The sequence below is a fragment of the Sinohyriopsis cumingii genome, chromosome 3, assembly GCF_028554795.1.
Source record: "Sinohyriopsis cumingii isolate HCF-2022 chromosome 3, ASM2855479v2, whole genome shotgun sequence".
Lineage (NCBI taxonomy): Eukaryota > Metazoa > Mollusca > Bivalvia > Unionida > Unionidae > Sinohyriopsis > Sinohyriopsis cumingii.
The window spans coordinates 3,658,000-3,730,088 of record NC_142963.1 but is presented as its reverse complement, the minus strand read 5'-3'; the positions used below and the strand labels follow the sequence as shown (position 1 = coordinate 3,730,088).

Below are 72,089 nucleotides of genomic sequence, written 5' to 3'. Positions count from 1 at the left end.
TTCCCAAAAAAAAAAAAATTTCAGGGCTACCCCATACTCTCGAAAAGAAATAACATTCCATTGCCTATGATATGTTAGTCAGTTAGAAGAAAAAATACAGAAGTGAGTCTATCAGCACATGATTTCTTTATCTTGGTTAGAAAGTGTGACTCTAAGTCTTTCGTTTCCGTCGCTTATCAAAATTTTAAAAATAGTAACGTTCTGTAAAAAGTGAGTGAGTGTTTCTTTTAGGTCTGTGCGTTTTTTTTTTGTTGGTGATAATATGGATAATGTAAGTTCGGGTACAACGAAATTAAAAGAATTAGGCCCAGAACTCGGTGTGGAGGGAAGAAATATACGCAACATCAGCGGGAGCAAGAAATGCAGACCTAGCCAGTTAGCACTGAGGCATTCTGCGTTTGACAATGCCTTTGATGTCGTACACGTCGTCTTTTTTGGTGACACGACTTGATTTGAAATAAGTACGGGCTAGCGTTTTGGTGAGTACTTAACATCCATGGCTGTCTTGCTGAGCACCTTTTTCCTCCTTTACCACGCTCGGACAGAAAAATGAGTGTGTGGTGAGACAATTCCCACTCATGTTTAAAGCCTTTCAGTCAGGTTGTTAAGGACTAGTTAGTCCTACACCTGATTGGCTAAATTTAAAAGTAGTCTGTGAGTACATAAAAGCCTGGGGGGATGAGGCTCTCTTTCCTTCCCCCAGGAGTAATTAAAAATCACGCGGTGCGTTATTAAACCAGTGATATAAGTAGTGAAGGGGGATATTATAGCGTCAATGGGAATTAGCATTACAGACCCTCTTGGGAACATATAGCGTCAAGGGAAATTTAACATGGAGAAAAATCGTGGGAACATATAGCGTCAAGGGAAATTAACATGGAGAAAAATCGTGGGAACATATAGCGTCAAGGGAAATTAACATGGAGAAAAATCGTGGGAACATATAGCGTCAAGGGAAATTAACATGGAGAAAAATCGTGGGAACATATAGCGTCAAGGGAAATTAACATGGCCATAAACCCTGGGACAATATAGGGTCTATGTAAATTTAACATGGTCAAAAACCCCTGGGACTATATAGGGTCTATGTAAAATTGAAACAGGGAGGACTCTATATTTTTTAAAATAAAAAATAAAATAAAAAAGGGGTAGGCAATGGAAAGGCTATCTCTTTTCGAGAAATATGGCTGGCCCTGAAAAGGGCCTTTGGGTTTTATGTTAATCTATTCATTAACATAAATGGCACCGCATTGGTCTTCTTCTTGTCCTTAGGCTACGTCTCACTGTTGGTCCGTAAATCAGCACTCTTTTTAGGCATCCTTGTCTTTCAACGTAGATCCTACGTATCCACAGGCTGGTGTTTGTCCTGTGGACAACGGTCCACTTCGATCGGACATACATGAGCAAGTCTGTCCGAAACATCATGGAAGACACAAGGGTGGATGACTCAACTGTGGTCCACATCTTGAAGCGACGAGAACAGGTGAATCAATGCAGTCAACGGCGCTTATTTATAGGTACAGGTAGGATTGAAATGGATTGAGTTCATTCACCAATCCGAACACGCGTTACAAAATTCAGCCAGCCGCATCCAATCCGAAGAGAGCAGTCTGTGACGTCACGTAGTCAATATAGATCTGCTAGCGCTTGTGTGCAGTCAATCTATGCGACAGTGATTCAACATGACGGAAACTCAGAAAACGATCCAATGGGGTGCACCAGCAGCGGAGACCGCCCAAGGGAACCCGGACTTACTTTCAGAAGAGGTGAATTGGGATTTTGTGGATTTTCTCTCCTCGCAAGAATTTGTTCCGGAACCTTCGTTACCTTCTTCATTACCGCAAGTGGAGAATTTTAGACAGAGACAGAAAGAAGAATTGGAGAAATTTATACAACGACAAAAGGAAGCGGAACAGGCTTTTCTCCTACAGCAACAGCAACAAGAAGAAGAGGTAAGAAAAAAACAACAGCAGCAACAGCAAGAAGAAGTAGCAGCAAAGAAACAAGAGGGTGAGAATCAAACGGTCACGGTACTGTTGGACATTTTAGCGGAGTTAAGAAGTCTGAAACAAATGTATCAGACTTCTTTATCACGACCGAAGAGAATACGACCTTCCCGAGCTAAACACGTCAACCCTGTGACTAAGCCTACCGTACCACCCTTAGTGATTTCAACCCAATCATTATCATCATCATCAACATTACGCAGTCCAGAAGTAGGCCTTGGCCGTGGCAAAGGCATAAGGCAGTTAAAGTTGATTGCTTAAACTCACCCCTTCACCATGAAGAAAAAAGGCCCTTTTCAGGGCCACCCACATTTCTCGAAAAGAAATACAATTTCAATTTGCCAATAACTCAAAAAATAACCCACCCATTTTACCTTATAGTACGTGTCTGTGTATGAGTGCGTGAGTGTACGTTCTTATTTTAAAATCAAAACTCAAAGACACTTACCTTATATCATTAATTTATTCTTTTATCCATTTTTTTACAATCCAATTCACAATTCACAACACAACACTTTAATAAAAAGTTCATTGACTTCTTCTTTCTCCTTGTTTAGTCTCTCTGTTTTTTGAATTTCTTCACCGTCTTTTCCTCATTTTCTTCCCTTCTTCTTTTCTTCTCCTGTTTCTTTGCCTCTTGTAAATAGAATTGTCTTCTTTCTTCCTCTTTTTCCTCTGAAGAATCCCTCTCTTCTTCCGAAGAATCCCTCTCTTCTTCTGAAGAATCCTTTTTTTCTTCTGACTCCTCTTGTTTCTTTTTTGGGCAATCTGGAGACCAATGTCCTTTTTCTTTACAATAATAACAGGTATCTTGACTTTTGTCTTTTTTAGTCAATGTTTTTGTTCTTTTTTGACGGTCTGGACACTCTGAAGACCAATGCCCTTTCTTCTGACAGATATAGCAAGTATCTTGACTTTTATCTCTAAAGGAAGGAGAGTAGTCCGTAGGCTGGTCTGAAGAGAATTTTCTAATGACCCCTCGCAAAGCTCTGACGAAACGTTCCATCTGGTTAGTCTCTTCCATCGTTGTGCTCGGCTTGAGAGTGAAATGAATAGTGAAAGGACAAGACACACACCCTTTTATATACGCTGGTCTGCTATGACTATAAAGAAGCTCATGGTGTTTGAACTTGAGTCATTTGACTTTTTGCTTTCAAGATGAAACGATCTAATTCATTCGAGAAGAAAGAAGAAGAAAGTAAGAGGCAGAAACGTGATCTATCGCCTCGAACCAGGGCTGAAATCTTGGCACAAATTCATGCCAGTGATTTTGAAGAGGACATGAGTGAACCAGAATTTGAAACCTCTAAACCAAGTTCACCACCCTTAGTCAGCCCTGAAAAATACTATTCCATTCGAGAGACGGAAAAGCGTTCCTCTAGAAAATTTAGAACCACGGCTTACAAATACACGGTGAAGTTTAAAGATTTCAAGTCCGAAGTACCGTTAGAGAAAGCAGAAGGGTTCATCACCGGAGTGTGGGATTCTCTGCTCACTTCACTCAAGCGACAATGTCAACCCAAAGAAGACGATCGCTTGAGACTTTCCATACAACACGACGGTTTGAAATCCCCTGTTTGGATCGAGTTTAGCACCCCTGCAGAATTGACCGCTTCCAAAGTCATGGACAAGATTCAACACGTGCAACAATCTAATGACCAGTTTGACATCACCGATGGAAAAGCCACATTGGACATGACCCACGTCTCTCCTCCTCAAGGGACCGGACGCAAAAAGATGTTATTGGTGAACGACCTTCGCAGCATTAAGCGTAGCCTTGTCCAAATTCACAATCCTCATGACCAGATGTGTTTAGCCCGTGCCATCCTGGTGGGACGAACCTATGCCAACAAGAACGACACGGCAGAATGGAAAAGAGCCTGGAAAACTATTCAACAATCGGACCGAGCCAAACAACGAAACGAAGCAGAACTCCTGTTGCAACAAGCTGGCCTGTCCAAAGACACACCCTGTGGCATTCCTGAAATGCAAAAATTGCAAGATGTTCTAGCTCCACGCTACACCTTGAAAGTGCATCCTCAAGAAGTGCGCGGGTCTCTGTTGTTTCGAGGGCAAGATTTTAAGGACGGAAAATACATTCACGTTTATCATCACGATGACCATTTCGATACCATTACCAGCATCACCGGATTCCTGGGATACGGTTATTACTGTGAGAAATGTGACCATGGTTATAATAATCGAGAGCAACACAAGCATTGTGGATCGAAATGCACAGGATGTTTGGCCTCTTCACCCTGTCTGAGCGAAGAACCAGAGCCTTGTTCAACTTGTCTGCGCACGTTTGTCAGCCCTACCTGTTACCAACAACATTTGAAGACGCAAGGTTCACAGAAGAAATGCGCTTGTCAACTGCTGAGATTGTGCTCTACGTGTGAACAAGTCATACCTACCAATAATACCAAGGCACACGTATGTTCAGGAAAGAAAAAATGTCACATTTGTCACCACATCGTGGACTTGGAACACCAATGTTACGTGCAAAAATACCAACCCCCCACCAGAGAAAGAGGACGGTCACAAGAAGAAAGGCAATTTCATCTTTTTCGATTTCGAATGCATGCAAGAGACCGGCATTCACATTCCTAATTTCTGCGTGGCTCATCGAGCGTGCGAGAAGTGCATTCAAGAACCTATCTTCAGTCATTGCCCTCACTGCAGCAAGATTCCCGGAGGGCGTGAAAAAATCTTTCGGGGACCAAACACGTTAGCCGATTTTGCCCAATGGGTCTTAGACCCCGTCGACAAGACGTGGAGCCAAGAGGACATCGAACGTTACGGAGATTGTCATCGTCATGCCACGGTGATGGCTCACAATTTCTCCGGATACGATGGACAGTTTCTTTTGAGGTACTATACGGAACAAGGGAACAAGGCACCGAGCGTCCTAAAGTGACTTTGAACGGAGCCAAAATCATTTTCATGCAAGTGGGACAAGTACAGTTTAAAGATTCGATGAGTTACTTGGCCATGCCTTTGAGTCGAATGCCTAAAACGTTTGGAATGACAGAAATGGCTAAAGGGTACTTTCCACACTTTTTCAATACGGAAGCCAATCAGCACGCCGTTCTACCCCATTTACCTGAGGCTCACTATTACGACCCCGACAACATGCGTACCGAACAACGAGAAGCTTTCTACGCTTGGTACCAGGCTCACGCCTCGGACCCTTTCGACTTTCAGGAAGAAATGCTAAAGTATTGTCGTTCCGACGTGGACATTTTACGGCGTTGCTGTGGAAAATTTCGAGAACTGTTCATGGAACACGGAGGGGTCGATCCTTTGAAAGAAGCTTGCACCATTGCCAAAGCGTGTTCCTTAGTGTACCGCCAACAATTCATGCCTGAAAACATCGTGGCTGTCATCAGTCCTCAAACGACCCACTATGTCAAACGTCAATACTCGGTCAAAGCCCTACGTTGGTTACATTACTTGTGCGACAAGGAAGACAAGTGGATTCAGCATGCCCGCAACGGAGGGGGCGAAAAGACCATCGGAAGGTATTCGGTAGATGGCTGGGACTTAGAAAACCCCAAGATCGTGTACGAGTTTAACGGTTGCTTATTTCACGGATGTCCCGTCTGTTACCCTGACCGTGGCACCAAAAATCAGTTTTTGCAACGAACCATGGAAGACTTGTACCAGGACACTTGTCAGCGTCGCCTAAAGTTAGAACAGGAAGGATACCAAGTGGTGGAAATGTGGGAACACGAGTACGATCACCGTATGAAAACCGATCCCGAGTTTAAACGCCTCGTGGAAAGTTACCAGTTCATGGACCCGCTGAACCCAAGGGATAGTTTGTACGGAGGAAGGACCAATGCCACCTGTTTGCTGTACCAAGCCGACGAAGAGAAAGGAGAAGAAATCAAATACTTGGACGTGTGTTCGCTGTATCCCTACGTGTGCAAATATTGTCGCTTTCCTGTAGGGCACCCGCAATTGTTCACGGAACACATCGACCTGGTAAACATTCGACAATACGAAGGCTTGATCAAGTGCAAAGTTTTGCCTCCCACGAACCTATACCATCCCGTCTTACCTCACCATTGTCAAGGCAAACTGATGTTTCCCTTGTGCCGTACTTGTGCCGAAACGTGCAACCAAGATCAGCCTTGTCAGCACACCCAGGAAGAACGGGCCTTGACGGGAACGTGGGTCAGCGTAGAATTGTTCAAAGCTGTGGACATGGGATACCAACTGTTAGAAGTGTACGAAATTTGCCACTTTCCCAAGACACAACAATACCACAAGGGTGACCCCACGCAGAAAGGCATTTTCGCAGACTACGTGGATGCCTTTTTGAAACTGAAGCAAGAAGCCAGCGGCTATCCTTCCTGGTGTCACACTCCCGAAGACCAAATAAAATTCAAAGAGAAATACCGGGAACAAGAAGGCATCACTGTAGACCACATCGAGAAAAACGAAGGCAGGCGATCGTTTGCCAAAGTGATGTTAAATTGCTTGTGGGGTAAAATGGCACAACGACCGTGTTTACCCAAGACGGAATATTTGACAGAACCTTCCCGCTACTTCCAGATGATTCACGACATAACCAAATACATGAAACACGTGGACGTCGTTCGAGAGAATTTGATCTTGGTCAATTACGAAGAAGATCTGGACTTTGTACAAGACGACCCTTTTGGAAATGTCATCATTGCGGCTTACGTGACAGCCCATGCTCGCTTAAAATTGTACGAAGCTTTAGAACTGTTAGAAGAACGCGTCCTGTACTTTGACACGGACAGTTGCATTTACATCCATCACCCGATTCAACATCACCCTAACATCGAAGGAGACCGTTTAGGAGCCTGGACAGACGAGCATCCCGACGACAAGATTCTAAGTTTCGTCAGTGGTGGTCCCAAAAATTACGGCTACGAATACCGGGACAAACAAGGAGAAGTGCACACGACGTGCAAAGTGAAAGGACTGACTCTGAATTATCGTACCAGTCGAGTGGTCAACTTTGGGGTATTGAAAGAAGCCTTGCAATCGGGAGAGGATGGAAACTTTAAAGTGACCACCTATCAACCCAACAAGATTGTACGTTTACCCACTCACCACATCGTCAGTCGGCCCTTGGAAAAAGTCTATCAAATCGTGTACCAGAAGCGAGTGCGACTTCCCAATCATTTCACCTCACCGTATGGACACGTTGGTATAAAACATTGGTTGTAAGAGGATAGTCACCCACCAGAAAGATGACTTCGCCACAGCAAGAATCGAGTGAGAAACCCAATGAGAACTCCAAGTTCAAACCCTACCATTTTCCAGTCTTCTTACCTGACTATTGTGATTGTGCCCGTCGATTGGACACGTTTCAGAAATGGCCTACGGACAGGGAAGGATTACCTTCTTCGCATGTTTTAGCTAGAACAGGATTTGTCTACTTGGGACCTGAGTCAGGATTGGGATACGAGGTACAGTGTTTCGCTTGTGGACTGAAGTTACGAATGGATCTATGTATCTATAAAGATTCAGCTATTCTGGAACATACTCGATGGTCTCCGCACTGCCCTTACCTTTCTATGGCCTTTCCACCCATCACACTACGGTACAATGTTGACGGTACCTTAGAGACGGTACCTTCCAGAACAGGACATAAAAAACGTAAAAAAGGAAAGACGTACAAGCTGGAGACTGCATTGCGACTAGTATAAAAAGGGGGATGGTCAAGATCGAGCGAACAAGATGAATACTTTGAAAGAGACATCGTTCCAGTTTGGGGATTGTAAAAAAGTTGTATCTTCCTCTAGTGTGACTAATATTGGATGGATAAGACCCAGGCATTGCGACGGAAAATGTCCGGAAGGAAACTGCGATTGTCCATGTGGTTACCATTGTAATTGCGTAACGGAGTTTGCAGACGAGTGCGATTGTGAGCCTTGCGATGGGTACGATGCTGTACGTTGTGACCTGAGCGATGCCGTAAAGCATCATGGGAACTTTAGTGTCCCTACCCCTATCATGGAAAGGGATGCTGTGCGTGTCAAACCTGAGGGATGCGAAAGTGATGCCGCTCGTCCTCTTGGACATTTTACTGGGTTTCGTTTTAAAGGGGAATGTTCACATTCACGTCTACCCCCCTACGGATGTCATCAAGCCCTGAGCAAACTCCTACCCATGTCACTCAACCCTCATCGAAACGAACCTGTGAAAGACGAATATTCGTTCCCTGTGCGTTTGTCGGAATACTGCGACTTTGAAAATCGTCTACAATCGTTCAAAGGAAAATGGCCAAAGTATCTGGGAGGACCGACCCCCGAAGAATTAGCCAGAGCCGGATTTTTCTACTTGGGCGAAGGAGATAAAGTCAAGTGCTTCAGTTACGGTGTGTCACTTCACCACTGGGAACCGCAAGATTCGGCCTACGTAGAACATGCTCGATGGTCACCGAATTGTCATTACTTACCCTTAGTGGGACCGAGACATTGAAGTAACTTACCATGTCGTTGACGAAGAAGAAACCAGATTGGCTAGGAGTCAAATGTTGGACATCACCGAGACCAGTATTTAAACTTCATTTCAAAAACGATATTGAATCATTACCTAAAGAACTGCAAGAGAAGATTTACAAGGAAGTTTGGCAGGGGTTTGCCAGAGTGAAATCTCAATGGGTCACTGTAGAACTTTTGTGTCGAGAAATTCATAAGAGGAAAGTGAAAAAAGTCAACCAGTGTGTTAGATTTCTTTGGGTCAAGGGTGCATTCATCCTATTATATCGCTTTAGACCGTTTGCATCAAAAGAGTTCAGTGACATTCTTGGACGTTACCCTGAATGGCAGTGGTCAGAAATTACTCACTATGTGGATTACTTTTGTGAATTGTACAGACTGACCTATTCATGAGTACTTTACAAGAGAACATTCGTGCTTTGCCTGTGGAATTGAAAGAAAGGATTTACCGAGAGCTGGTGAAAATACAAGTGAAACGTAAAGAACAATTGCATCGGATACGTCACCAGATCTTTAACCACTGGTACCTGAATGGTATAAGAGAACTGATTCGTCAGAAATTCTTTCAATGGTCAGACCTTGTTCAAAACTTTGAGGTCACTAATGATCGACATGTTCATGATTATGGTTACTTCGAGATTCACCTAGTGCAACGCATTGAGGAAGACAAGTTAAAGGATTACAAACATTTGTTACGTGGAATCTACTTAGAGAAGAGGAAACACCTAAACGAACTCTGACGTTTCGGTTACAGTATGCAAGATTTAGATTCGCTACTGGAGAACGAAGATCTCTGGCTAGAAAGTACGTGTATTGCATCCGAAAAAAAGAGAATATAAAAACAGGCTGCCATGCCACGGTTTATGTCACATGTCATCCAACAGATTCCGTGGAAGGAACTCAATGACCATATTCAAACTGTGGATCATTACCATCGATTATTACAAGAACTGTATCCATTCAATTTGGGACGACAAGTGGTGTGTGTCTTAGTGACTTTTTTTCTGGGATTTCGTTTACCAGCCGATTCTTTGTGGACTCTTTACGATCAGTACTTACCACCTCCATGGCCTTAAATGGTCACGAAAAACTCCTTTTGCTCAAAGCATTGCGTTTTCATCTGGATACTTCTCGACCTCAACAGGAAAAAAAGATTCGTCAACTTTTAGCTACCCAAGACGTGTATGACGATGTGTGTGTAGCTTGTGACTTACATCCCCATTGGACAGATGTCCGTGCCTGGAAAGAATGGGGTTTTGAGGCTTGGACCCAAGAAGTGGCCCAGTATGCACGAGAGTTGTTCAAGGAAAAAAGTTACTTTTCAACCCGTGTTAGTGACGGTGCCAGAAGAACCCGTCACCCAGGACAGGACTGTCGTGGACAGACCTGAAAGACCCTTTCGGGAGGACACTTGTGTGACCTTACCCCCTACTATAGAACTGGTTAGAACATTACCCAAAATATGTTGTACAGACACTTGTGTTTATTCCACGTTCATAGTTATCATGTGCCTTTTATCCTTGTACTTAAGCCTTTGGCTTTTATGCATTTTTGTCTTTCGTATTCGTGTTTGAAAAAAACATTCAATAAACGTGTTCTGAAAAAGTATATAAACTCTTGTCTTGTTTGTTTTTCGTGTCACAAGTGACATTTCTCACACCATGGCTACCTCTGCTGTCTCTGCTCCCTCTTCCTCTACTGTCAAAGTCATCGACGAACACTTAGATCGTTCCAGTTGGGAGGCTTTGTATCTTCGCCATCCCTTTAACATGCTCATTGCTGGACCTAGCGGTTCAGGCAAAACCGAATTCGTCAAACGTTTCATCGAACATAAACATCATTTGATCGATCGACCCCCTCAACGGATCGTGTGGTGTTACAAAGAGTGGCAATCGGCGTACAGCCTCTTGCGAGAAAGTCAAGGCGATTCCATCGTGTTTGTGGAAGGCATTCCTAAAGAAGACGATGGCATCGTCTCTGACTCCCGTCAAACCCATTTGGTCATTTTCGACGACATGTTAGGAGAAGACGAAGAAGAAATTAAATTGTGGTTCACGCGCAAAGGGCATCACCGTAATGCCAGTGTCATTTACATCACCCAAAATTTGATTCAACAAAGTAAAGCCCATCGCACCATCAGTCTCAATGCACATTACGTGGTCTTGTTTAAAAGCCCTCGAGATAAATCGCAAGTGCAAGTCTTAGCCAAACAGTTAGGAACGCCTTGGCTGACTCAGGCGTACGACGATGCCACTCAAACGCCACACGCCTATTTACTCGTCGATTTGAAACCTACCACTCCCGAGGATTTGCGATTTCGTACCCACTTGTTTCACCACTGGTGCCAAGACGGAGGGCCTGTCCTGTACACGTCTCCGTCCTCGACTTCATTTCACTCCCCATCAAAAAATCTATAAAAACCTCAGACCCTTTTTCGTCTGTCTCACTCTCAGTGCGAACATGACGTCCCTGCAGTTGCATCTTCCCGTCAAATTGATTCGTGCCTTGTATGGCATCAGTCGAGAAAAAGATCCACAAACACGAGCTCGTGTCTTAGAAGCTAGTCTCAAAGAAGTCTTACGATGGTTCACGGTGACGGCACGTCAATTACTCCAAGGAATCATTCAGATTCCTCATCAAACCAAACGCTTTTTCGATCGAAACAAAGTCGCTTTGGTCCAACTGGCCGATCCCCGCATCGACACTCAAACCAAAAAACAAATCATTTTGAAACCTGGAGGGAGCGGTACTCTAGGAGGGGTCATCATTCACTCACTCTTAAGATGGGATCCTAATGCCCCCAAAGTTATCCCGAAGACAAAAGTCCAACGAAGCCCCAAGAAGGAAAAGACCAGGTCCCCAAAGAGAAGAACTTCTCCAGTGGCGGGACCCTCCTCTTACCAGACACCACCCCGGAAAAAGAAAATAAGCCCCCAGAAAAAGAAACAGAGAAAAAGTCCTCAGAAAAAGAAATGTCCACAGAAGAAAACTAGTCGCAAGAGAGGCACTGCAGCCAGGACGCAGCCTTACACTCGCAAACCACGACCTGCCACAGCGGTGACTGTGTCTCCGACAGCCTCACGTTTATCCACTTCTCCGTTGATGTCACCAGGAACTGAAGAGTGCTTGGAGACGTTAATCACACCAAGAACTTCTCCGTTGATGACCCCCAAAAGAACTTCCCCAGTGGCAGGACCCTCCAATTTAGTGGCAGTGGCTGCTGCTCAAAAAGTACCTTCTCCCAAAATCAAAGTCCATGAAAGATCGGGCATGTTACAAAGTTTACTGGATTTGTCCAAGCAAGAACGGACTCGATTTAGTCCGTTACGTACCTCTGCACGACGTGTCATGCCTGTCATGAAGTTGATACGCCGTAAAGACAATCAGTGGCGACGCGTTCCAGTATAAAAAAGGCCTGTGACCAAGTAGGGTATCAGTGTTCTTTTGGTGCTCCTAAAGACTCAAAGATGTCACCCTCCAGAAAACCCCAAGGAAAGAAAAGGAAAGGACCGCCACCACGTTTAGCCAAACATGGGGACCTGTTATCTGTCCTGTCCAAAGCTTCTCCACCCCTACGAAAAAAACTCATTCAAACGGCCTCCAAAGAGGTCATCGATACCGTGTGCGAATGTTGTTTGAACGTTTTGAAAGGCACGATCCCTTTGTCCAAACACCAGAAACAATGCTTAGGCAAACATCGTCACGTTCTTCGCCAAATGGTTCAAAAGAAAATCCCCATTCGTCAAAAAAAGAAGATGTTAGTGCAACGTGGAGGCATTTTGCCTCTCTTGTTAGGCCCCATACTGAAAGGAGTCTTGGGAACCATGTTGGGAGGACTGATGGGAGCAAGATAAAAAGGCCTTCGAAAATCCCAAGATCTCAGAATCGACCCCTGACAACCCCATGGAAGGACGAAAACTAGCTTTAGTGCCTTACAAACGATGGATGGAATACCATCGGTGGCAAGAACAACGCACCCCGCATTTACCTCCCAATCCCAATTTGAGCGAGATGTCCCAGTTACAACACGAATTGCAGTCCTTGATAGATCGCCAAGATTTGTCCGAAACAGAAAAATCGCAAAAGTACGGTCAACTCTTGCAACGACTGCAACTCTTTCACCAGAAAGCTTTAGACGAAACAGCTCTACCCACTCTGAAAGATTTTAAGACCTTGATGAAAAGTCCAGCACCATCACCAGTACCAGTACCACCAGTACCAGTGACCAAGACAGAAAAAGGAGAAGAAGAAGAAGGGTTTCAAACTCCACCCAAAAAAGTACGCAAGTTAACAACACCACCTACCTCCAGAATTGGATGGATTAAAAAGATGATGGCCACCCCTTCTTCCTCACAAGAGAAAAAGAAAGTGAAGACAGGAGTGAAGACAGAAGTGAAACAAGAACCGATATCCCCCGCTTAGACATCCTCCTCCTCTTCAACACCTATTGCCGGTCGCACACGCAAAGCATTGCAATCCAAAAAATACCCCAAGAGAAAAAGAGTAGCCTCTTCCAAGAGTGGGTGCCTTATTAACACACCAACCAACACAAAAAAATGGAAAAAGTCCTAGCCAGCATTTACTACGATCCCTCGCATCCTGCAGGTTACGCAGGAGTTCAAAAATTGTATCGTGCTGCCAAAACGCGACTGAAAAGTCTCCGTTTACCTCAAGTGCAACGATGGTTACAAGAACAAGCTACCTACACTTTACACAAACCCATTCGACGCAAGTTTGCCAGAAGTCGCACCCGAGTGGAAGGCATCGATCATCAATGGCAAGCCGATTTAGCCGATGTCTCTCATTTGGCCAGCTACAATCGTGGCTACAAATATTTGTTTTGTGTCATCGACGTCTTTTCCAAATTTGCCTGGGTCGTGCCCTTGACTTCCAAATCGAGCAGCGAGTTAGTGCGAGCCCTGCAACGGGTGTTGGAACAAAGCGGTCGTCACCCTCTTCGATGGCAAACGGACAAAGGCACCGAATTTCTGAACCAAGCTTTCCAAAAAGAATTAAAGAAACGTGACATTCATTTTTTTACCACCGAGAATCCAGAAACCAAAGCCAGCATCGTGGAACGTTTTCAACGCACTTTGAAAGAACGCATGTGGAAATATTTTACGCATCACCACACTCTGAAGTACATCGACATCTTACCGCACCTGGTGCAAGCGTACAACCAATCTTACCATCGAAGCATCGGACGTGCCCCGCAAGACGTGACTCCCGACAACGAAGTGATGGTGTTCGAGCGTCTGTTTGGTACGTCCCCGACGAGGGCTGTCCCCAAGAAAAGTGGAGAGTTGACCGTAGGAGATTGGGTGCGCATTGGCAAAACCAAACGCACTTTCGACAAAGGTTACTTACCTAACTGGACGACCGAATTGTTTCGCGTCACTGGACGAGTGCATGGCCGTCATCCTGCCGTCTATAAATTGGAAGACATGAACGGAGAAGTGCTCAAAGGAACGTTTTATTTGCCCGAGTTACAACGTGTCACCAAAAAAGAAGACGACGTGTACGACATCGAAAGCATTCTCGAACGCAGAACCCGTAAAGTGGGCAAACGACGTGTCAAAGAAGTCAAAGTACGTTGGAAAGGATATCCACCCAGTTTCGATTCTTGGATCGACGCTTCGCAAGTCATCGACTATAAAAAGAAGAAGTGACCATCATGCCCTTTCACACAGCAGACGCAGCTACGTCGACCACTCCTGCTTCACCTAGTTCTTCTGTGCAAGATTTACAAAAACAACCCTTGTGGGTGTGGTGTGGAGAACGTGTACCTAAAACGCAAATCGTCTTTTTCTGTCAAATCTTCGTGGTGTATTGTGTCATCGGGGCAGCCATTGCCAATTTGAGTTTGCAACAAGGAGACAAACAATTGTGGACCATTTTATTGAGCAGTTGCATCGGTTACCTGCTTCCTAATCCCTCCCTGAAATTCACCTCGAACGGGAACCCCGGGAACCTCGTGTCCAGTGCCAGTGCCAGTCACCACTTCAATCACATCCAGAACCCCATTTTGGGCGGAGACACGCCTCTGACGTCCAGTAATATCCCCTCGGACAGCCACAGAACTCTGGAATTATGAGTCACCAAAACTAATTTTACTTAACCTTACCCAGTGACAGTTCCATGGAGGTGTTTCCCCACAACACGTTGTGCTGTTACACGGCCAAATTACCTCAAGCCATCCCCTTAGATCACGAAGCCCATTGGGAAGTGGCTTTAGTGGAAATGATTCACCCAACACAAATCAAAAACATCACTGAAACTCAAAACACTTTTGACGTCGAAATTCTGGACCCAACAGTGCAGCAAACCATGACGACCACTTCTCAACATAAATCACTTCCCAAGACCCCAATACCCCGCAGCAGTGACACTTCTCCTCCTCTTTACGTGTATCACTTTAAAATTAACTCAGGCCATTATTTTAGTGGTCAACATCTGGTGGAGGCCATCGCTGACAAATTCTATGCAGCCTTTGACAAAGTTCTGACCGGACTAAAAAAACGTGTCACCATGGAGTACAACAAACCGTCTCACCGTCTACTCATCAGATTTGAAAGTGAGGAAAAAAGTATACGTATTAAATTTTGCCCTGAATTGTATGACATTCTGGGTGGAGACCTCAATATGGTCACGGATAAGCATACCAAAACGATTAAAATGGCAGAGATTGACAACAACGGGCATTTTGCGAGGTACTTTCGTCTCCCGGTGGAACTGAACCAGGGACTGAATTTGATGTTCGTGTACTCCGATGTGGTGGAGTACAACGTGGTGGGACACACCTCCGTACCGTTACTGCGTGTCATTCCTTTCAAAGTAAATTCTGCCATGGCCACTGAGGAGGAAGGTGGAAACACTTACCACGTTCACCGCGAATTTGTCCATCCTCATTATTTGCCCGTCAGCAAGTCGTATTTGGACACGGTCAACATTGCTATAAAAGGAGATCTGGGACAAAATATTCCATTCACCAAAGGAAAAGTCACGGTGAAACTCCATTTTCGAAAACGGTTCTCTCACGACTCGTAAATAAGTCATGTATCCAGTGTACCAAGGGGTTGCTCGACAGCGAGGACACGGTTTAGGAGACATGTTGAAATCAGCCTTTCGTTCGGTGGCCCCGGTGTTGAAACCGATGGTGACACGCGGATTGCACGCCTTGAAAGATGCGGCACTGACACAAGGCAAAGAATTTCTCCAAAATGTCATCATCGACAAACAAAACCCTAAAGAAGCCTTCATGAGGGCAGGCAAAAATGTCTTGCTGCAAACGGGCAAAGACATTTTAGGCCGACGAGACACACCTATAAATGCCCTGCACGCTACCGAGTCAGGCATTCAGCAAGGACAAGGCAGAAAGAGACGACAACGAAGAAAACACCCTTTCACCAGACTTCAGGCTAGAAAGGCCAAGAAAAGAAGAACCGTTCGAGACTTAGACGTTTTCGATTATTGAAACATAGAAAAAATGATGCACCGAGAGTCTTGCGCTTATTCCAAGACGGAACTGGATCTGTTTGCCATGCCCCCACCATGATGACCATGCAAGAATCCCAATGGGTGGAATTTCATCCCGTCTCCTCACTGACCGATTCTGCTCCCATCGAGTTTGAAATCAAAGGACAGCCCGAAGATTACATCGATCTGAATAGCAGTTACTTGTACTTGAAAGTCCAAGTTCTAGATAAGGATAATGGTGTAGTAGAAGACACTGAGAATATAGCTCCCGTCAACAATTTCATGCATTCCTTGTTCAGCTCAGTGGACTTGTACTTGAATAACAAACTGGTCAGCAGCAGCAGCATGGATACTTACCCTTACCGTGCCTACCTGGAAAATCTCTTGACGTACGGAATAGATGCCAAGGATACTCATCTCAATGCCTGTGTGTTGTGGGAACCTGACGAAGCGGGCAAGTTCGACAAAGTGGATGGAAGCAATTCCGGCTTTGAGCAAAGAGAACTCAAAATCTTAGATAAGAAGAGTTTAGAACTGATGGATCGTTTGCATTTGGACATGTGGTTGCAAGATAAATATTTGCTGAACGGGGTCAATGTCCGCTTGAGACTGAATCGTAGCAGTACCGCTTTCCATTTGTTGGCTGATAATACTGCTGGCAATCCTAAAAGCAAAATCGAGGAGGCCAAACTCTACGTACGACGCGTGGAAGTGTTACCTAAAGTGGGTAATGACATCAATCAAACGTTGAGCAGAACGACCGCCAAGTATCCCATACGAAGGGTGGAAGTGAAAACGTTCACCATTCCCGCTAGCCATCATTCCATGATCGAAGATCATCTGTTTCAGGGACAGTTACCCAAACGTTTAATCCTTGGTATGGTCGAGAATTCAGCCTTCAACGGAGCCTTCAAAGAAAATCCTTTCAACTTTCAACACTTCAAGGTGAAGAAAGTCGAAGTCAGTCGCGATGGCAAGACCTTGTGTACCCGACCTTTCGAACCTGACTTTACCAAGAACAATTACTTGAGATCGTACTTGTCCCTGTACGAAGCCACCGGCCAGTTAGGAACCAACACCAGTCACGGCATTACGTACGAAGATTATGCAGGAGGCTATGCTTTGTGGGCTTTTGATTTCACTCCAGACCAAGGCAGCGACGAGGGACATTTCCACCCTATAAAATCAGGCCAGATTCGTGTGGAACTTCAGTTTGCAGAACCACTGGACAAGACCGTGAACGTCATCCTGTATGCCGAATTCGATAATACCATAGAAATCAACAGCTTGAGAGAAGTCATTCTAGATTACTAGAAACCATGGAAGACTGTTATCCCTCTTTACCTAGTGGAGAAACTTTGGACATGGAATGTGAGGAGACCCTGGAAAAAGAAGAAGTAATTATGATGAAGTCGAGATGGCCAGAACAAGAAGCCCATTTAGTCTCCTGTTTTGCCAAACACTTGGCGGACAAAATGACGGAACTGATCAAGAAAAATTGTTATGGATGTCAAAACGATCATCCCAGTCAAATTCAACACGATAAATGCCTGATGTTAAGTCAAGAAGAAAAATTGGACGAGTATCTGGACGAAGCTTGGAGTCTCATCTCGGACAAAGACGTGTTGCACCAGTGGTATAAAGACTTGCGTGAACATTCTTGTCCACCATTAACCACTCAAGAGATCCATCGTATCGAAGCTCTCCTGAATCAGAGTGAGGAAACAGAACGAATAACCGTTTATTCGTCAGACATTTTCAAGCAAAAAGTCAGGATCGAATTGACGACTTATTATTACCTGTGAAGAAGAAAACAACATGGATACCTGGGAACTTCATTACCTTTTGAACCACAGTTCGTATACGGCTTCTTAGAATCCTGTCGTCTGTGCTAAAGATGAACTCCCTCATCGCAAACCTAAAGACCATCAAGCTTACGTGATCAACACGGACGACAGTCATCTCCCAGGAACCCACTGGGTAGCCGTCTACTTTCCTCAAGAAGGATGTGTGGAATATTTCGATTCGTACGGATTGCCCCCTTTGGAAGACGATATCATCGACTTTATGAGAAGAAATGCTCAGATCACCCGTTTCAATAATGTGAAATTACAAGGCACAGATTCCTTGGTGTGTGGACAGTATTGTGTGTATTTTCTGCATCATCGCAGCCTGGGCTATTCCTTAGAACATTTAGTGACTCATTTCGATCCTCGTTCTTCTGCTAGAAATGATGTGAAAGTAGATCAATGGTTTTGTGACCATTATGCTTATCTTTTGTCTCAAGCTAGGAAACGTAGTGTCCATCCATGGCCTAATGATTTCCAAAAGTGGAAATCACGATTTCATTCACAACGTTGTCAGCCTTGTTTAAAGTAGATTGTACATTGAGAAAAAATGTTAGTGATTAGAAAAAAATTGTTTGATGTTATAGTGTTGGATTATTGTTAAAAAATGTTAGAGTTGTTGTTAAGTGTTAAGTGATTTTTGAATAAAAAATGTTGTGTTATGAAAAAAATGCCTTTGTGGTTTGTTTAGCTATAAGAATGTTGGATTGATGCTCTTTCATTTCTTACTATCCCTCTCATGACACTCACTGAACGTTGCGGCTCGAAAACCGTGTGGGGGATGTTTTCCTTCACGTCCGCGCTTTGACTTTAAGAACCGGGGTTGTTTCTAGTCTAACCATCCATTGTCGACTCATCCTCCTAAGAAGATGTGCTCCAAACTAGCTAAACTCAACGAAGCCTACGTGAATTTGCATAGGGTCAGACACAGTCTGATACCGAAGCCAGAAGAAATAGAGAACGTGAGAATGTTAAAAATCACTGAAGACCTAATAGAAGAGCTCTTCAGAGAAGAAGTGAACAGGGAAAAAGAAGAATGGACAGAGAAGTACAGACTTCAGAGACAGCAGCAACAGCAGCAACAACAACAACAACAGCAGCAGCAACCTGAACCTGACAGAGGCTTTGTCGATTGCCGTATCGACACCAAAGAGTTCTTCTTCTCTTTCCGAAGAAGCAGACCTATCGCCAGAAAGTCTATCCTCAGAGGACATCGCATTCTTAGAAACTAAAAAAGAATGCCATAGCAAACAAAAAAACAGCCCTTTTCAGGGCTACCCCAATACTCTAGAAAAGAAATAACGATCGATTTGCCAAAATGTGTAGGTAGAGTAGTGTGAAAATAAACACTAACTCTTTTTAAAAATGTGAGGGTATGTGTTGGTGTGTTAGTGTTAATAAGAGCTCAAGTAAGTTGGTGAGGATAGTAGATTAAAATGATATCTTTTCTTAGTGTTTGAGGTGTATATTTGGGGTTAGATTGGATTGATTTGAGTATGTGGATAGTCTATTGAAGTGATTTATAAAAAATTTTAAAATAGTGATGGGTAGCATAAAAAGTGAGTGAGTGTTTCTTTTAGGTCCGCGCGTTGTTGTTGTTTTTTGGTCATGATCTAGGTAAGATGAATTTTATGTTATTAGGGGATGTTTTCCTTCACGTCCGCGCTTTCAGTATAAATTGAAACTCGTTCGGCAGTCCAGCTACCCTTGTTGATTGATCAACACCAAAAAATGAACACGAGACTTGAGAAACTGTTGGAGCTTCATGTGCATCTGGAATATGCCAGGCGCATATTAAATGAACTGGTCGCGGAAGCCATTGTCGAGGAGGGAAGGATAAGAGAGGAGGAAAGAAGAAACAAAGAAGAGGAGGAGAGAAGATATAAAGAAGAAGAAGAAAGAAGATATAAAGAGGAAAGAAGAAACAAAGAAGAGGAGGAGGAAAAGGAGAGAAGAAATTTCAAAATCCCAGAGAGCGAAAATTGGGATTCTGAAGCGACATATCCTGCCTCTGCTCTCTCCCCCCAAAAGGTAAAAAGTAACTGGGGGATAAGATGTGTATGTGGCGCCAGGCCTGGAAGGTGCCACCATTAACCAGGTGTCCATGAAGTTCCAAACAAAACAGCCCTTTTCAGGGCTACCCAATACTCTAGAAAAGAAATAACGATCGATTTGCCAATGTGTGTAGGTAGAGTAGTGTGAATATAAACACTAACTCTTTATTAATAGTTGAAGTGTATGTGTTTGTGTGTTTGTATTTGTAACTAATAAAGTAAGTTAGTGTGAATAGTAGATTATGGGTTTCTTTAATGTTTCTTAGCGTATGTGGAGAGTATAGTTTGGGTTATATTATATGAAATGAGAAAAGTGGGGATGTTTTCCTTCACGTCCGCGCGTTGTTGGGTCATGATCTAGGTAAGATCAATTTTATGTTTTTAGGGGGATGTTTTCCATCACGTCCGCGCTTTCACTATAAGAAGCCACAGTGTTGGTTGTTCAAACCATTCTGCAAAGAATAAAAAGAAGATGGCGTCAAACCAAATCGACAAAATACAAACCTTGCAAGACGTTTTAGACAACTTAGGAATAATGGAACAGATGCTATTAAGACTGGTTGAAGACCATTATTCCTATAGTCCCCATCGTGTGAAGATGGAAATTAATAACTTAAGGAAAGCAAAGGACAAGATTAGTGGTGTCATGAAAGAGATCAAGGAGGAGAAGGAGGATGAAGAGGAAAGAATAAGAATACGCAAATGGAACGAAAAAATTGAAAAAGAAGAAGAAAATGAAAAGAGGAAGAAAGAAGAGGAGGAAGAGAAGAAGAAAGAAGAGGAGGAGAAGAAAAAAAAGAAAGAGAAGAAGAGTGTAGGAGATAAAATAAGAACTTGGTGGAGGAAAAGAAGAAATTAGAAGAAGAAGAAGAAAACCCAAAGGCCCTTTTCAGGGCCAGCCATATTTCTCGAAAAGAGATAGCCTTTCCATTGCCTACCCCTTTTTTATTTTATTTTTTATTTTAAAAAAAATAGAGTCCTCCCTGTTTCAGTTTTACATAGACCCTATATAGTCCCAGGGGTTTTTGACCATGTTAAATTTACATAGACCCTATATTGTCCCAGGGTTTATGGCCATGTTAATTCCCATAGACCCTATATTGTCCCAGGGTTTATGGCCATGTTAATTTCCCTTGACGCTATATGTTCCCACGATTTTTCTCCATGTTAATTTTCCTTGACGCTATATGTTCCCACGATTTTTCTCCATGTTAATTTCCCTTGACGCTATATGTTCCCACGATTTTTCTCCATGTTAATTTCCCTTGACGCTATATGTTCCCACGATTTTTCTCCATGTTAAATTTCCCTTGACGCTATATGTTCCCAAGGGGGTCTGTAATGCTAATTCCCATTGACGCTATAATATCCCCCTTCACTACTGATATATGCTCCATTAGAGCGAAAATCACTTTAATTCAAGTAAGCAAGCAAGCAAGTTCGGGTACCGTCTCTAGCACTCTTGACGACACCAACTGTCTGGGTTATTTTCTTTCTTGCAAGCCCCTATGTTCCACTTCTGTTTGTGATAATAACTTGTGATACTTCACATTTTCTAAAGTGGAAATCTTTACAAGCCGTACAAAATACAAAACTTATATGACTTTGGCTTTTGACACTTGCACAGACTCTTCACTTTATAAGTGTCACGAGAAAATTGTATATCCCATTTTTACCATTTTCAAAAACACGCACACACTTGCAGCTTGACCAGAAATATGTACATCTTGTTTTGTGGATAAGTCACAGACAAGTCCAAGCATATATAGGTGGTTATGAACGTTAGGAATATCCCCTCATTTTTTCAGAAATATCAAAGCTTGTATGTGCATTTTCCCTTTTCCACTCTATATTAGTGCTTAGATTTGTTCCAAAAAAAAAAAAGAAAAAAGAAACGAAACAATTTTGAAGAAAAAGAAACAACTGAATTTTGAATTCAGGTTTCTCTCTGTTTATAATTTTTTTCAAGTTGATGGTGCATGACAGAGTACATTCGCCTACCTTTCCAAGGTGAGAGGCATTTCTTCACATGTCATTGCCTTTGTTAAATTCGGTTTCATTGGTTAGTTATCGTTAATCTTTAATTTTTTTCATGCATTTCTTTTTGATAGAAGATTTAAGGCTTTCTATTGTTGTAACGGTATTTATGTTGTTTAGTCTGTTGATGAAATTATCTATAGCAAAGTGCTTAAGATTTTTCAGTTTCTTTTATTATTTCAAGCCCTACAAAAGGAGACCAAGTTTGTCTTCAAAGACGATTGAAACTCTAAATTACACGGGCGTGAAGGAAAACATCGTTGTGTTTGATCTAATTATGCTTGCCGTATCTCTTTGTGTTTTAGAGGTCATATTTCTTCTTAAGTAAATACACGCATCAATAGACAGACAGATTGGGTCATCATCTTTGAGTTTCACTGTACTTTCGGTTCTTTACTTCATACAAGCCCCAAATTTATTAGTTTGAAAACGAAAAGATAACATGCCCCTCAATACTGTAACACGTCTGTTCTGACTCTACCGATGTGAGTGTGAGTGTTTATGTCGAAATGTTTAAGTGAGATATAAAAAAAATGGTCAGTTTGAAAACGCGAACCAATACTGTGACGCTCAGTATTTTGATGTGGTAAGAGGAAATGGTACAACACACACAAAGAGGGCTTGTAAGTTCACATTTCAGTCTGTCTGCACTGTAATGGTAACAACGCAAGAACGTAGGGATTATTATGCCACACAGTCCTAGAACAAAACAATGCATCACCCGTTGTAAGCCATTTCATTGGCTATACTTATTTTCTTACCGCGTTCGCTTCGAATTGACTTGAGTAGCTATTCAGACAGTGACGAGAATGGCCATGCTTTACTGGGTCTATCCTATAGGCGATTTATATAAAAAAAATATTTTTAAAAATTAAACTAATGCACGAACATTCGTACCATGGGCGATTCCATGGAAATTGTGTCCGTCTTATTGCAAAATACATCAACATTTAATTTAACCGTGCAGATCGCTAGAACAAACCTCTGATAATATACATTTTGAAAAGTGTTGTGTGACACGGATCGCCATTGTCGCTTGGTGTCTGCTTTCTTGTTCGAAAAGAGATCGTTTCGTCTTGACTATAAAAATTTAATTTGACTAAGTTTTACGCACTACTTGAACTCATACATTTACGTTGTAGGTGTAAGCCGTCTTTCTCAGTTTTCTGGAAGTTCCTTTTTGCGTTTCTCAGATATGATACTATTTTTTATGGACCGAACGAAATTTCTTTTGGCGTGAATCAGGACTCGTGGTTTTGTGGCATAATTGGAGAGCATTGATTAAAGCTCAGTTATGTCGTCTTCGAAATCGCTGACACGGATTTGAACTAACACTTCAGGTTTTGTGTGAGGCGATACGGTACATCATTGCTTTTTACTTCCTCAATGAAATCGTTTCATCTTATTGCAAAATTACATTTGACTAGGTTTCATACGCAGCAGGTCCCTGTATATAAGGAGAGTGTCTTAGCGTCAGAGTATTCATTCCGCTCTCAAACGATCAAGAAGATGGAAGAGTCAGCACAGATCGACCTGCTGGTCAAATATTTGCTAAAAGTCATACGAAAGCATAATTCACATGCGGAAGTGGCAACAAAACTTACTCTTTTGATCGTTGATTTGATGAGAGTCATACGAAAGTGTGTAAGTGCTAATGAAGTTTGCTATATCTGCAAAGGTAAATGGGTATTTGTCTCCAGAATACCTGCTTCGTCTAAGAAAGAGAGACAAAAGTCAAGATACCTAATATCGTTGTCAGGAGAAAGGACACTGGAATTCAGAGTGCCCTACGAGAAAAGAGAAGAAACAAAAACAAGACGAAACAGAGAAGAGGGATTCAGAAGAAGAAGAAATTGAAGATGATGAAGAACTTGTGCCAGTAAAGACATGGAAATGGAAAAATTGACAATGTAAGCCGATGCGTTGGCCCTGATGTGAAATTTCATACTACCTTCTAAAAGAGAATAGACCAGAAAGAAAACGTAAGTGTCTCTTGGTCTTGACATTGTATAATAAGGATGGCGTGTTTTGTTTTTACTCACACTTTATGAAATTGTGCTCTTTCACCTCTCTCTATCCCTCTGGATCATGTTTTAGTTAGAATTGAAATGGAAGGATGTTTTCCTTCACGCACGCTCTTTAGGCATGCAAGTCGGTAAACAATAGTCAGTCTATTCATCCATCATTTTGTGTCTTGATGTTTCCTAAATCACACACTGATGCCATAAAATAACGGGTTAAATGGGTTTTGTAGTGTTGGGAGTGGGGGTGGGGTGTAGGTGTTTGGCAGAGTTGGTCATTGCAGGTGAGGGCTTAGGTGCTTTCAAAAAACTTTTTCTTCTTCACTCTGTGTTGATAGTATATTTGGGGTTTGTATGCGTTCGCGTACGTTTGTGTGGATAGTTTATTTGGGGTTTGTATTATCTCCCTTCTGTGTTGATAGTATATTTGGGGTTTGTTTTTGACTCTTCCCTCTGTGTGTGTGTGTATGTGTGTGTGTGTGTTTGTTCGCGTACGTTGTGTAGATCGTATATTTGGTTGTTTTTTTCTTCTTCCTCCCGAGTGTGGATAGCATATTTGGGGTTTGTATGCGTTCGCGTACGTTTGTGTGGATAGTTTATTTGGGGTTTGTATTATCTCCCTTCTGTGTTGATAATATATTTGGGGTTTGTTTTTTCCTCTGCCCTCTGTGTGTGTGTGTGTGTGTGTGTGTGTTCGCGTACGTTGTGTAGATCGTATATTTGGTTGTTTTTTCTTCTTCCTCCCGAGTGTGGATAGCATATTTGGGGTTCGCATGCGTTAGCGACGTTGTGTGAATAGTATATTTGGGGTTTGTATGCGTTCGCGTACGTTTGTGTTGATAGTTTATTTGGGGTTTGTGTTATCTCCCTTCTGTATTGATAGTATATTTGGGGTTTGTTTTTTCCTCTTCCCTCTGTGTGTGTGTGTGTGTGTGTGTGTGTGTGTGTGTGTACGTATGTCTGCGCGCGTACGTTGTGTGTGTGTGTGTGTGTGTATTGGTCTCTGTTTGTCCCTATAAAAACTCACTTTATCCCTATCAGATACACTCTACCTACCTACCTGCAGTAGCGTGTATTCAGGTCAGCCACTTGCAACACTGTTGACATTTATCCCCTAGTGTTCAGTACAGTGACGTCACACCATGTTCAATTCCCCTTGACGCTATACAGACCCACCATGTTCAATTTCCATATGTTCAATTCCCCTTGTCCCTAGACAGACCCAAACTCTATTCCCATGTTAATTTCCCCTTGTCGCTAGACAGACCCACACTATAGTTCCATGTTAAATTCACCTTGTCGCTAGAGTGACCCACAATTTTTCTCCATGTTAATTTCCCTTGTCGCCAGATTGTCCCACGATTTTTCTCCATGTTAATTTTCCACTGTCGCTACAGTTGCCCAAGGGGTCTTGTAATGCTAATTCCCATTGTTGCTAGGGTGCCCCCATTTACTACTCATGACTCGTTTTACAGTATGCCCAATCAAATTATCTTAACATAAAAAATGTAATTAGTTAAATGACTCGCATCAAAGGATATTAACATTAAAAATGTAATTAATTAAATGACCCGTACAGAAATTATTATTATGAAAATAATACAGATAATATATATTTATGTATATATATGGTTTTATTTCTTCTTTCAGAGTAAATAGATAGGACATCCAAGACTGTGTATTTGCAATTTAGAAAGTTAACTCATTATAAATCAAAATTGGAAGAAAGGTTAGCCGCTACAATATGTAGGACAATATCAACTGTTGCGATTCTATAGAAAATGTTTTAAAATTGGTAGTACAAGACGGATTAACTATTTGATTAGATTGGGAAGTGCATAACAGATATGGGTAATTATTGGTTTGAGTTAACTTAAAAAAAAGAATCAACGCCATTCCCTTGAATTACCGGCAAGTTTGCAAGTTGGTTGTAAGAGTACAGCACCGATTATTTCTTTGATATTATTTTACTTGTTTCTGCATTAAGTGGTCTGTTTTTTTTATAAATGTTATTATTGATCAAAACATTCATTAGGATAAGATGTTCTAACTGCCCACAGTTAATATTACAATAAACAATATCAATTATTTGTCTATAAGCATAGATCTAAATGATATTGTTTGCTCCGTGATCAATGTTGTTCTTTCAGGTTTTACATTTTAGATTGTACACATTTCGGGATTATGACGTGACATCTGAACATAACCCCCTAATAAACGAAACGCTTTAGTGGATTTAACAGTAGGACTGCGATGATCATAATCCTTCTTTTCTACATAGTTTTACTTACTTTGTACTGCTTTGTCTTTTTTCATCAACAATTTTTTGTCTAGCATGTCACGTTGGAAACGCTTCAAATATTCCCGCTCGTTATCCTTGAAGCTCTTCAACATTGACCCTGTGCCTTGGGAAAATCTCACTCATGATCGTTTCACCTTACGCAGTCTCATCCAGACTGTATCTACAGTCTTTGAACGGAAGCAAATTGCTGATGCAGTTCAGAAACTCGTGCAGCATAAATCTCAGAACTGCAGCACGTTCTCTTTGATCAACCTAATCCTAGTGGCTTCTCCTGTCCAATGTGAGACATGGCTTGGCCTTATCAACCACTCACTTAGTCATAGACTCCAAACCACTTAATGTTGTCATGGTCATCTTCGGACTCGAAGGACGGACAATAGCACACATATTCTAATATCTTTGAATAACTCGTGGTCTCTTACACTGTTACCGTATTATATAGATGTATTCTAAGAGGAATCTTTTTTATGTGCAGTTTTCTATTTCTTAAGTTTCATCATCTGTTACCAGGCTAGGATATTGTTTTTGTTGTGGTAATACATTGGTCATGTGTACCATTGTGCTTTACTCTGATAATATTTTTGGATGCACTTCATTTTTACTCCTGGTTTTGTTAGCAATACAAATTCACATGCTGTGCATACGTGAACTACGTTTTGCACTGTTTTTTCCCCCTCTTCATATCTGTAATATGCAAAGAAAGTCGGTATCTTTCTAAAACGCAGTTTGCATGCTGTTTATGTAATCTTTTTCAGTCGTCACAGATTAATGATTTATTTATTTATTCAATGATACATATGGCTCCAGTTTTAAACGATACATAATATCAGTTCCGTTCCACGAGTACATACTTTTTACTGTTCATTCATTTGGTCTTTAATATTTGTTCTCTTTAGCCTAGGATATGATCTCTTGTTTATCGTATAAAGATAATTCTTGTCCATATATCATCTCCCTTCTAACCTTCCAGACTTTAAACAACTGGATGACCCAACATTACTTTCTTGACATTAAAGTATTTCTCGGCGGTGAAGTTAGGACTGGATTCTTGAGAAAATATTGTTTTGCATTTTAAAATTCTGTCTGTTTCAGCAGTTTTAAATTTATTTATTCGAAATGTATCAGTTGACAAGTAACCAGTTAGATTATTTCATACATTTGATCTGTTTGGTTCATTCCTTTGTCTAACTGTCTATTGAACAGTGACCTGTGTTATTGTAACTATCAATTAACATTAATCCATTTTCTGGTATCATTTTGTGTACAATGCTTCACATTCTTTAGCGTTCTTTTGCAACTTTCAACTACATATGCTTTCTTTTTGTTGGAGCAAGTTGAATAGTATTTGAAAAGTGTCTTTATTCAGATAATTTGTAATATTCCCGTTAAAATTTAATTTCCTTCCTCAACCTGCATCTTTTAAGTTTTTCGCTCTTTAAATATTATTATAATCCTTATGTTTTATCTTTTACAAAGCATGTAAATTTGAAGAAATTTTTTTATCGCTCTGAAAATCTGCTTATATCCATTGTAGTACATTGTATGCGCTTGTATGTCAGCGATGTTTGTTTTCAATTGGTCATTCACGTGTCTAACACAGGCCCTTCCGTATGGTTTGTTTATTTTTTTCAACCATTTAAAACGAAAGTTAGATATCCAGAAAATATTTTATGCTTGATATATTATTGCTAGGCGTTATCAGCAAGCCAACAGAACGACTATCTAAAACTTGTATTTTGTATTTGTAGGGAAGTTTCTTTATAGTATCCTTTTACCCTCCCTTTTGTTTGTACCCCTAACACATTTAAGAACAAAAAGATCAAGGATATACTAAATGCACAAAATTTTGTCATTTCGTTCATCAGTTTATAGTTTCTAACCTGGTTGTTGCAAGTTGGCACCTAACATTGTCATCTTGTTCGCGTTTTAAATGAAATATAAGCTGTCAATATAAACAACCAGACAGACTGCTAACTGTCCTTTTCCTTCTATAACAGTCCATTTTCAATATAAGCTGTGTCGGCTGCATCCAGTATTTGCAATGTCTAGTTTGCGTATTTCTTTTTATTTTTAAATGAGAAAAAATAAAAGATGTAAATCTACCTCCCAAAGTTACGGAAATTTGCTGAATTTTTTTGTCAGAGTTTACTGAATATGACAAACTACATCACATGTGTTGCCAGAAAATATAGACTCGCTAATGCATATATGATTATATGGCGACAGTGTTAGTAAAGAAACTCCAGCTTGGGTTAAACCGTGAAGAAGATAACACTGTCAGAGACCCATGTAGAAGATCTGTTTTGAAATTATAATTGATACATGAAATTACTAAGTAATGTCTTTTTTTATCTTTGATGCTTTTCGACTTGTAAAATCTGTAGCGGGGTATAAACAAAGGGGAAGATAGGCAAATACTTGCAAGCGCAAGAGTGGTGTTAAATTTTTATCAGATTTGGTGGTTAATATTGTTGTCTCTGCAAGATCTCATTATTACGATTATAGGACACATGGTACTAATGGTATGGAAAATGGGAACCAGCCTGGAAATGGACGAACTTAAATAGAGTATATATGGGTTAGGCTGAACAGGATTGGTTAATAATGTAAGTTTTGTTGTAGGAAAAAGAATCTTTTGAGAGCTTAACCTAGTTGTAAATGAAAAAAATAGAGACATTTTTGTTTCGATGGAATTTCAGTTCTTTATCAGTCATGAGTTTGGAACACTCATTACTAAAATTAGCACCTGACTCTTTGGTGCGGAATTGAAAGCATGTTTCAAACACGTGCAGGTCCACAAAATACCGTGGCTTATATCCTTTCCTCTACACAGAAGCTGACATCCCGGTTTCATCTATACTGATAAATATAGGTTTGACCATGAGCACTCAAAAATTTTGAGTTATTGAATTTTTAATATCATGATGTTTGCATAGGTTTACTACGGAAACTGAATTAGTACCGTGAGTCATCTACTGTCTTAAAATAAGTAATAAAAAAGAGTACGGAGAAAAACAAGCTTTGTAAAATTAACAAATAATTTGTTGCCCTGGAATACAAAGTGAAAATCTAAAATAAAAGGAACTTACGGTATTGTGAATTAAATTTCAAAGAATCCTGAATTAAAGACAAACCTTAATGATTAAAGTTCTGAATAAACTTTAGTAGAAATCTAAACTAAATCCAAAACTGAAGTGGTGTTGTGCCTGTGGTGGCCCGTGTCATGGTGATGTACCTAGAGTCTTTTACTATATCACAATAATACAGTCCAAGAATGAAATCCTTATTTGAACTTTCACTATAAATTCAAGTCTCTATTTACATGAATGTTATTTTTGAAGAGCACTTTGTATTTCCACTGAGGAATCACTAAATTAAATAATTTTAATAGATACATTCCAGCCCAAATCAATTTCTGGACACAACAATAATAAAACTAATTTTGCTAAGATCTTACAGCACGAATAATTAATTTCGAGAAAAACAAGATTATATCGTCCTCTACCTGACCTCAGGTTGCAACTAGCATTTTATTTTTTTACAAAAGTTATTACCAAACTAAACGTTCCTTTTGGAAGGTTCATAATGTTTACAAAATAAAATCTTAATTAAGTCTATTACTAAATTTATGATACAAAATGTAGTAAACAACAGGTAGACCAGCTGGCAATTCATGAAGAATTTTCAAAGTGCTAGACTCCGATGGAGATAAACATGTTTACGAAACCAAAAACAATGATTCGGGTCAGGTAGAGAATAAACTTGACTCTTGACAAGGTCAAGTCCAACAGACAATGTTATATTAATAGCATATAATGAAAATAAACAAAATCTAACTAACAAACAATGCAAATTAAATATACATAACATCATTCACATACTGAGTTAATATTCATGTTCTAATTTGAAATTATTTTTCATAATTTATATTTATGTCTTTTTCGAATTATTGCACAATGGCTTTTTAAAGGTTTATGATATATTTAATCTGTACTTTAAATATGGCCGCATACAAATCTGTATAAATATCCACCTAATTTTTTATTTCATCTTTGTGTTGGATGATGCTACTTATCCCACCATCATTAAATAAAATCCGTATACGTGCATCTTTTCTGGACTATCGGAGTATATCTATTTATGATACTTTATATCAATAACGTTAAAACCATTATTCTCATGAACGTGAATGATATTACCTGACACAGCTAACTCTGACACGCGTTTTATCCTGTCCAAACGTGTGGGAAACAAATGTATTCTCTCAAGTCTCGAGACTGACATGGTCGTTTTGTGCTAACTCGTAAGATATTTCTACCATCTCTAAAAACCGTTTAATTCAATACAATTTATCTTTATTTCATTATTCATGACGTGTGACAAAATTTTAAATTACTGTTGCTTTATTCAAGTGCGCGCGCGTTTTGTCGTAACCTCACCCAAACGGGGTGGAATATTGCGGAAGTGCGCTTGAAATGTTGGATATATATATATATATATATATATATATATATATATATATATATATATATGTGTGTGTGTGTGTGTGTGTGTGTGTGTGTGTGTGCGTGTGAGAGAGAGAGAGAGTTTTGTGTCGTAAGCATCCTTTTCTTTCCCTTACTATAATGTAAGTACAGGGTCGACAACCATGTAAGCATCGGCATTGGTACTTTTAGCCTTTATTCGGAGGTCCTTGGTCTTAGTGTTTCCCGGTATACCTCTGGAATATTGTTAGCACAATCCTTAGCCTGGGTGTATAGAAGTGATGTATATAATTTTATTTTCTAAACAATATCATTAAAAAATGTTATTGTTACACCAGTATTTTCATGCAAGAAGTTAAAGTAAGCGTTTTTATAATATACTGTCACAGGTCAATGATAGTCCTACATGTAAAACCTGACGCTGATATTTATGTTTTGGGCACCTAAATAAAATCAGCATGTGATGTGTCTTACATGGACATAGGACACAATTAATTTTACTATATGTTATCTACATTGGTTTCTCAGTACTGACCTTTCCACTGTGTGACAATCAATACAAATCATATGCTAATCTAAACTACCTTCAAAGATGACTTCACGGTGAAGTTCTCGTCAAAGGTTGACCTGCTCTTTTTTTAGATGCTGAACTGTCAACACATCACCATGTAAACAGAACACAGATTTCACTTCCGGAGCATCACCAAGGCCTTATTACTCACTGTGCACTGTCGCCGAAATACACACATACAACAACACCCTGAGCTCATATTATGAAGAATAAACAGTTACCTTTAAATCCCTACCAAAAATGCATAAATAAAACTCTTCTATCACCACCAAAATGAGAGAGGAAAAAATGTTCTAAAAATAGACTAGAACTACATTCGTGGGTACTGAACTGGAAGTATTAATTGTGAACTGATTCCACATGTAGGACTAAGGTCACTGATAGATCAAACCACAGGAGTTCGTTACAAAGAAAATTAGGAGTTTCCGTCTATGAATCAAGGGGTATGGGGGTATAACCTGTAACAATATAACCCTTGATTCATGGACGGATACTCCTGATTTTCTTTGTAACGAACCCCTGTGGATCAAACAGCGTGTACTTTACTGGTTGGAGACCACAGGCACTTGATTACGGGATAGTCCTACAAGGTTAAGACACATCACCCAATATTTTTGTTCTGGGGCACTAAAACAAAAACAACATTAGCTATGTCTTACATTGTAGGACTAGAATCTGTGTTAAACTAATGTGTACACTCACCAATTAACACCATTTAAGTACCTATGTTGGAGACCAATTCTCGCCACTTTTACCTGGTTTTTTATAATCATCCACTAATGACATGAACTTGTGCCTTGGCAATAGAATACACAAAAGCGGGGCCTTTAACAATATTTTTCCTTTGTTAAATGTGAAATCAGCAACTTGACCTGTTACGTGGGGACCGTTGATTAACGAGTGTCAGTGATGAACTTTTTGGGAGAGTCAGTACCAATTGTCAGCACATTTTGAAAATTGATGATCTGCCGGTACTCACCCCTGATTATTAGATTATATTTTATTACATGTTTAGGATCGAATAAACAGTAACACAGAAAGAGCGAAAACAACAAGCTTTTTAAAATTTAACAAATTATTTTCCTGGAAAATTCTGTAAAAATAAAAAATAGAGAAGAACTTACGGTTTCAAGAATCAAATCCAAAAATAATCTAACAATAATCCATGAATTAATTTGCAAAAGTCCTAGTAATAAATGTTCTAATAATTTCAAATTCGACTCCTGATGTAAAATCCAAGATGGATGACGATGACGTATGCTGCAGTCAGTACTGTGCTTATCTACAGTTCCTTGTAGAAATACAAATAATGGCACTCCAGTGTCGGAAATCTGTGTAAGCACTCTTCAAATATTTCCAGAGAATAAAGAATTAATCCTTTTGAAGTCTAAATGATCTGAAGATAATTATAATTTAAAACAAACTAACTTGACATCAGTGTGAAAAGCCCCAGAACTGAGAAATATCTCTCAAAACAAAGATTATATTGTATTATAAGACACAGTTTCAAAATTCCCCCAAGTTTCAAAATCAGAGGGGGGTCACATGATCATGTTTATATCACATACACAGAATATGGTCTTGATTAGATCTATGATTTTATTCCCCGAATAAAATTTTTAAAAAAGTGTTTACTTCTTCACCCATGTAGTCCCATCATGATCTTGACAACAGCCAATCATTTTAAAATAAAATTGAACTTTGTTTACTCATTCTGAATCCAGGTCAGACTTTAGATCAACACCTGTTGTTTATAAACTAACAGTAAAGGTCAAACAATTTTCTGGAAAAGTATCATCTCTAGTGAATAAACTTACATTGCAATAGCATGTAAGAAAAATACAAATTTAAAACTGACAAACAATTAAATTAAAATATATATAATATTAAATCAAATACATGTAACAATTTACTCTTTAATTAAATGAAAATTTATTTCTGATTATTTAAATTTTAATTTGTGTTGCTTTGTAATTCAAATTAATGTATTTTTTACATGTTAGGAATTGTGATCGAAATGCATGTAATTTGACTAATTCACTGGTTGAAAAAATGGGGTATTTTTGTAACACAGTGACATGGAAAGATAACAATAACATCTTCTCTGCAGTTTTAATAAATATTTTGAAATAATGTAGTTTAAGAAGTTGAAGATATTTAATTTGATGTATAATTACACATGTAACAGGGTTTTTTTCTACCAAGAATTTGATCATTTCATGGTGAGCAGTGAGGTAAGTAGTCGAATAATTTTAATAAATATAATTGACACCAGTTTTGTGTAATTATCTTGCTGGGTCATTGAAAATAATTATCAACAAAATAAATTGACAAGGAAGTCATACATGTAAATACACAATTAACAACATGAGTTAAATGGAATTATTATGATATTTTCATAATATTTTGGACAAAATATTTAAAAACAAAACACCAGTAAACCAGTTATTATAAAATGGCATTTTGTTTCATAAATAATTTATTACTGATTTTTTTATTGTCACTAATAAAACTATTTTTCATTCCACAGAGGCTGCTGATGAATTCTGTGTCATCTTATTTTGGACAAAAGATATAAAAGCCACAAAACTGTAAAGAAATTATTATATAGTGTCATTATTGTAGCATAAGAAAATGTATTACTGATTTATTGACTGACATTAATAGAACTTTTCTTCATTGTTCAGGCAGAGACTGAAGATGAATTCTGTGTCATCTTTGCCAAGGTTACCCTCTTCCTGAGCATATATTCCAATACAGGACTTGTGGTACAATTGTGGACACTTGGCACACTGAACCCAGAATATATCCTTAGCCTCATCTTCAACATTCTCATCATCAGATTCTTCCACTGGTGGATCAGAAGACTTACACACACCACATATATAAAAACCAGAGCTAGAATACTTTTTCTTTCCTTCCGAACATTTTCTTGATTTATTCTCCTCTTTGTTCACTTTTTGTACCATTTGCTGTGCTTTCTTCTCTAATCTTTCCTTCATATGTCCTTCTTTTAGTTATTGCCTTTTTTCTCCTCTGTTGCCTTCTCCTCTAACTTGTAAAAATCGTCACATGTTAGTTCTCTTGAATGGAACACCAGTTTGCTCTTCTAATTTATGGTTTAACTGGCACTGCTGGGAAGATGTTTAGATATGTGTTGAGGCATAAGGCCTTCTGCTACCAAAGGATTTACTTCCAAGATAACTACCACAGGTTGGACAGAGTGACTTTGATGCCTGTAATTCTTCATCAGACGATTATTTTACTGATGTGGATGGGACACATGATGGAACGGGCTGGTCACCTACAGGTTTTCTAGGGACATGGAATTCCGATGAGGCTTAAGAAATTTTGAGCCTTTTCAGCTTTACAGATGACATGTCAGCCTGAAGATCATCTTTTCTATACCTCATTGGCATTGTTAAAGAATAAAAAATTGAGTCATTTTTTATGTTGTCTTTACTGTTGTAGGTAATATTCACCAGAAAGATGCTATTTTTCATCACAGTTTTCGTCCTGCTTGTGTTGAATATGTATTTTTTTTAAAATCATTTCTCTTTCTCATGATTTATTGAATATTAAAACTGTGACAGTGAAGTATAATAATGCACAAGAATCTAATACATCTTAAGTAAAATCAAATAAAATATTATTCAGTGGAAAACATCTTCAAGATGCTTTAATATGTGGATTAAGGAATATTTGTCAGCTGACTAGTTTTTTTTCCATAGTTGTTTCATATACATTTTAGATAACCAAAGAAGGATAGATAAAATATATTAAATTCCAGTTAGGAGGTTTGCTATTTTTTCATCATCCCAAAATAGTAAGTATTACTAGTTTGGAAGTAAATTGATATGGTCTGGAATAATTGGTAGTTGCTTTCGTGTCAATAGTAATGGTGTACACTGTTCCATATTTTATAAAAGAGTTGTTTGCCCCATTATGCGAGAAATAAAAAAAATCGATTCTCCTTGGCTATTGCCCCATGACTTTGCAAGTAAAATTTGGAGTCTGGAGATGCTATGAATGCAAGGGGAATTTGTGTTAATACGATCAGATAATAAAGTATAGATGATTGCCACAGCCATGCTGTTGGGTGTACATTGTGTTAATTGTGAAAAAGGAACATGCTTAATTGTGGATGTTTTATTGTGGAAATATTGGAATTCACATTTATAGTGTCTGCTATAAAAGCAGGAGCCTGCGTCAAGGTATGGTTTCATGACAGTTCTTGTTGACCCATGTATGAAAAATTGTACCATGTGACTCCCGCGTCAGTAAATGGAGGCCTAAGGTGCTACAGTGGGAATTTTTGTTATTTTATTTACTTAATCAACTTACCTGATGCATATTTTTGCTCAAACTTGTCAGCTCTGGTGACTCTTCTTATTTTCTAAACAGCATCCAAAAATTTGCGTGCGGTCGCGAGTTATTATTAATATGGTGACAATTGGTATGCAGTGAGAATTGGTCTCTAACCAGTAGTCCCCTCATCTTCGGTAGCCAAGGTTCCAATATGTTAACTCTATCTACATGTAGAGAGGATTAACCTATTGTAACATTCGCTGGTGAAGATGTAGTCCCCAGAACAAGAAAATATCACTTAGTGAAGTGATTTCAAACAGCCACTGCAAAGATATGAATTATGTGTTAATGCTGACTGTATTTGTATGCACTAAATGAGCATCTTGACTGTAGACTATGGTAAAACGTGCAGCATATTTCACTCTGGTTTGACCAGGCCAATAGTACTGCTCATTTGTGTGGAACCCATATAATAAAGACATAATAAATAAGAGATGGTTCAGAGGAGAACTGCTAGATTCTCCACAAATAGATATCGTAACGCAAGCAGTGTCAGTGCAATGTTGAACCATCTCCAGTGGGAATCACTCAAATCCAGACGAACCAAGGCCCAGCTGACCATGTTGTACAAGATAGCGAACAACCTAGTGGACATACCAGTGGAAACATACCTGACCCTAGCATATAGCCAAACTAGGGCAAACCACAGCAAAAAGTTCCAGCTAAAAGTCAGTATCGAGAAATTGTTTCAAGTTCAACTTCTTCCCATGTACCATAGGAACTTGGAACAAATTACCATCAATAATTTCAGAAGCTTCTGACTTGGTGTCTTACAAGCAGCTTTCCAAAATCACATTCTAATGAACTAGTCAGCTACAAGTAAGACCTAATGATTCTCGGGGCTATGCCAGTTGAGGTTCATTATCCCATTGCCGCTATGCTAGCCAGATTGGTCTGAGTATGAAAGGATGAAAATGTACAGTGACACTCTTACTTATTTCTTTCTTTCCAATCATAGCTCTTCTGACTATCCTATCACTGCCATCTTTACTTTATCTTTGACCATGCATCACCTGTTGCTTAATAGTCAAGTATGACTGCATCAACATATTTATAGTGTAAATTACTAGTATGTGCTGTTTTTTGGTATCAATAAAACATAATGCCTTGCATTAAAGAATTAACAGATGTCTCTTGCAATCAATCTCACAATTTAGTCCTACAGTATAAGACGTTGACCCTGTTATTTATGTCATTTTGTCGCACCCAGACAACGTAAATACCATGGTGGATGTCTTACATTGTAGGACTCAAACTTCATACTCTTCATTTACATTGAAAACTCGAAGAAGATGACAATATTGGGGACCACATGGTGGTAACTGAGTTAGAAATTACAAATCAGTGAATGACATAAGTTTTGTGCTTTTTGTTTTTAAACAAATAATGTGTACAAGCCATCAGGGTGTTAGGCAGAAACTTATATATGCAGTAAGAGTCATTGGTTTAATTATCAAGGAGTCTGGTCGATTTGTATATACCATTTTCTTTATAAAAAAAATTGTAGGTTTACTGTTTAAAAATAGTGATGTTGTTCATGTTCCTATGATGTTGAAGTAAGTGGCTATTCCATTATGATCTGGTACTGTATCAGTGCATCATGTTTCTAATAGGGACTTCAAACATGTCATTGTACAAAACTTTATTCCAACTGGATTTTTCAGTGCTGGTGTTACTGATCAAAACTTGAATACTTGAAAGACAAAATATGGGTACATGTAAAGGTAATAAATTTGGAACTTGAGAGAAAGTAATACTTTGTGTAGATAGGCATGGCATTGAAGATCTGATTTGAATTCTATTTTTAGTCTGGCCATGGAAAATGATAACACTAACATAGAGTATATCAGTGAGTGGCCAATTAATAGTACTGGAAGTCATGAAAATGATACACAGTCACTGTCACAGCTGTCAGGAGTGGGATCCTTCCTATGGAGAAGAGTCCAGTCTTGTGCAAATAAGAAGGCTGATCCACCTAAAAAGGTAATACAGATTAGGTAATGAAAAGGTAAAGGGATTGCACCATAACACACTTGTTACTTGTTCAGACTTATATTTCTAGCCTAGGAATATACAAGGACTGTGTGTTTGTTTTTGACTGTTATCTAGCTAGAGCACTGAATCTACCATCAGATTAGACATATGAATGTGTGATTTTTCTAGTATCTAATTTGATTTTCATCTCTTTTTGTTGAAAAGGGATCATATTAAAGTATGCCTGACCATATGTCTATCCTGCATTTGTTTCCTCAGAATAACTCCCGTAAATATTATTGGATTTCAACCAGATTTATATTCAGGTAAATATTGATGAAACATTGGCTGTATTTGATTGTTGGTGTTCTGAGTCATTGTGTAGCATAGTTGTAGTCCATGCTTGCCAGATTTATATTCAGGTAAATATTGATGAAACATTGGCCGTGTTTGATTGTTGGTGTTCTGAGTCATTGTGTAGCAGAGTTCTAGCCCATGCTTGTCAGACTCACCCACAGGTTTTTATGCAAATAAAAGTTTCATTATTGGTAAAGTTCAGCCAACTTAAATTTGATGAGATCTGAGCTGATTTCGATTGTCAGTGTTCAGAGTCATCATATAGCAGAGCCATGGCCCTTGATCAAGCAGAGCGATGTCCCTTGATCATCAAACACCCACCCTTGTTTTGGTTTTGCACAATAACTCCATTAATTATGATTAAGTTTCAGACAAATTTTGTAGGCAGCTTGATACTGGTAACGGCAACAAAAGTCGGGTGACACTAGTTCCTGGTGTTTGCTTGCTTATGCTTGAAATATTGGCAGAATTGATACAATGGAAAACCTTATTTATAAAATGGCCTCATCTTTCTGAATTATGGTAATGAAATTGAGTATATGCTTCATTCTAGCTACAAATGTCATGTTTCCTTGTGTGTAATTTATTTGTTTTATTTATGTACATATGGTCATTGAGAACCTGTTAGTTTCACTAGATTAAAAAATATGCAAATAATTCCCTTTGTGCGTCACATACTTTGCTTTCAGCTGAATTTAAGTTGGAGAAGTGGAGAAGAGTTTGAGGAAGAGCCTGTGGCTAATGTTTCCCTGTCTAGATGGTGGAGAACTACAGGGAAATCGCTTCTCTCTGATGAACCAGAATTGCCAAATAGTGTTAATCCAAATACACTGATCAGCTTTATCTCAAGGTATACTATGCTGTGAAGATAGCTTTGGAAATACTCTTTGAGTAAATAAGGAACATTTTGGCACTCATCATAGATTTTTAGTGCAAAATGAATATATTTTGTTCTTATAAACTCTCAAACTAAATTCTAAGCAGGGTTTCTTCTAGAATGTTTGATTGCATGATTTATACTAATTTGTAAAAAAAATAATTCTAATTTGTCAGATAAATTTTCAGAAATGATGTGTCATATTTTGAAGTCAAAATCCTCTTCCAATTAAAAAATTTACCCAATATTTCATGTTGGCGGGTCCCCCCCCATAATTGTCGGTTCTAAATATTCATATTGGTAAGTGGAATTTGGAGGTGGAAAGACTAAGGCATTAATTTCTGAGCAGAATATATGCTACAGTATCATTATATTTTTATATTATATTTTTTTAACAAGAACATAATTGCATTTTCTATGGGGGAAAAATTAAAACCACTTAGGTATGATTTCATTTAAATTCTGCACATTTAATTTTATCAGCAGTAAAAATTAATTTTCATTTTCATAAAATTAACATTACTTCCGTGATGTTTGTGCTATATCTTACCTTCAGATCTGGTCCAGGTATAGAGTACATTCAGTCAGAAATACGTCGCTTGAGAAGTAAAATTCAGGATGGAGAGAGACGACCTGATGTCTATGCTGCTCTTAGCAGCTTCTATGAGAAAATGGGCAACTTGAGCTTGGCCATCACTCATCTTGAGGGTGCCATTGAGAAATGCCCAGACAGTGAGTTCAGACCCATTCTATTGTTATTTCTGTGGAGTGTTGTAAAGCCAAGACACAGCATTTACAGTATTCAATAGCATCATGCATGATCGGAAAGACTTCAGTTTTAACTCTCTGTGTGTGTGTGTGTGTGTGTGAGAGAGAGAGAGAGAGAGAACAAAATATCTTAAGAACAATTTGAAATGAATTCATCTATATTGGTGCTAGTAATCAAACTTGCCTATGGTGGATACAAATCTTAAGGTTGCAATTCATTTGAATACAAACAGTATATTTGGCAATTGAAAACTTAGTGACTTTTTGCTGTTTTAGCAGTTTGTCCATGAAATTACTGATCTCCACTTGTCTAATGTAACTCATTTTTGGGTTGTATACATTGTTTTAGGGAATACATGTTTTTTAACAGAGGAAAATTAATTTCTGTTGATGTGAAAAATTGGGAGTCAAGGTCTCCTGTTTCCAAAACTGGGAAGTAACAAGGAGAATCCTGGGAGTCACATTCCCAACTCCAGAGTTACAATTCATCATGTTCTGGTCTATACTTAATGCAGTGCAACAATTGAACTCATTTTTGGGTATAAAATAATTTCATAGGAAGTGACATTTTGGCAACACTTTTAATACAATTTTGGATATATTATGTCAAGGAAATGGTAACCAAGTGCCATTCCCAAGGATACACCAAGGCTGTTGACCTGGCTGGCTTGAGTGGCTGTCAAACCCAGACACTTGAATTATGAAGTTTTACTATGCAATAAAAATTCAAATGAGTATCAGTCTTTCTGTGTCGTATTGCACAGAGATTAAGCGATATTCTGTTTCTGAACTGGAGAGGCAGAGAGAAGATCGGAGAACTGATACATATTTGTGATGTTTGTGAACAAAACCTTTTTCTTTTGCAAAACTTTTGTTTCAGGCATAATCACTAATATTACCTTTATCTTTACATGATCCAGGTTCATCTCTGTTTTATAAATTGAGAAAACAAATTAGAACTTCCATTACTGACATAGTCCAATTAGAACTTCTGTTAATGAAAGATCCCATCTTTCCATACTCCAGGAACAAACAGCACTTATATTTTGAACATTTTTTCTTTATTTCTTTGCCAAGAGGCTATTTAAACCCAGTCTGACTGACATTTTCGTTTCTTTAGCTTTATCATTTGCATTATCAGCCACATTCTGAAGTCACATCTGAGGTTACTCTCACATCTTACGCAAGCTAATTACTAGACATTTTCTTAAAAAGATTGCAAAGGTGACTCAAGACAAATAACTATTCTTCAAGATAGTTGAAAGTAATCCTCATATAAATAATAATGAATATATACCACTGTGTAAAAGAAATTAACTGATAAAGATTGGTTGATTAATTACACTCTGTCTGCTCATGCATAAAAAATACTTACTATTTTGGGACGATGAAAAATTAGGAAAAAAGTATGTGACTGTGACCTATTTAACAGGGTTAAATTTTTATTATTTTAAGTTTGTTTCTGAAGCAATGTTTATGCTAAAATCATCCATCTGGATGATTGTTGTGTGCATGTCTTTTAGCAACAAACCCTTACTTCAACTTCAAAAAAATGTTATTATGACCTAAATGTTTCATTTTCCTGGCTTTGGTTACATTTTTGCATTTATCTTATGACCAAATAGGTGTTTTTGCACCTTGTATATAGGTAATATTATTCCTAGATTCATTAATATTGCCAGAATTAGACATTTTCTTCAGTTATAAAAAGGATTTTAGGCCACAGTAAGTCATTAGCTCCTTCCTTTTTGGTATAAAATAATTGAAATCATCTGTGACATATCTCTGGAAAACTTGATTACTTCTTGGAGTGAAGACATAGACATCTATGACAGATGTCTGGAAAACCTGATTACTTCTTGGAGTGAAGGCATAGACATGACTGTTACAGTATGCTCCTTGTGTAACCTGAGCTACAGCAGATGTAATGGCCAGCATGACCATCAGTCTTTGCATTTTAATATTTTGTTGATATATCTTGAAGAAGAACTCATTTTGTTTCAGATTCAGAATACAAGTGGACGATGGCAAAGCTCAAAAGAATGTACAATGTACGTGCAGCACAGGAGAAAGTTCTTGTCAAACTGAATGTAAACTCAAACAGAGATGGAGTTCTAGATTTTCCTACAGCGAAACAGGTATCTGTCTCTTCTTTCATGGTCACCTGCAGTAATCAGTGGCATCAAGTAAAAGCATAAAAAACAGTATAGCATTGAGACTGATATCTCCAGCTGGATCATATTCAGGATATGGTCTGGCTAAAACAGGGTTTTTATTTTTAAGCTTAACCATTTCTAAACCTCTGCATCATGAAAACATCATACCCATCCAGGATGATCAGTGTTTGATATCACTGCACTGAGATGGATTGCCAGAAGTTGGTAAGAGGACTCTTGAATGAAGCCACATTCTTTGTATCCCAATTTTTATATATAAAAAGTTAACGTTTAGAAGGTGAGAAACCTCATAATATATCAAAGCCAAAAATAATACCTTTAAAACTATTGTTGAGGTTGTAAAGTAGCAGTATAGACTACTAGGAGTCCATACTAGGAGCCCATGCTAGGAGTCTATACAAGGAGCCCATGCTAGGAGTCTATATTAGGATTGATTCAGGTGAAATTATTGCCATAGTGCATATCATTTCACTGAAATGTTCAGATAGATGTCTTATCTCCCTTTTTCCATTTAGTGCTTTATTTTGCGTGCAGTATCTACTCTCGTCTCATTTTCAAAGAGCAATGTAAAACAGCTTCTGCGTCGTATCTTTGTACTCATTTTTTCAACTTTTTTGTTAAAATTTATTGATTATTTATGTCTACTTGCATTTCAATCATGAGATTCCTGTAGAGAATTCACACATGATGCTTAAAGTGAGTGAAATCCCATGCGTTTTTAATATGACCTAAACTAAATGATTGAAGTCAGTGAAATTCCATCCATTTTTAACCTAACCTAGACTAAATGATTGAAGTCAGTGAAATCCCATGCATTTTTAACTTGACCTAAACTAAATGATTGAAGTCAGTAAAATCCCATGCATTTGTTACCTAACCTAGACTAAATGATTGAAGTCAGTGAAATTCCAAGCATTTTTAACCTAACCTAGACTAAATGATTGAAGTCCGTGAAATCCCATGCATTTGTTACCTAACCTAGACTAAATGATTGAAGTCAGTGAAATTCCAAGCATTTTTAACCTAACCTAGACTAAATGATTGAAGTCAGTGAAATTCCATGCATTTTTAACCTAACCTAGACTAAATGATTGAAGTCCGTGAAATCCCATGCATTTGTTACCTAACCTAGACTAAATGATTGAAGGCAGTGAAATCCCATGCATTTGTTACCTAACCTAGACTAAATGATTAAAGTCAGTGAAATCCCATGCATTTTTAACTTGACCTAAACTAAATGATTGAAGTCAGTAAAATCCCATGCATTTTTAACCTAACCTAGACTAAATGATTGAAGTCAGTAAAATCCCATGCATTTGTTACCTAACCCAGACTAAATGATTGAAGTCAGTAAAATCCCATGCATTTGTTACCTAACCTAGACTAAATGATTGAAGTCAGTAAAATCCCATGCATTTGTTACCTAACGTAGACTAAATGATTGAAGTCAGTGAAATCCCATGCATTTGTTACCTAACCTAGACTAAATGATTAAAGTCAGTAAAATCCCATGCATTTGTTACCTAACCTAGACTAAATGATTGAAGTCAGTAAAATCCCATGCATTTGTTACCTAACCTAGACTAAATGATTGAAGTCAGTGAAATTCCATGCATTTTTAACCTAACCTAGAGTAAATGATTGAAGTCAGTGAAATCCTATGCATTTGTTACCTAACCTAAACTAAATGATTACTCTCAGGAGGTGTGAGTGTAATTATAAATTTTACCTCTTTTCATCTTTCACTACAACGGATGATTATTTGGATAAAATGGAGGATGGTTCCCCCATTTTTAGGAAGCCCAAAGGGAGTCCTGCTATAAGTCTGAGCTTGACCTGCAGACCTGTAAGATTCAGTGTATAAAGCATGTAGGACTGGCCAGCCCAGTTGTCCCAACCCAGACTTAATCCAGGGTTTCCACGCTACTGGGAAAAAGTTGTGAGAAATGATAATTTTTTTCCTGACCGTGAAAAGTCCTTATATTTTGCAAATATTGACAAAAGTTGGGAAAAAACCAGGAATTTACCTCAACTTGACATCCAAAACAATTATGCAATTGAGTCGTAACTGAACTGATGGAGAGTTAAATTTATTGAGTTCTAACCAGAATAATAGGAGGTTGCAGTATGGATCATGTGGGTGCTTGCCATAAATATATATGTTGAGACAATCCAAACGCTCAGTGGATTAGATTCGTCTGGTAGACTTTTTGTTTTACAGACAGTTCGATATCCATATCTTTTTTTATATGGAAGGTATAAAGCATAAATAGCCACTTTACAGATGGGCTAGCAAACTTAAATGTTGTTAAATCAAGTTATACCTGCATGAAATGATATGAAAATTAATTTTCTCTCAGAAATTACGAGTATTAAAATCATTATTTTTTTAATCTGCTGAAAGACGATAAAACTTATGCATTGATGAAATTTGAGCTAGTACTTGCAATTTCGATTGCTTGTCGCACAAGCACACATAATCACACAACCATCATTTTCAAATATTGTAAAAAGAATATTAAATGAAAGTCGTATACTGTTTGTAATAAAAATACAAAAAATGAAAGAGCACAAAATTCTCTATATTTTTTCCGAGACCAACTTCCTGAGTTTGTGGTATAACATGGCTGCTACACTGACATGTACTCTCTCATGTAGGGAGCATACGAAGCAGGGAACCAGACTACTCTGCTTGATGAATCTGACTGGCCAAGTTTCTTGTAGTTGTTCTCGAAATAAATATGTTGAGAATTATATGTTCTTTCTGGTTTTTACAAAAGATATCAAACTTTCATTTAATATAATTGAAATTTTGTACAATGACATTAAAAGGGAGTTTGTTGTTAATATCATGTTACTAATGGACTTCCAATGTCATTGAATGAGAGTTGTGAAGTCATGTGACTATTAATGCAAATGGCGAGTACCAGGCACAGGCATATGATTCCGGAGTAAACTAATCATGTGTACACAACTACCCCGGAATTAGGTGCCTGTTGTACTGGGTCAGGTTTCATCTATGCCAGTGATTATCATACTTGCCATTTTTGAGAAAATAAATTTCCTATCGATTTCATACAGGTATAAGTTGATATAACCTAGTTTAAATTTGCTAGGCCCGCTGGTAAGCTATCTTACGGTGGTGGCAGATTAAAATTTTTTTATATGTAATTGCTCTGAACCCACATTCCATCCTAAATGTCCCAATGTGAAAAATGGGGTTGGAATATGCGGAGGAAACATGGATTAGAAAATTTCAAATCTCTGAGCTGAACTTTGGTGCGAAACTATTACGCAGTGACTTGTAGCTTGAAGCATTGGATTCAAATCTTAAATAAATGCAGGAGAAATGGGAAATTGTTGTCTCTTTTATTATATATTAAGAAACTATATGAGCCTATGTATCAGTGCAGGTTTTGGGGCTGGTTTATTGAACTACAAGAGGACAAGTTGATTTTACAGACAATTCTTTCCTTGTTTATGCAACAATATGTAATTTTGAAGGTCTTTTGTCAAAATTGAAATCAACCCTTGTGTAAATGTCTTTAAAAGATGGAATTTTTAACCAAATCATCTTAAGGAGTTTAGATTGGTTGAAAAATCTTGTTTGAGATTTTATTGGCACACATGAATTCAGGGTTAAACTTTTTTGTTAGAAGATAAGATTCTAATACTTTGCATTTATTGGTTTTTTTTCATACTGTGATAGGAAATGTTTACTTTGTAAAACATGCACATATATTGCTCTAGAATTCTTTGGAATTAAAGGTTTGAAAGGAAACAAAATAATTTATACTCATTATGTTATTTTCACATAGCAACATAATACATGTAAGCAAAGTAAAGTTAGAATTTTTATTCTGTACATTGAAATGGCTTTAAATGTCAATTTATAGGAATATAGTTAGATTTGTTTTGTGTGACTCATTTTGTGGTTTTGTACATGATCATCTTTTCTGATATGTATGTTTTGGAGTCTTGAAAGAGAAACATCTTCAGATTTGGAAGATGCATGTTATGTAATCCAAAATGTCTTTTAATTCCATTCAGTAATGGTTATATGTTAACCTTGAAAAAATGAATTTCATCCTGGGAAAGACCTGGAAATTTATATTTAGAAAAGCATGGGAACCATGTTAATCAGACCTATATGATTTAGTGGATCAAACAAGCAGTACTGGCCATCCATCCAGCCCAGTTGTCCCAACCCAGACTCAATCAGGCCTGTATGATTTAGTGGATCCAGCATGTAGTACTGGCTATCCCAGTTGACCTTACGCCAGAAGGTAGATCACTGCGCCTACCAAACACGTGACTTGACGTCTTAACCTCCGACAAACATTCTGTGAAAATGGCGTGCATGATAACATTAAAAGATATACCAGACGATATTGGTGAGCAATATTTGCCATATGAAACAACATTGAGACAGAGACAGAAAGCGAGAGCATTTATCCAGCGGAGAACTCGCCCCCACGTATCTGGAGAAGTCACCCCAGAGTTGGAGAAGTCATCCCAAAGCTTGTCACCCAAATAACCTTTTTATAACACAATTAAGTCATCTTTTACGTGATTCATATATATATATATATATGCGATCACACAAGAGATATTAACTAAATTAAAGCAATATCATATTAATATTTGTAAGGACAAAATTAAGTCTGTATATAATCTAATGACTGACGACAGTATAGTGATTAAAGAGGATGATAAGTCAAACACTATTATTATTGTGAACCAAGATGATTATGTTAAAGAAGCTGAACGTCAAATAGAAATTAAATAAAAAATTTCAACATGCATTAATGAGATCGCTAAAAATAATAATTCCGTATATGAAGAATTTGATACTATCCCTCTTAACATACGTACACCTCAATTCTACATTTTACCCAAAACTCCTGACCATAATTTACCTTTAAATTTTCCAGGACGACCCACTATTTCAGGTTGTAATTCATATACTGAAAACCTATCCAAATTTATTGATAGTGTTTTACAACCTTTAATGAAATCACTTCCTTCATACATTAAAGATACAACTACTTTCATTAAAAAGTCGAAGTGTGTTCCACATCTATCTGATAATTTAAATCCTGGTATCATTAGATGTAACATTATTATATACCAACATTCCGCATGCAGATGGTATTGAAGCGTGCAAATATTTTCTTGATAACAATCCTAATAATAGCACACTATCTAGTGAAGATATTTGTAAAATAATAAAAACTTATCTTGGAAAATAATTAATTTCAATTTAATAATACGAATTACATACAGATAATGGGTATTAATATGGCTCATATATACTCTTCCCTTTCATGGGTGAATTAGAAAAGGATTTAATTCAAAACGAAAAGTTTAATCCATCTCTTTGGTTCAGATTTTTAGATGACATATTTATGATCTGGAAGCATTCAACTGAAGAACTGAAAAAAATGATTGATCGCCATCATTTTCACCCGACAATTAAATTTACTTATACTGCATCTAGTACGCATGTTTCATTTTTAGATGTAAATGTAATAAAAAATATTGATAACACTGTCTCTACAAATATTATTAAAATGCATCTAATGATTTGAAGAGCAGAGCAAAAGGGACAGATAACACTTATTTTTCGTTAAGTACAGAAGCGGAGTTGATCAAATAGAAAAGTTGAAAAATTGCAAATTTTATAAATTTAATAAGTTATTAAGTTGAAGAAAAACAACAATAAATAAAGCCTTGAACATGTGGTTATGTCTCAGAATTACTATATATGATCCTTGGGGCAACTTCTCCAAACGAAGTGGGGCGACTTCTCCAAACAATTGCGAAATTTGTAATTATATACAATAGCCGAGTCGATATCGACAGAAACAGCTTGTCAGAGGAAAATGGCGGACGTAAACAGTGTCTTGAGGTGTGTATAATAGCGCTCGCTGATTGGTCAATTGAGCAGAATGATTGACAACTGGCGATAGGTCAGTTGTCCCAACCCAGACCTAATCAGAACTGTAAGATTTAGCGGATCAAGCATGTAGTACTGGCCATCCATCAGGCCCAGTTGTCCCAACCCAGACTCAGTCTAAAGCGCTGTCCATTACGGATCACTGCCATCTCACTTCTGTCTGCGTATGTTCATTTCTCGGATTTGGCCAGTGTGGGTATGTGAGAAAGCTTGCCATTAGCTTCTTGAGGGTCGGTGGTTCTTTCTGGGGATTTCCCAACTGGCAGAAACATTGGCTAACCAAATTGACTGGGGGTCTCTGGCCTGAATTGCTCTGGTCATTAACAGACTGGCCTGAATTGCTCAGGTCATTAACAGAGCAATTCATCCAACAATGGCTAATGCATTGACAGCCTCTGCCCATCTGGACTTGATATGTCATATGCATGTTTATGCACCACAATGCTAAAATCAGATGATACCATGGCTTTAAGGATGACTCCGTTTGACCTGCCGTTGCTGTTTGGAGGCAAATTTGAAGAAGTTTGGAGGCAGGCAGCTTAGGAACTACCACTCCAACTGTCCACTCCACCAGTATCCTAGACAAGCAAGGCAAAAGGGATTTTTTTTTAGCCCCAAGGGTTGTTCATATCTCAGTCTTTCATCAGCAGACAACAGCAGAATCTAGGAGACAACTTTGCAGGGAAGGTAAGAAGCAAACTTTCTCTTTGGCTTCTGACACTGACTTAATAACCCCAGCCTACATATTGGTGCCAGACTCCTGCAGTTTGATAAGATTGAATCATCCTATTTCAACAGAATGGATGGGTGACCCAAGTCATGTCAGAGGGGCTTCAGATTTCATGGTATATCCAACCCTCTCCACTTACTTTCTGTCCCCTTTTAATGGATGTTCCATCAGAGTGGAAGAAGGATAACATTCTTCACTCGGCAACAGGCAGCGATGGAGATTGTATGAAAAGCACAATCTCCATTGTTCTATTTGCAGGTGTTCTTATTATAAAGGCCAATGGCAAGTTGAGGATGATCATAGACCTGAGTTGCCTCAACAGATTAATTCTTCTGCCATAATTCAAGATGGAGACAGCAAGGTCTGTATGGCTTTCCATCTGAAGGGATGAGTATGCCATCAGTTGCAATCTCACATATGCCCACTTTCATGTCCCTATTCAGCCAGCATCACAAAAGTTTCTTTATTTGGCTTACCTCAATAAAATGTACCAATTTTGAGCCCTTCCTTTTGGTCTATATAGCAGTCCCTCAGTCTTCACCAGAATTGTAGATTGCATCTTCACCCTGTTCTGCTTGATGATGGTGGCATATCCTCCAGAAACATATGAGTGCTATGCTATTCTCCTCAAAATGATCTTCCATCTCTTTCAGATTATCTTGGTTTTCTAGTGAACTGAAAATAATCCACCCATTCACCCATTCTAGTGTTTTTTCCATTTGGGTATGGAGTTTATACCCAGTGTCGATCTTGTATGTTTGCATCATTTGGATCGTTGAACTTGTAGAAATTGTTTTCAACAGGCTATCGATTTCAGCAAGAGTGTTCTTGCAGCTCCATTAGTTACTCTGCGCAACAATGGATATAATCCTGCATTCCTGTGTAAGTGATACAACCACATTTGCTTCACAACTATTCTTCTGGAGAAAACCCAACCGAGAAAGATGTTATGTACAGATGCTAGTAGGTATGATTGGGGAGCCCGCTTGCTGCCTGGTTTCAATATGGTCAGTAATAAATGGCAATCATGGGGCTTCTTCACATCAGCCTTCTGAAATGAAAGCTATCATAAATGCCATTCAGGAATGGATTGACCAATGCTGCAGGTAATCAGCCCTGATTATGTCGGACAACTCTGTAGTAATGACTTAACCACTTTTAAAAAGGGGGGGCACAAAATTGCTCAACCTGTGCATGCTGGTTTAACAGTTTCTTCATCAGTTTTACCAGCTTTGATCGATGTGCTAATCAGACACATTCCCAGCAGTCTTTGTGTTCCTGCTATATTCTGTCCAGACAGGGTGAGGTTATCATATGGAATGGTCCCTTCATCCATCGGTTTTTGATTGGATTTCTGCAGTGTTATGGTTGTCCAATGATTAACCTGCTTGAAACAAGGTGGAATCACAAGCTATCCATCTTTGTCTCACCAGTCCTGGACCCAGAAGCTGGGGCCTTGGATGTGCTGTCATTCAGTTGGGTGGGGTTATTTGCCTTTATTTACGCCACCCCACCCCACAGTCATAGTGCTGGATTTAAATTTTAAAGATTGGATTTCAGAATTGCAAGATTATTATGATAATGCCAGATGGGACAAGTCCTGGATCAATGATCTACACAAGCTAGTGATAGACCTTACCAGAAAGTTTCTGGCCAAACAACCACAGTCACATGTATTTCACCCCTGCCTAGACTGTCATCTCCTTCATGCTTGGCTCTTGTCAGGACAGCCTTGCAAGAGAAAGAATTCAGACCTTTGATTGTAGAGAGAATCTCAATAGCAAGAAGGCCTTCCACTCTGAAGGTTTCTGAGGGAAAGTGGCATGTTTTCAAGGGTTGGTGTAGTGTCAGTACCATTGTCCCTTTGAGTGCCTCTATTCCGCAACTGATTGACCTTTTTGTCTCTACAAAGAGAAAGAAAGGGCGCCAATTGCAGCATGATATCTGATGCATTCAGGCACCATGGCAGAGAAGATATTGATCATGATAAAGATCTGTGAGACCTGCTAGCCAATTTTCATTTGAATAGACCAAAATCACTGTTTCCAATATGGAATCTGTCCTGGGTCCTAACATGGCAGATTTAGCTTCCGCTTACAGGATGAGTGAGTTACATGCCCTTTCAGTTGATCCAGACTATCTTAAGTTCAGATCAGATGGTTCAGCAATGATCATAACACAATCATGCTTTGTGGCAAAAAACCCAGTTACCTTAAGTGGGTAATTAGAGTCATCATACGCTCCCTCTTGTCAATAAAATAAAACATGAGCAGCAGCCGTTTAAGATCCAGTCTATGCTCTTAAACTTGACTTGCACATCATCAAGTTATGGCAACTGAAATGACTCACTTGGTGAAGGAAAGGAAGCAGCTTATCATCTCTCAAGCCCTGTCTTTGTGGCTTAAGTGGGTTATATGCTCAGTGTACTCTGACATTTGAAAGGATCAGAAGTCCCCTCATGAGAATTTCAGCACATGAAATTAGAGGAACCTCTACAAGCTTTGCGTTAGAACACAATTTTTCAATCTGTGACATCAAAGAGGCTGTTGACTGCCATGCAAGAGTCAACCTTCTCTAGTTTTTATCTTTAGGGATTTAGCAGAGGAAATCTGAATCTGGTGGGCCCAGATTACCACCAGACCAAATTAACCTAACTCTGAGCTTGGCTGGAGTTGACAGCGAATTTGACAATAAGAAAATTTTGAATGTATTCTTATAGAGCTTTCACAGATCACATGACCATGGGCTGTGATACTTTAATGGGAGAATAGGTTATTGGTTACATACAGAATCTAATTTTTCTTCCCATGGGTACCTGAAGTATGGGTAGAATGCTCAGCATTACCTCCATCTCTTACCTGTTCTCGTAATGTTATTGTGATCATTGAATGTATTCCAAGGAGAAAGCAAAAAAGGGATGCTCTGCAGATATTATGTACTTATGAGACAGTGACAGCTGTAGGGTAAAGTTATTTACATTTGCAATGTACACAGTGGGGGGGGAATGTTTGCATTCCACTGTTATTTTCATGTACTATGACTGAAATTTTTGGAAATTGTTCATGATCTAATAATAACACAGAAAACCAAAATAGTTGCTCCCATGGTAGAAAATTCAGCCTGAAGTAGTCTAAAGTACACCATCTTTAGCAGTTATTAAAATAGGGACAGCACATTTTGCCAGATGAGAAAATACCAGCTTCTGAAAGTGCAGTGAATTAATACAGAATATATAACATTAAAAAAAAAAGTTATTGTCTCTTTTTTTAACAATTTACGGAACCTTTAAAATCTAGGAAGTGAAAATGACCAAGCAGTACTAGCAGTTTTTTTTTTATCGATGTACATCTGAAGCAAGGTCAATTTGTATATTCTACAAACACACCCATTAATCATAAACCAAAATAAAGGGAATTAAAGGTTCTTTTAACGGTATGTAAGGTCTGTTTTAAATAGCCAAGACAATCATGGTGAATTCTTTTTCTTTAAAAGTCTGACTCTGTGCAAGATATGAAACTGTAGAGCAGCACCAAAGCAAAGTTTATGTTATGTCTTGAAGAGAATACCTGATCACATTACCTGAGGACCCTTCCAACCACCCTGCTATACTGGATGACATGTGATAGTTGAACTGCATATTGCATGCTGTTTAAAGGTTTTATCTTTTCAGTTCCTTTTTTTATTTAGTTATTTGCCTTGTACTACAGCAGATCCTTGTAACCAACAGGAACTATTCAACATATTCTGGTGCATTTTGGAATGTGCATGTTGACAAGACCTAGTAGTGTCTGTTAGAACTTGTCAACTGCATTTGGGATAGAGTTATGGCCCTTGATTGTTAACTTTTTATCTTCACATGGGATTTTCCTGTGACCAGTATAGCTCAATAATCATTCTGTATATTTGGATATAATTCGTTATGAACAGGGTCTCTTAGATTTGTCTGTGGCTTATATGGATTTAGTCTTGTTTGAAGAGCCATGTCCCTCTGATTGTGCTTCAATTGGACTTTAATTTCAGCTTGATAACTTCATCAACATTTGTTTGGATTTCAACCTTATTTTGCATGCAGCAGCTTGTTGATGAGACCATGAGTGTGTATGGTTTCCAGCATCCACAAAATAATTTACAAGAGTTATGGCCCCTGCTGGTTCATTCTTTTCTTCTTTTTTTTGCATTAGCAACATAACACAACTATACTAAACTTTGTTGCATTTCAATCAATTTTTGCATGCTATTTTATTTATGCAACCTTGAATAAGTTTAATTTCAAATCTTCCATATTATCAGTTAAAAGAATTATTACTCTTGATTTGCCATTGTTTCTGTAGCATATTTTTACTGAGTAATATTGCAATTCGGGCAAAGTTATTATGCTCTTTATGTCACTGAGACCTTTAATGAATTTGATATCAGCATACCTTAACATCCTTTACAATAGTCATGGCCCATGAATGCTGATATTTTCCTTTTGGTTGTCTGACAGAAGTTATTCTGTTAAGAGCCCCACCAATCCAATTGTAGCAAGTAGGGCCTGTAACCAGATTAGAAATTCTGTGTACTCAGACAAAGTATCATGCAGAAATCCATACAAGAAAATTGTTTTTCATGTAAGTCTTTAGTTTTATTTTTATCATTTTTATTTTGAAGGTGGAGAGGGTCCACATTGTGGATTTGTCTTATGAGGACTTTTTCTACAAATTTGCCTTGACCAGCACACCTGTTGTGATCACTGGACTTGCAGCCAAGATGACAGTAGTGCCATGGACAATGCAGCATATTAAGGAAAAAGCAGGTACCAGAATGGTGTACCATTGTGGATTTCAGATGTCATGTATAATTAGAAAATAGAGGCATTATCCTCAAAAATAGATTATATGATTATCAGTAACCTTTTTATTTCCTCTACTTGATCTGATAAAATTACCATATATATGTGCATTTTTGAATATCTTGTGCTCATTAGAATTTAGTATATTATTTATTTCCCTGATAGTTTACAGCGAGTTAAGTAACTAGATTTGTAAATAGGTTAAGATATATTCATTATTGATACATGTAAAACTATATTGTCAACCATATTTATTGTCTAAACTGTGTTAACAGCTATTTAGGTATAAGAGGGACTGCACCAGTGGCTGAAGGGAACCAGCTACCACATAATTGTTTGTGTATTTTGACTGTGTGCAGCATCTTTTTGTTATATGCACTCATATGTAGCAAACACCAATTGAGTAACATTTTTTGGTGATTTGTGCTTAGTTGTGAGGGAAAATGGGCTCATGTGTGCAGGCAAGGTGATGGGTGCCATTTACCCGTGGACTTGGGTTCAAATCTTTGTAGAGTATGAATTAAAAATTCTCTAACGTGTATGATAGTATTATTTGTATTAAAATATATATATATATAATTTCCGTTCTGTCTGGTGTATATTTATAATTCTCTATAATTAATTCTATATACCTTGATTTCTTTCATATGAATCCTGAATGACTGTGTAGATACATGAGAATTGATTAATAGGTCATCATGCGAGTGTGTCTGCTACACACAAGTGCATATGCGAGTGTGTCTGCTACACACAAGTGCATATGCGAGTGTGTCTGCTACACACAAGTGCATATAACACTGATTGAGTAACATCATTTTTGGTGATGTGTGCTTAGTTCGAATCTCTGTAGAGTATGAATTAACAATTCTCTAAACTGTATGATAGTATTATATATATATTTGTATATGTGTGTGTGTGTGTGTATATATATATATATATATATATATATATATATATATATATATATGTGTGTGTGTATGTGTGTGTGTGTGTGTATATATATATATATACATACATACATAAATACATACATACATACATACATACATATATATATATATATATATATATATATATATATATATATATATATATATATATATATATATATATATATATATATATATATATATATATATATATATATATTCTGTAGAAATGAATATTTAATATTGAAGAAGGATAATTTTTTCAGGTAACTGTGCTGTGACAGTTAAAAAGACAATATCTGCTTCAGTAGAATGGGCAAGGCTTGAAGATGCCAAGAGGATCACAGTGGGGGAATATATAGATAAAATGCTTTCAGATGACAGCAGTGAGAAGACCTATCTGTTTGACTGGAGCCTGCCTTTAAACTGTCCCCAGTTAGCAGAGGAGATAACCATGCCAAAATATTTTGCTGGTAGGGCCTTCATTCTTCTTTCCCTGCCCAATAGTGTCTTATTATTCTGTAATTATTTGTGAAATATTTGCTCTGATTTGACTTGGGCCCTGGCTGTGAACAAAATGGTTTATCAATATTTATGTACCCACATTAAACAGAAATTGGTATTCTATCCTAGACCAAAAGACTTGTATGTTGAAAAGAACTTTTAAAGTGTGTTTTAATTAGGAATATCTTCATACCTGTCAACTCTCACAATGAGAGAAAAATCTGCCAATATTTGGGGTTGTTCCACACCTATCTCCTGATTTTGTATTATCTCCAAAGTTTGCAGAATTGTGATAAAAAACAACACAAACACCGAAAATGCTGTGCAACTAGTTTCACATTTAATGTATGCTTCTTCAGGCATGAAATGTTTTAAAAGTAATGGATGACGTCTTTTATTTTAAAACAACAATTATGTCATTACGTAACGTCATAAATGATATGCATCATCATAACAATTATATATGACAGGATCTAAAAGAAACACGAGTCTCTAATGAAACTTGAATTAGTAAAATAATAAAATAAAATAGAGACAAACAGTCATACATATAATTATATTGTTATAAAGGATATACAATATATCAATTTAAATTATACAATTTTATATAGTGCATTAGCATTAAGTCCATTAGGATACAGAGTATCTAACTTATGAATCCAGTAAGTTTCTTTTATGAGTCTATTCATGTCACCATGCACAATATCTATTGGCATGAAAGAAAAATCAAGTAGAAAGTGATTATTGGTGTTAAAATGTGTTGAAACATTAGAGGAAAAGTGAGGATCTCTGTAATTTTTTTATATGAAAGCGATGATTATTCATTCTCTTAGAAACTTGTTGTAGTGTTTGTCCAACATATTGCATGCTACATTTTTTACAGGTTATTAAATAAATCACATCAGTTGATATGCAGTTAGTGTTATCGCATAGAGAAAATACCTCTTTTGTATTAGCACTACTGAAAGAAGTACTTTCTCTTATGTTTGCACATTGAGAGCACCGGTGTCTGTTACATTTAGATGATGAAAAGTGTATTTTTTTATTTTCTGTCTGTTCTGATTACAAAATCTTGCAAATTCTTGGGTCTTCTATAAGCGAGAATTGGTTTAATTTTGAAAAGTGATTTGACGCTAGTTTTATTGGATAAATTTAGGAGACTATAATATTTATTAATTTTACGACCTATATTAGGTAATGAAGGATTATATTGTATTGTGAAAGGAATTACATCTCTCTCTATTTTACATTCTGCTGTAAGTTAGATACTCTGTATCCTAATGGACTTAATGCTAATGCACTATATAAAATTGTATAATTTAAATTGATATATTGTATATCCTTTATAACAAAGTTTGCAGAGAAATCCAGATTATTGCATTATATCTGTTGATTTTCATTTCTCCTAACAAAAATACATGGATAAATAGACATACCTTATGCAATACACAGAAGCCATGTTTATCACCCGTGAAATAATTATTATCACACAACAATGAATTTTGTTCTTCATTTAATGCAATGTTAAGCTTAAACGTTATTCTCCTTATGTGTTGAATTTTTTTAAACCTACAACAATACTAAAATCAGGAAAAAACCACACAAAATATAAAACACAATAAAATTGTCAGCAGTTTCAATCCCAAGAATGATCAAAATCATCACTGTGAATTTTATAGCATCTTCATTCCCACCAAAGAACACCTGGCATTACCTTATCCTATATACAAATATTAATTGCCATTATTAAATTAAAAGAAGGAACCATGCAGCTTACATGCCTTAAAAAACTAATTCAGAATAAATATGTTATTTAGTAAACAATGCCTTTCAAGTTGAGAATAAAGAAATAAGGTGGGATATAAAAAGTGGGAAAATAGTTGCCACATGTATGGTAGCTTGAGACTGCATATTTAGGCACTGCTAGTTAAAACAAAATAGGGCATCATACATTTGCCAAAAATTGCTGGTACTTACATAACACACACTGTAGAACATGGTCTCTTTGTTTTATGTCAGAGAGTCAGTCCTTTTCACAAGATAATTGCCATGATAAGTGTTATCTTTTAATTAGTCACACTGACTTTCTTGTTTGCTTAAGACTAACCTTAGCTGTTGTGCAGTTTAGCCACAGCTGACCAGAATATGAAAAGTGGGCAAGTCACGGGGTAAAATAAAGCGTGTTACAAGGAGAAGTGGCATGTCCTTTAAGAATTTCATGGGTATTGGATGCCGAAGATTGGTTAGTATTTAGTGACTTTAAAAAATGCAGTGAAAAACCTCCAGATTTTAGGTCCCATTCACCCTATTTATTTTATTCAATCTCCCTATTTGGCTTTTGAAAAGGTGACAGGTATGAGTTCTTGCTTAATCATATTAAATCATGTACAGTCTTTGCTGCTTTTAAACACAAAGGAAAAACAAAACTCCAAATATCATTTTTAGTGTTTTACAATTGTACCACATTTTATTGATTGTAAATTATGATAATACTTATTACTTGTATATAATGCAAGTTTGTGTATTTTATTGTACATAATGTGAACACTGTATATTTTAATACAGCTTAACCCTTGTGTTGCCTCAAGCACCAGACGCCGCAGAGAGGATTGATTGATTTAACCCTGAGTGAGATGAGCCTCAGCTCACCAGTTCACTAAGAATAAATAAAGTCAGTCTCATGCTAAAGAAGCCCCATTCAGATAATTAGATACATAGAATATCTCATGTGTATTAAAGAGGCATTTTTATGATTTATTATTTATGTTCAAATAATATGCAACATGTGTGTGTGTATATATAATGCTGACATTGACAAGTTAGATTAATTTGACAGTAGTATATATTAGTAAAATCAAAGGTCTTTGTTCAAATTTCAGGGGATTTTCTGCAGCGCACATCAGCTGGTTCACTGTACAAAGACAGCTGGCCAAGTTTATTCATTGCTCCAGCTGGTCTGACTAGTGAATTGCATGTAGATGCCTTTGCATCCAACTTTTGGATGGCTCTTTTTCAGGGTAGAAAAAGGTTTGTCAGAATCAAAATTATCTTTAGCTTGTTTAAATTCCTACAAAAGTTGCCATTTTTGTTTGTCCTGCTATCTGTCGGGGGATTTCTTTTTCAGATATGTTAACATGATCATAATATCTTAGGAGAACTACCTTGAAAACCTAGCCCTCACAAGTGAAACTACTACTGCCTTGAAAATCTAGCCCTCACAAGTGAAACTACTACTACCTTGAAAATCTAGCCCTCACAACTGAAATGTTTTAGCTAAGAAAGCTGAAAGTTAACCTGCCCACATAGGCAGCAGTTGAATAGTTATCTCCCCTTGGTAACTCCCCAACTCTAATTTCCAACCTTTTCTTTCTTCTTTTCCTCAGGGGGCGCTCATCAGTTAATATGTACTTTTGAGAGCGTGACGTATGTAAGGTGAAGTAGGTCACATTTAAAACATGCACAATGGAGAGAATGTTGGCATACCTCTATGCTACATCAATGTAATGTGGATATTTCTTTTGGATATTGTACTTTTGGAAATTTGACATGATTTAAGCACACTGCTAACTAAAATGACTGCTCCCTTGTGTTAAAAAAACAGCCTGAATTAGTCTAAAGTACACTATACATAGCAGCTATTAAAATAGGGAAAATGAGTTTTGCCAGACTAGAACAATACCAGCTTCTGAAAGTGCAATGAATGAATTACCAAATATATAAAATGTAAAAAAAGTTATCGGCTCTTTTTTATACAATTTACCTCTGAAGTTCAGGAAGTGAAAATGACCAAGTAGAGCTAGCACTTTTTTTAAAGGTGCACATCTGAAGTAAGGCCAAGTTGTATACTCTATAACCCAGAGTACACCCATCAATCATACACCAAAATAAAGGGAATTAAAGGTTCTTTGAATTATACAAAAGATATACAAGGTCTTTTTTAAATAGCCAGTATAACCAGTGAGGAAAGCTGGTGAAATTCTTTTTTTTTTAAATCCTAACCCTATGCAAAATACAAAACTGTAGAGCGCCACCTTAAATCAAATATAAAAATGTTTGCAATTATTTTTTATATTTTCATATAATTATGTATGACGTTCTGAATAAAATGGTACATTCATATTGATGTTAAGCATGAAAATAAGCTAACTATGCTCATTTTGCTCTTGCTTACATAATTTGCCATGAGGCATGTTTGTGTGAGTAGTGACCTTAATTATGGGAAATTAGAAGTCTTAGAATATAGGAATAGAGTCAACTTAAATTTAAAACTGTTGCAATAAGTAAAAGAAATTTATGGTGAAAATGTTGTTTTCATTTATTTGCAATGAAATAAAAAAATAAATGATGAGGAAGTGAATTCACTTCTTCTATATTAAACAATAGGAAAATATTTTACACTTTGACCTTTATGAACCTGATGAGTTACCTCCCTTTTCAAATTGTAAAATTCATTGTTGATATCTCAGAAATAATTCTGGCTAGTGTCATGTTCCTGTCATTCAGCATAACATCAGTTGTTATGTTTACAAAATGTAATGTGCATTCTTAAAATAGCTCACTTTTTATCATGGGGGTGGGGGCTGGACTTGTTAGAGACCCTGACACTCATAAATACTGTTCTATAGAGGGAAAGACAGGAGAATTATTCAAAAGGATTGTTTTGATGCTGGCGACATAAATGTTTCAGCCATATAAACATAATTAAATCATACAATAATAATACCTATATTTTCTTTATGGGGGACGCTCATCAGTTAATATGTACTTTTGAGAGAGTGACTTATGTAAGGTGAAGTAGTTCACATTTAAAACATGCACAATGGAGAGAATGTTGGCATACCTCTATACTATATCAATGTAATGTGGATGATATTTCTTTTGGATATTGTACTTTTGGAAATTTGACATGATTTAAGCACACTGCTAACTAAAATGACTGCTCCCTTGTGTTAAAAAAACAGCTTGAATTAGTCTAAAGTACACTATACATAGCAGCTATTAAAATAGGGAAAATGAATTTTGCCAGGCTAGACAATACCAGCTTCTGAAAGTGCAATGAATGAATTACCAAATATATAAAATGTAAAAAAAGTTATCGGCTCTTTTTTATACCATTTACCTCTGAAGTTCAGGAAGTGAAAATGACCAAGTAGAGCTAGCACTTTTTTTAAAGGTGCACAACTGATGTAAGGCCAAGCTGTATACTCTATAACCCAGAGTACACCCATCAATCATACACCAAAATAAAGGAAATTAAAGGTTCTTTGAATCATACCTAAGATATACAAGGTCTTTTTTAAATAGCCAGTATAACCAGTGAGGAAAGCTGGTGAAATTCTTTTTCTTTAAAATCCTAACCCTATCCAAAATGCAAAACTGTAGAGCGCCACCTCAACAGCAAGGTTTTTTTGTCTTTTGTTGAATGATGACTGTTGTACTCAAATAGGTGGCATTTGTATGTACTACTTTGGTCTCTGATGTGTCTCACATTGATGTAGCTTTATTATATGGGCTGGTATTTTGTGTGCGTTAGAAAACTCAAAGTAAATCATATAATTTCTTCTGTGATCAGATACATACAGGTAAGCTTTTGATTTATAGTTTTTAGTCATAGCAACTGCTTTGTAGATATTAATAGTGATGCTTTAGTGACAATACCTATATTGGCAGTCTGTTTGACCTTTCCTACAGGTAAGTTCGTACTAGAATTTTTTTTTATAGGGCTCACTTCATAAGTATTAATATCAATGCTACAATTCTTTACTTGTATTAGCTGCCACATTGGCCCTTCTTACAGATAAATGTTCACATAGCCTGCAGCATGGTACATCAACTCTGAGTTCATAAAGCAGGATGTGTGTCTTGCTACAATTGTAATATTGCTTGCTTTTTTTTTTACTACCAATTTATACCATGAACAGCATGAAGTATAAACTATGTAAAGTGAAAAGTTGGAAATAAAACCATTCTAAATGTCTAACTTGCCTTGACTGCCACTTCATGAATACTTGTCAGATATGTACTTCTTGCACTGAGGGTCTGTGAACTCAACTACTTTGGGCACAAAAGTAGAGTGTGTAGAAGTGCACCTTTGAGGGACAAGGACACCTTTAGTATATATATGCAGATATCACATTAGTGAATGATTTACATTTCCAAGAGTATCATACTCCAGAAGGTTTGTAAAGGGATCCCAGCTATCCTGGTCAGCGACAGTGACAGCTTTTTCTCCACCTTTATTGCCTGAAAATGAAAAATCTTTTATTGGCAGAACCAGTTGACTTTATTATTTGAGCAAGATTGAGATTAAATGCAGCACATCAGAAATACTGGTCCTATGGATCAAATATCTCTTCACCTTTATTAACACTTTAAAAAAAAACTGGAAACGTCATGACTGTGTTCAGACCTGCCAACCCTTAAGATTTTGCCATTAGTCTTACAGAATTGACCCATAAATGCAGACTTAAGAATAAAAGCACAAATTACAGAAATAAGATTGTTTGCAGTCAAATCCAAATACTGGCTTGACTGTGTTTGAATCAATACGAGTTTCATATAAGATTCAGTGGAGTTGGTTAGAGAACCAGATTTACTTTACCGGGGTACCTCAGACACTTTAAGTAGCATGTATTTGTGATGTAAAACATCTGCATGATCAAGCCAACAAGCAATACACTTTCAGAATGAAAGGGACAATAAACATCTTAAAAAGTTTTAATAGTAACTGGTACAAAATTTTCCAGGCGGATTTCAGACAGGTTTTTTAAGTGTTGTCTGCCTAAATCATAAACTGTATATTAAGGGAGCTTAGGCAGATTTCAAGCAGAATTCAGGTAGATTCAGAGTGGACGTTTAGGCAAAATATGCAAATTATTTGTTTTAAGATTCCACTTTAACAAAACAATCCATCTAACATTTCTACCTGAAATAAAAATTCACCGGAAATAAAATCACACCTGAGATTTCCACCGGAAATAAAAATCCACACGAGGTTTCTGCCTTAAACAAGGCTGCCTTGAATGTCCACATAAAAATCATTCTGTAAAAAAATCTGCTTCAGATTCCTATGAAACAACCTAATGATGCTTAGGAATTATTGGGAATTAATGATAAATACAATAATTTTTACAATGTTTCATAATTTTTATTTAGACAGACATTATCAAATATGATTTAGGTTTTTCTTGTCTTCATTTTCTATCTTGCATTAAAAACACCTGTTCTTTGATGGCATCATTTGTCTTTCTTAGTTCACAGAAACTTTGATGAGATTTCAAAGATTTTGAACAAAACTTTCACTGAACTTATGGCGAGCTATCACTAAAATTTCATTGAAAGTTTGGTGAGATTTCACTAAAGTTTTGACCATTAAGTAGTATTTTACTGAAGTTTCACTAATTTTTCACAGACATCTCAAAAGTTCAAAATAAATAATAGATACAAATTAAATAGCACTTTATTAACCACTGTAATATTTCAGTGTACGTGAAACAGAATTATTAAGCCATTATAATTATATGACATCAACAAGACATGAGAGTCGTACTGCAGATTCGACTTTTAAATGTACAAACTATAATGCTGTTGTGATTGCATGAATGAGTCCTCATTCCATAAGCAGCGATGACAAACATTTATCATGATATAATTACTTTGATTTTACTTAGAATTTTACAAAAACTAGAATATCTTGATAATATAAACAATAATATCACTCACAACATTGAAGGATGATTCTACTTATGACTATCTTTAATAGACATGGGTATCTGGCAACAATATCAAAAAAATTCCCCACCAGTGGCCTTTATGTTGTCCCTCCTTAAATTCTGGAAGTGAATCAGTTAGGAACCATATAACTTCGAAATTATCTTAGTTCAATTCCTTCTCCTTTAACACATTAGTCGCCACTGTAGAGCTGGTAGTAGTTGTTCAAATCTTTATGTCAGTTTCGGAGACAATATGAAAAGAAAATGGTCCCTATTGAGAAAAATGGGACTCAGGTCAGGAGAAAAGTGGAATTCTGCTTTAAAATGGAAATAGCAAGTGAAGATTCTGCCTTCCAGGCATCAGTCAAAGAAGTCTTTCTTTTGTTGCCACCAGAGTTTTGTGCTGCTCTTCCTTCTCAGCAGCCTGGTCTGAAGTTCTGGTATGAATTGACTTACTATCAAGAAGGATTTACTGGCATTCAAATTGCTTCCACATCTGGATAAGCTGCTAGCCTTGTTTCCTATTACATGACCCTAATGGCAGTAGACTCCTCATTTTGCATCATTGCCTTCCATGAAACTTAAATAGGATGTTCTATAAGACCCACACTCCACATTTTCACATGGACACCCCAGCATTAGACATGGGCATTGCAGCTTTATGAGCATCAAATTCCTACTTAGTGTGCATGAACTGGAAGTCTTTTAATGACACAATAATTGGGGTGGAATGGCATGGCAGTCAGTTCCATATTTGACTTAGTCTTGATGGCAACAAGCAGAAAACAGTTTATCATCTCCCATTTCAAAACCCCCAGGACATGCATAGATTCTGTTTCTCTAATGATATGCATTTCTGTATGACATGCATCTGAACAGAGCTGCTCAGCACACCCAGACCAGTGCCATACCAGCAGCGACAGACCTTCAACTGGCAGCAAAACATGTAGTGCTCTCCACTTCACCTTTTAGAATAACCATCACAAAGCCAAGATTGCAGCCATTCTCTTCTAACCTCCTGTTTAATGCATGGGTAAACAAAACATGCCACCAAGAGACAAATTTCCCTCACACAGGCATCAAGGAAGGATTTTCGTGGAAGTAAACAAAAGGATAGATTGGAAGCCCCTAAGAATCAGCAGACAGGGAAGTAGTCCTACTAACCCTATACCCACAGAAGGCCACAGTTCTCAAGAATGAAGGAGAGAGGTTGAGAAAAGGTAATCATTTTTGACCTAGTTTCTGTCCATGCCAGTCTTCCTGTAACAAGAAATGATGTCATTTTAAAGCCACCCTTGAGGGATATCCCATTGGTGAGAAGGCTTCTATTCATTGCTGTCTAATAGAAAAGTATTTGCCACAACAATCAGTGGACCCAACAAGTGGTTTTAGAGGACCCTTAGTATCATGTTCAGTATGTGTTCTTCATTATCCTGGATCCCTTGAGCTACAAACATCCCCAGAGACCCGTTCAAGGCAAATGCTCTGTGGCAAGAAATCAACATCCTTCTCCAGAAAGGGTGGTAGAGATCATTCTTAATGTAAAATCATTTTTATTTTAGAATGTTCCTGTTCCTAATCTTTTATCAGACACACCTAAGTGTCCTCAATTTTTTATTTGTGCCTGGTGGCTCAAAATAGAAACACCAAGGTGAGTTTTAAATGTTTTAAGATGCATATCTACATGTCACAGCTCACAAAGGTTCCAGGAAATTCCTTTGGTTCACATTCAGGGAGACAGTTTAGGGCACTCACTTTCGGACTCAGCATCAATCCCTAGGTCTTCACATGTCTTGTGAAAAGAGTAATAGCCCAATTCAAGACAACTTCTATGTCAGTGACAACGAACTTTATAGCTATTAAAAATGTCAATTATAGGGACGCCACTTCTCATATATTTTGGGCCAACAGTGTTCTCTGGATGCATCGTATATTCAGGCAGCCAAATGTTTTTACAAAATCCACATCTGCCTATGAATTTAAGTTTCTTCTAAAATCTTGATTATTATTGTAAATTAAACAAACACTTGGGAAGGAGTATGTGAAATTAATTACATTATCAGTGTTCCCATATATTGTAATCAGTTATCAGGGATAGTTATGCTTTTGAAAGTGACTTTAGTGAATGTTTGTCCAGTGTAGAACTTTGTTGTAGGCCACGGGCAAGTTAAAATCTTGGTAATTTTGTAGGTGGGTTTTCTTTGATCCTGTTGATTTACCAATGCTGTACCCAAGATATGAACACTCATTTGACCCAGTATTTGATGTGGACCTATCCTGTCCTGATTTGGAGCAATATCCATTGCTACGGAATGTCCAGCCTAGGGAATGCATATTGGAACCAGGTAACAATATTGTACAAGATTGCATAGTAAACTGATATCACATCTCCATGCATAAGTTTTCATAAAAACTGCTGGTGACATGCAGGTTGCAGAGTCACAATAAAACTTTTGTATGTGGGTTATTTTCATTTTGCCAGAATTTTGCATGGTATGTCACCAGATTTATTGTGTAGCTTTTAAACTCTATGCACAAAATTTGATTTATTTAAATGGTTCTAATATTTTTTCATGGGTGAAAATTATGCAAAGATTTTAATTTCACATAAAAAATTGGTTTGCTAAAATAGGATAAGCATGTATAGGGTTTAATGGCATGTCAGCACAATCCTGACTATGCATTGCCAGTTAAAAGGTAAGCTAGAATAATGCAATGCTAAAAACTGAGATAATCAACCCTTCCAAACAAATTTAAGCATATATTTCACAAAAGATAAAGATGTTAATATTCTTTAGAAGGTACACAAAGGTTAGAGGTAAGAAAGTAAAATTTATAATAAAAAAAATCAAAGGTAACAGTAAAGATGTTAAAATTGTTTATGAGGTATATCAATTAATGATGATGGTAAAACAATTTAAAATTCTAAAAATGCTGACTCAGAATTTACAAACTACATTCTTTGTGAAGTCCAGGATTTCTTTGGATGGTACATCATCACAAAGCTTCTTAATTGAGTTCACATGCAGAAACTTGCATCTCACACCATAGAAGTTTTTAAATACTTGACAGAATGTCTTCCACTGTCAGTGGACACTGGCACCTTGCACTGATTGAAGTTCACCCTTTATTGATGAGTCAGGTATGTGTGTCCTAAACGGGAGGGGCACAATACTATCTCATCTCTGCCTTTTGTTGTATGAAGGATGGGTTTGATGTTTGAAATTTTTTTTGTAGTTTTAATTCCACATATTTCTGTAAATATATAGAACATCCTGATTTATATGATGTTTGAGGTCAGTATATGGAATGCTCCATTCAGAAATGGGTGACTGCAGGGAAGCTCTAGAGGCTATATTTGCCTTGTTATTACCTTAAATAGCGCTGTGAATTGGCAGCTATAAGTACAGAAATCTTTTTCTAGATTATATGAGTTAATCATAATTTGTAAGCTTTTGGGATAATAATTGTTTATCAGATTTAAGTTGTTTTTTCTAAGGCTTTCGGTACAGAAAGGTAATCCAATGAAAATTGGTTTTGAAAGGTTTTGATGCAGTTCAGTGATTTGAGTATTGCAGTAATTTCTGGTAAATATTTAGACTTTGCCTTGTAACTGGCTTGAGCTGGTACCAGGGTGTGCTGCAATAGCAGCTTCAACTGTTAGCTCCATCTTCTAAACCATCTGTATACAGCAATGTATGGCCACAATATAAAGGTGTGATTTCATTGAATTTACTTTGAACAATGAGAGGAATGGTAGAGGACATTTTGAATTGTCATAGATCAGATATTTGCTTTGGGGAGATGGTGGTTAATAACCAATGTAGTGACTTGGGAATAGAGAATTCTACAGTATTGGCAAAATTTTTGTTGCTTGTAGATGAGGGTGATTTTTGATGTCAAATGATGGACTGAAATTTGTTACCAATTATTTAAAGTTTGGTATTGGAGCCTAAAGACAGCATCATTTGCGGGATTTAATAAAGTGAAGGATAATTCAGTAGTTTACTGAAATGACTAAAATTGTTAATTCCTTTCAAGAAAAGATGACATGATGGTTAATATTTTTAACATAGGGGCTTTTTAAAGTGCAAGTTACAAATACTCATTGACTGTATCAACATCCCTGATTTGACTCCTTTGGTGGCCTAAATGGTTAGAGCATTTGCCTCAGTTATGGGAAGTCGTAGGTTAGAACCCTGGCCATGTCATACCAGTGACATACAGAAATGGTACTTGCAGCTGCCTTGGTTGGCGCTCAGTATTAAAAGGTTAGTTTTAAGACTAATCGGTCTAGTGTTAGGATAATGTGACTAGGTGGGACATGATGCTACATGTCTGTGGCATGATGCCCCAGTGCTAGTCATCACTATAAATTACCACAATTCAGACATTTTAGCGATACGACTGGAAAATTGTTATTTCTGCATTAAAAATCCAAATCATGTACACACACATATCCCTGATTCAAGCACCTGCAAGTAAGATTTATAAGCTGATCTATTCACAGTCGAGAGCTATGATCAAGTGTTAACCTAACTAAATTCATTTATAACTGAAGTAAGACCTTGTGGTCTACTGCCCATTATTTATTTGTGACAACTCTTATTAAATTGTATTTGTCCCCTAGGCATCTTTTACATGAAAGGAATGTTAGCCTACAGATTTGGTCTCACCAGCATTATTTTGCTGTACAGATTATACTACATGGTTCCATTGGATATCAATAAGAGTCCCAAGTGGGTCTGATACATATCACCTGGCCTATATAATGCAACAGTTGACCATTTCACTAAGCAGGTTTCTGTTGTATTGTAAGAACACATCCCCATGTAAACAAACTTACAAAATTTATATCATGTCAGATTTAATTATTTTGCTGTTGTATTATAGAAAAGAAATTCATTCAGTAATAAAGATGTAATTAATATGCTTACAAACTCATAAAAGATTTTCATGATAAAAACCTATTTACCAAGTTTTATCGAAATTGCTGTAGAAATTTGGTCTCTGAATCTAGACATGTAACATGCAATGCAAGATGATCTTATTAATATGTGCAGATCTCACTTTTTCAGAACCTGTCTCATACACTTATTTGCCATGTTGGAGCAAAATCTGATCCAAATTCAGTCTCCTGAGTGGTAACAAGGTCAATCAGTTGATACAAGATTACCTCATAAATGTGTGTTGATCTTGCAAGATGCAAGATCACATCATTAATATGCATGGCATCTTGCGTATAATCAAACAAATCCATCATCTTGATGATATAGGCCTATTTACCATGTTTGATCAAAATCCTATACAAAATACAGTCTCTAGAATGGAAAAAACTGCAAATCAGATGTAAGATCATGTTATCAATAAGCACATGTCTTGCTTTAAAAAGCATTTTGATATTAGCCATTTTACCAAGTTTGATCAAAATATAGTCTCTAGAGTGGTAAAAATCTGTCATTCGAATGCAAGATTGCTCTAAATATGCCAAGGTATCACCCGTAATAAAACTCATCTAGCATCTTGATGATGTTAGCCTAGTTATCAAGTTTATTTAAGATCAGGTCAAAAATATTGTCTTTTGATTGGTATGAAACTCAGCCAATCAGATACAAGATCACTTCATTACTATGTGTAAATCTCACTGATACTCAGGTTCATTGGATACTTTGACAACATAAGCTTAGTTATCAAATATGATTAAATTCTGATTTCAAATTGAATTGCTTAAGTGTTGGCAGTATCATCCAATCAGATGCATGATCAGTCATTAGTATGTGTGGCTCATAGTTGTACCCAATTGACATACTGAGGATAGCCTTATTAAAGTCTGTCAAGAAGCTAATCCAGTTAGATGCAAGATCATCTCAATAATATAAGTGGCTCATTATTGAGCTCGTGCAAGATCAGAAATATGGCTTCCATTGGTCTCACACATTATCAAACTATTCTGAGATCTGGACGATAAAGACTTTATTTTAAGAAAGATCAAATTTAGATGAAATGTGTCCTTAAGAGTGTAACAAGCTCAGTCAGTCAGCTGGTAGACATCTCATTAATATGCATAGATCTCAATCTAATTCTTCTGAGATCTTATGGATATAAACCCATGTTCCAAGTCTGATCCTAATAAAATAATTTGATTGCAAGCCTCCATAAGCTAATTAGATGAAAGATCACCTCATTAATATGCATGAATCTTGCTTATTGTTGACTCATTAATATGCATGAATCTTACTTATTGTTGACTCATTTGAGATCTTGATGATATTGTCCCATAATCCAAGTTTTATAATTTAAAAAAATCAGAAATATGGCCTCCAAAGTGATAACAAACATAGCCAATCATATGCAAGATCACCTGATAAATATGCATGGATCCAACTCATTACTTAACTCATTATATCTTGATCACATAAGCCAAAGTTGCAAATTTGATCAAATTTGCAGCAGAAATATAGCTTCCAGAATGTTAACAAGCTGAGTCAGTCAGATGCAAGATGAGATTGTTATCCGATTTATCCACGATTGTGAGGATATAAACCTTTATTTCAAATTTGGTAAAAATTTTATGAGAAGTATGTCTTCCAGAGTCATAACAAGCTTAGTCAGTAAGATGGTTGATCACTCATTAATATGTATGGATCTTGCTCATTATCAGACTGGTCTTAGATCTTGATCAAATCCCACATTCCAAGTTTAATCAAAATCAAATTAGAAATATTGCCTCCAGAGTGGTAACCGGTTTAGCCAATCAGAGATAAGATCATCTCATTGGTAAATATGAATCTCACTCATTATTGAACTTTTCCAAATTCTCAAATGATACAAGCCAATGATCCAAGTTTGAACAGAATCAAATCAGAATATAATCTTCATTTTTTCCAGTTAGCTGCAATGTCACCTTATATTATTTAACTTTACAGAGATCTTGATGATATAAACCCATATTCCAAGTTTGATCAAATAAAAGGTAGAAATATTGCTTCCAGAGTGGTAACAAGTTAACCAATCTGACGCAAGATCACCTAAAATGGATCTAGCTAATTGTTGATAATATCCAAGATCCTGATGATACAAGTCCACATTGCAAGATTGATCAAAAATCAAATAATGAAATATGTCTCCATACAGGTAACAAGCTTAGCAAATTGTATGTAAGATCACCTACGTAATATGTGTGGCTCTTGCTTGTTATATCAAATTTATAAAAGATCTTGATGATAAAAGCCTATATTCCAGGATTTTTCAAAATCAGATTAGAAATATGGTCACAAGAATGGTAAACAAGCTCAGAGAATCAGATGCAATATCATCTCATTAATATGCAGTAGATCTCACTTATTATCAATCTCAAGTACAATGTCAGTGATATAACCCAGTAAACCCATATTCATGGTTTAATCAAAATCAGAAATATGGCCTCCATAACATTAACAATCATGATTGCTTTAGACACAACACCCAATCAGTATCAGCAACAAGATTAAAGATAATTTTCAGTTTGCAGTTGTCTTAGGTATATTGAGATTATGTTACTGTTGGTTTTTACTTTCTGCAGGAGATGTGCTGTTTGTGCCTGCTGGATGCCCACACCGTGTGGAGAACTTGGACACATCCTTAGCCATATCAGGCAATTTCGTTGACTTGTCAAACTTCAGTAGGGTCAAGGATGAGCTGCAGATAAACAGTCTGCTGGACCCTAGGGCCAGGCAGCTCCTTGATCAATTCATGGAGGAGGGCTTCAGGTGCAACATGTCGTCTGCTATCACGGATATGAATTGGCAGGATTATAAGGGTGCAGTTCATGCAAACTATGAACAATATGAAATAACACCTGAGACAGTGAAAGAGTATCTCTCAAAACTGAATTAATATTAGGAATTCACATAAGCATGATTTCCACATATTGGAATGTTATCGGCTGCTTTTGATTATTGTGCTTAAACATTTCATTGTGAGAAGTGGTCATAATGAAGACAAAGGGTACCCGCCAGATTGAAGTAAAGCCTACCCTCATTATTACATACCCATTTAATCTTGCATGCTTGATCTGGTGTTCTATACAGTTGTTCAGTTGGTATTTGCATATCACACACCCAGATTTGAACTACTTAGATGTCTTCTTTGACGACCAAATGTAGATATTTTTAGATGTAATTAATCAGACATATATAAATCCAAATTTGTTTTGAATTTCATACATACAGTAAAGCTAAAAATGTTTTAAATGTGTAAAGGAGGTGGGTGTGTAATAAATACAAAATCATATGTTCTGTTCCAAGCCAGGAGAAAGGACTCATTTGATGTGACTTAATACATCTTGGCCTGAATGCTTTTACATATTCATATGCAATGTCAAACACATATGCTGTTGAGTTTATTTATAATCATGTCATAGATGTCTATAACTACTGACTGTATTATGTATCATACCAAAGAACCACAGTGTGTACTGACTCACAATATATGGAGAATGGCTTTGTATAATGAATTGGTGTATAGCAGGAAAGAGTAAAAGAAATTAAATAGTGATGTTTTTAAAATTAAATATAGGTATAACACTAAACTTCACATAATTTCTTTTAACCCATGTCATGCATTTATTTGAGTTTCAGTAATGGGTTCCATAATGGTACCGCATTGTATGAGGAATCATGTTTTAACAAAGTGCGTTATAACAAGGGAGAGCTGTATATATCATTTTTAACAATCAAAACAAAGAATTGTTTTTTAAATTTGATAGTAGATACTGGACATCATTTTTACAAAAGATGCCAGATTTATTAGTAGTAATTTAACCCATAAAATAACAAATTTGCATCTTAAGCATTACTTGAAATAAAACTATTATTAAACCAATCAGTTTTTCTTTATTTATCAGAATTTCTCAGCAGGACACAAAATACATTCTGATAAATGGGAGTAAAGATGCAAGAGCTTGCATTTTGTGAAATCTGCATGTTCCAGGGGTTTACTTGTGGCTCATGTTATCCAATAATGCAGTTACACTTGGTTCTACTATATATTTTATCAATCTTCTTTTTCTTTTACTTTGTCTTTCTATATATCTATTGATCTATCTTCATTCTACTATGTCTATTTACCTATCTATTGTGGATGGTTATTCCTCACATAGTGTCTCAAATGAGTGACCTTTCATCTTGTTTCAAGCCAGTAACAGAGTTACCTAATCAATTTTATCAGTTTTGTATGAAATTAGCACCAATGTGAGATTCAGTTTATCAAATGATGAAAATTACCATTTATTTGTCTGGGATGTATATCCCATTGATCCAAACAATAGGCCTAGCTTGTAGGACATGACAGTAATGACTAAAATGGAGTTATAGCCCTTTTTAATTTGTATGTTCTGAATATTCTCTTGGCTTTTCTGCATCAATATCTGCCTCTTAGTCATTCCCAAAATTCAGATGAATCAGATTTGCATTAATTATACACCATTTGTCTGCATGCAATGTAGCACAATGGCTGTGTTTGTTGTATAACTGTGGTAATAAAGGCTTGAATATTCTGTGTTCGATACTAACAATGTAGGATGTTACATCGTACTGGAGTTTCTTAAAGGCTACTCAAGCATATTGGCATATCCTATTAATCAA

The 72,089-nt window shown here is 37.3% G+C and overlaps 1 protein-coding gene across 1 annotated transcript; it reads left to right on the top strand.

Annotated features, from left to right (window-relative positions):
* The first annotated feature begins 31,776 nt into the window (after positions 1-31,776).
* LOC149802364 (uncharacterized) lies at positions 31,777-71,328 on the top strand. Its single transcript, XM_089951609.1, has 11 exons — positions 31,777-31,870; positions 33,811-33,871; positions 37,457-37,631; positions 38,669-38,829; positions 39,413-39,588; positions 41,629-41,762; positions 53,141-53,285; positions 54,517-54,723; positions 57,634-57,781; positions 64,657-64,811; positions 70,028-71,328. The coding sequence occupies exons 3-11, from the start codon at positions 37,464-37,466 to the stop codon at positions 70,339-70,341; spliced, it is 1,608 nt and encodes a 535-aa protein (XP_089807735.1). The 5' UTR covers positions 31,777-31,870; positions 33,811-33,871; positions 37,457-37,463; the 3' UTR covers positions 70,342-71,328.
* The last annotated feature ends 761 nt before the right edge of the window (positions 71,329-72,089 follow it).

Excerpts from the sequence above, each read along its gene's own strand:
- LOC149802364 (XM_089951609.1), top strand. The coding sequence starts at position 37,464 with ATGGAAAATGATAACACTAACATAGAGTATATCAGTGAGTGGCCAATT. Across the intron at positions 53,286-54,516 it reads GCATATTAAGGAAAAAGCAG|GTAACTGTGCTGTGACAGTT; the intron begins GTACCAGAATGG and ends TAATTTTTTCAG. Across the intron at positions 57,782-64,656 it reads CTTTTTCAGGGTAGAAAAAG|GTGGGTTTTCTTTGATCCTG; the intron begins GTTTGTCAGAAT and ends GTAATTTTGTAG.